Source organism: Ipomoea nil, unplaced genomic scaffold, assembly GCF_001879475.1.
Source record: "Ipomoea nil cultivar Tokyo-kokei standard unplaced genomic scaffold, Asagao_1.1 scaffold1043, whole genome shotgun sequence".
Classification (NCBI taxonomy): domain Eukaryota; kingdom Viridiplantae; phylum Streptophyta; class Magnoliopsida; order Solanales; family Convolvulaceae; genus Ipomoea; species Ipomoea nil.
The window spans coordinates 3,501,652-3,573,740 of NW_017617471.1; the positions used below are offsets into that span (position 1 = coordinate 3,501,652).

Genomic DNA, 72,089 nt, shown 5'->3' on the forward strand with positions numbered 1-72,089 from the left:
GTTAGCTATTTTTAAAAATATAAATATCGGGCATATGTTTTTGCGCATCGCGCATAGAAAAGACTAGTGGATAGTAATACAATTCTCACCTGATTCCTCTCATATAATACCCTTACCCCGTTATAACTTCCGTTATCTTTTCCATTACTTTTACCATGCACATGCATCTACCATATCTTTTCTTATATTCTTTAATTATAACAATATTTGTAAAACATTATATATTCATTATATATTAGATTAATATAATAAATAAATTTTATTTCACTTAGATTATAATTAGTAAAAATTTATTAGCTATTTTTAAAAATATAAATATTGGACATATGTTTTTGCGCATCGCGCATAGAAAAGACTAGTACTTTGATAAATTCGAAAAATATGATTTATCGAAAAAATATTTTTTTTTGGAAAAGATAAAAAAAATTAAATTCCATTTTCAAAGTTACATGCACCTAACATTCTTCTAACTTTTTGTCCACCTAGGCACCTAATGATTCTCCTACCATTTGCACACACCCCAAGTGTTGTTCACAATCACGTGGAGACTTCCCATTTACCTTAATTTAGAATGGTAAAAACATACGAGTATAAGGTAAGATATATAAAAAAAAGGGGAAAATAGCAATTTTTCCCCCTGAGTTATGTACTTATAGCACTTTTTTCTCCTGAATTGTTCAAGTGGCTGTTTTTTCTCATGAAATGTTAAATGGACATATTTACCTTTAAAATAAATATTTTATTTATTTTTCTTCTCCAACAAATTATGATCATAATTTCGTTCAAACCAAACAGACATTATAGCAACTAAACCGAAATATTTCAATTACAATTTAGAATCGAAATTCGATATTTAGATTTTATTAAAATCGTGAACCGGAACGGCTGGTTCATGTTCCAAACTGAAAAAATAAAATACATTTATTGTTGAATTCAGACTATTTTAAAATAAAAATAAAATTTTAAAATAAAAACGGTTCAAAATCGCGAACCGGACCCGGAACCGCCCGTTCACGGTTCAGGATCTAATTTTTTTAATTCATAATTTTAATAAATTGAAATCCAAATATTGGGTTCTAGATCTGAATCATAACCGAAAACTTTTAATTCGATTGCTATAGTGTCAGGTTCAGTTCGAACCGAACCGTGGTCATCCGTACGTATACGCAATAATTTGATGGAGAAGTAAAATAAATAAAATGTTTACTTTAAGGGTAGAAATGTCAATTTAATATATCAGGGGGAAAAACTACCACTTTTAAAATAATTGAGGGGGCTAATGTGCTTACCTAAGTAATTCAGGGGGAAAAAGTGCTATAAGTATACAACTCAGAGAAAAAAGTGCCATTTTCCCTAAAAAAAAATAATAAAAAAATTCTACAATACTTGAAAATGGTTAGGGATGGCAACGGGACGGGGCGGGGGCGGGGAGTATACTCCCCGTCCCCGTCCCCGCCACCCCAACCCCGTCCCCGTCCCCGTCCCCATCCCTGGCGGGGATTTGAAAAAATTCCCCGTCCCCGTCCCCACGGGAAATTTGGCGGGGACGGGGAATCCCCATCCCCGATCAACCCATAGTACAATTTAAAAAAAAAATTGAAATCTATAAAAGAAAAATTCAATATTCAATAATATATAATATATTTGAATATATACACAGTATTAGTATAGCAATGCTTTTGTAATTATGTTCAGAATTTAAATACATATATTCTATACACAGTACACAATGCTTTATACAATTATGTTTAATTACATACATTATATTCTATGTAATATTCAATATACACAGTATACAACATTGTTTTATGTAATTAACTAATTATGTTTAAATCAAAGTACACTATATTAGCCACAGACAAAAAGAAATTCTAATAATCTATATCTAATTTCTAATTCCTAAAACTATATATATATATATATATATATTATTCGGGGACGGGGCGGGGCGGGGAGGGGTATCTCCGTCCCCGTCCCCGATCCCCAAATTTTTTCCCCGTCCCCGTCCCCGTCCTCAACGGGGGCGGGGTTCCCCAACGGGGACGGGGCACATTGCCATCCCTAAAAATGGTGTATTTATTATTATAAATTAAAAACGCTGTAACATACACAAATATACCTATTACTTTATGAATAAAGCTATTTTTCGTAATATAATTTTTTCTCATTATGTAGTAACTTCACATATGCTTTTAATAAAATACTAAAGAATCTAGTTAGATAGTGTCATATCAAGAAGAAAAATTAGGAGTCGGTGTGTAGCATTGCTTTTACTTTATTTATAAAAATGCTATAACATTTATTTATTTAATTTACAGTAGCAATCAAGTGTATTTTTGATGTTGCAAAATTTTATCAACAAACAATATGCAATATTTTAAATAATTGATTAATGATAATTGAGCTAAATTTTATATAACAAATTAGATTACAATTTTTTTTGATAATGTATTGTTGGATATCTATATTTTTTTATCACTCACCTAATAATATATGTTCACTTTTGATGATTAATTGCATGATTTTAGCTTGATCATAATTTATGTAACATTTTTTTAATTTGTTTTTTATTTTTTTATATATTAAAAAAAATTGTTACCCGACTTAAATGGACTATTTGTATAAAAATAATCATTTCAGCATAATTAAAAGTAGTAGTGTGGTGGCTCAAAATATAAGTTCTGATATTCATTGCATTTGAGTATTTGACTCTATGCTTTATTGGATATATACAATTTCCACTAAAGAATAAATATTCAAAAAAAAAAAAAAAATTACTTAGGCCATGACATAAATAGTAATGACGTCATTGATGGGATATGCACTCCAAAGATCGAAGGGGTAAAAATATCAGGCAAGACCCCTAAGGATAGCGAGGTAATGAGTTATAATTAGTTTAGTCAGTGCATTAATTATTGGTAGAGTATAGCACGGTAACTCGAATCTGTATTAAAGGCCTTCAACGGGCATGGTAAACGAGGAGGACATCCATAATATACATGAGAAATTTGTGAGTACACTTTGAGAGCACACTACCTTTATTCCGGCGAACTATTGCCATTTTTCGATTGTGTTGGACCACCGGAAGACTGCCTTAAAATCCATAAACCAACAATCATAATTAAGAGTGTTCAAATTGGATTTTGTCCACTCATTTTGGAGTGTTTTGGTAAATAATTGTTAGTTGATCGGGTTAATGTGTTTGACTAGTTGATAACATTAGTTGATTGTAGAAAGATATTTAGTAAATTAACTGTTAACTAATAACTGATTACATGCAACATGACTTTCTCAAAAAGCTGCTTTGCATCTTAACATTTGGAACAATAAGTTGTTATAAAAAACTAATTAATCAAACATTTGTATTGAATATTTAACTAAGTTAAAAAAATTAAAATTGACTCATAAGCAAAAAGGCTTTGTCACCAATTTCACGTTACTTTTTGCAATGACAATATTGTCCTCCATAGTTAATCCCACCAAGTCAGTTTATGTTGAGGTGTTGGGTGATTATTGTAATTTTGAAGTATTTAAATTTGCAGCATCTTCCTCGCCTCCACTCTCCCGTGCCCTATAAATGCCTCTGCGTCTCCCTCTCACCGGAATGCAAAATGGAGAGCCGTGTGAAAGTGGCGCGCCACCTGGAGCCGTGGCGTGACCTTACCGGAAAGGTGGCGATGGTGACCGGAGCGTCGTCGGGAATCGGCCGAGAGATCAGCCTCGACTTGGCCAAGGCCGGCTGCAGAGTCATCGCCGCCGCGCGCCGTGTCGACCGGCTCAAGTTGCTCTGCGACGAGATCAATGGAGTCGGTTCCGGCGAGTCGAGCTCCGGTACGCCGCTCCGAGCGGTGGCCATTGAGCTCGACGTTAGCGCGGATGGTCCGGCCATTGAGGCGGCCGTTCAGAGGGCTTGGGACGCGTTTGGGCGGATCGACGCACTGATTAACAATGCCGGCGTTAGAGGTAATTCCACGATCCGATTCAACTCTCGTTTCAATGAAATTTAATTAATTAAATAATTAATTATTACCTCCATAACTCCATTAATGGAATTACAGTTCGATTTGTTTCCCACCGCCATGATAAGGGACCGATAAAGGCTTGCATTTAATTTTATTTGAAAAAAAAAAAAACTCTGTATATAAATACCAAAGCGGTGTAATAAAAACGGAATGGCAAACAATAATGTGGTTTACCCACACATATTTAAACTTTCATGAAATCTTACTTTATTTCTACAAAAGTCGAAATTTGTACTACACCATAATTCAAAAATATTATAGAGTAAATTACAATGACTCAATCGTATCAGGCAGGAGGACCATGTGCCTATTATCACATTAGTATAACTTTCACACTAGACTGTTAGTTCAATGTTGTGTAATTGTCCACAATCTATCACTCAGAAATTAATTGAACTGTTTGTGCTAATAAAAACTTTATTATATAAAATTATGAAGTGCAAAATATCTGTGAAACCGAACTGTTAGTTTTGACAGGGCAATAGTTTCAGGATAAGGCCTAATAATGTTTTGGTGATGATGAAACACAGGTCGAGTACACACTCCATTGGATCTAACAGAGGAAGAGTGGAATGATCTCACAAAAACAAACCTAACTGGCACATGGTTGGTCTCGAAATATGTTTGCTTGCGCATGTGTAACGCTAAACTCGAAGGATCTATCGTCAACATCTCTTCCATTTCTGGGCTTAACCGTGCGCCGGCTCCAGGAGGCCTTGCCTACGCTACTTCAAAGACTGCTGTTAATGCACTCACAAGGGTATCACTTTTTCTCCTTTTTCTATCCTCCGTTTCCTTCTTCTAAACATGTTGCATGTTGTTTTTTTTGGTCATCTTCAACCTCCACTTGCGAGAAGAGCTACTAGATTGCCTGATAGCTCAACTAGTTAAAGTCCGCACGGGCAATTGAGATGTTAGATTATGAGCAAGATGTAGGATGCTAACTAGACAGCGGTGATTGGATTTATACCAAGTGTAGTGGACTCATTGCTGACACCAGGCACAGATCTTTTCATTTAAGAGGTCAATAATTGTGATTTACTCCTCTATCATCTTTTAATATTCTACAATTGTCAGCGAAACAAAGCTATTAATCTTAATTTACTCATCTATCATCATGTCGGGACGGGGTGTGAGGGTCTTGGATCTAGAGATTTCGCCTTTGGTGGGTAAACTCAACTAGTTAAAAATTTCAAAGTGAGTTAATAGCTTTGTTTCGCTGACAACTGTAGAATATATAATCTTGATTTATCACTCTACCATCATGTCGGGTCAGGGTATAAGTGCCTTGGGTCGAGGGACTTCACCTTTCGTGGGCAATATCAACTAATTAAAAAAATTCAAAGAACATTAATAACCATGTTTTGCCAACAGCGAATCTATGTGCTAGAAACCTATAAGGTCCAATCTTTCTAAGAAAGTGAAAAATGAAAGAGAAAAAGAAAAAGGGAAAAAAGCATCTGACAATTAAAAAGAAAAAAGGAAAGCAACGGTTAAAAGGTCAGTGGCCGCCAGTTGACAGGCGCGTGGGAAACATGCGCCTGCTGGGGCGCTAAGTGCGCTCCAAGCGTGCTTCTGTACTTTCTTATTATTATTTTAATTTTTTCTGCAAAAATCAAGAACTTTACCAGAAAAGTCATGATAATATCTCTCCTCACCCTCTCCCCTCCACCTTAGCCATTGTTCTTCAAAGATTACACCAAAATTCCCCAATGGAATTGCTCTAATATAGCTATAGGATTTGTACGTAGTGACACGATAGTTTAGCTCCTTCACTATGTTAGCATAAAAGATTATACAGGCTTTTGGTTCTGAAATGGTGGCAGGTGATGGCACTTGAATTGGGAGCAAACAAGATAAAAGTGAACTCCATCTCGCCAGGGCTCTTCAAATCTGAGATAACGGAGGGCCTCATGCAGAAAGATTGGCTCAATAAGGTTGCTTTCAGGACTGTACCTTTGAGAACATTTGGCACGTCAAATCCTGCGCTGACGGCACTCGTACGTTACTTAATCCATAACTCCTCCGAATACATTTCTGGAAATATTTACATAGTTGACGCTGGAAATACTCTACCTGGTGTGCCTATCTTCTCCTCTCTTTGAAACAATAGTTGGTTCTTGTGAAGAAGTTTAGATATTACAATCTCTTAAAAGATTGGTAGTGTATGGCTCTATTCAACTGGTTATGTAGATTAGTATGTAATTTTCGATCCTCCCTTGATAATAATATTGTCAATGTCACTAATTAGCAAGTATGGCCATCACATCAAGTCATCAAGGTGATCACAAAGGCAAAAAGCCCGAAGAAGGGCACTTGTATCCCCCTCCATATATGTAAGACGCCTAGAGTTAGTAGAAAAGGGTCACAGCAAGCAGCCCTCAATTTTCAGAAACTTAACTCGAGGTGAATTTAATAAATAAAAAAAAACGTGAAACGAGATGAAAGTATAAGTCCGTGTGGTCCTCCCAAATAGTGAAATGTTGCTTTGCAACTCCTTAAGCCCCTATGATTAGAAAAACGTACTTTGAAAGTGGCAATAACCAATCAATACTTGATGAATAAACTTATCAAAACTCTAAACTTGTTGTTCAACCATTAATTATTGACAAAGGATGGACAAACATGTAAGGGCATCGTTATAGTGAGATTTTTGGGGTGGTTTTTGAGGTGTCATGTATGAGAGAGAGACGAGGGAAAGAGAAGAAGGAAAACAAAAAAACAAAAAAAAAAAAAAAACAAAACAAAAAAACAAAAAGTCTGATGCAATTTTTTTTTAAAATAGAAACTATATTGTCAGATGCGTTAGCCGGCATAAGCTACTTTTTTTATGTGGGTCCCAATACAAATGTCTACATCAAGATTTTGTGTGTGGGAGTAAAAGGTGGTAGTATAAAATGAGAATACATATAGCATTTTCCACCCTTGGGAGTTGAACTTGTAAGTTTATGATTACCAAGTCAATAGTCAAATCAACTCCTCACTTGTTTATTTGGCATAAAAGGTTTATCTTGGTAAGGGCATCCCAGCCAAGTTAGCCAAATTGTTAGCTTAGTAACCACAACAATATAAGTTCGACTCTACCAGGAATCTATTGGTCATATTGGTTTCGGTCGGTCAACTATGGACAATTTAACTTGGTTTACCTTTTTATCGACTAAAGTTGCAAGATGACATTTATCAAATTTACACCCTCGAATAATGATTGCGGGTTTCCCTCGTCATTAAAAAAAAAAAAGTTTATGTTTGTGGTTCTGAAATGGTGGCATGCATGCAGGTGATGGCGCTTGAATTGGGAGCTTATGGGATAAGAGTGAACTCCATTTCACCTGGGATTTTTAAGTCCGAGATTACCATGAATCTGTTGCAGAAACATTGGGTCAAAAAGGTTGCTCATAAGATTCTGCCTTTAAGAACACTTGGCTCAACGGATCCCGCACTCACATATACGTTATTTAATCCACGACTTCTCAGAATATGTGTCCGAAAATATTTATGTTGTTGATGCTGGAACTACTTTGCCTGGTGTTCCCATTTTCTCTTCTCTCTAAAACAAATCCACCAACCCATATGTTACCAACATAACACTCTTGATAGAACTCTACATGAATGAGCTGAGAGGGATCCTATTTATACTTGGCTGAATTAGTATAATCTTGTTGAGCATATTAGTGTTTGTTGAGCATATTAGTATAATCTTGTTGATTTTATATCATGAATTTAATATGATACTCCGTTTGTAATTATACAAAGTATATTAGACAAGTGTGCCTATAGTTTTGAGTATAGAAGGTTGGGTAAAGAATATCATATCTCGCAAGGACTACGAGTACTAGTACTAATTACTCCCTCCGTCTCATTTTATGTGTTAGTTCGGTTAACGATGCTTAATTAAAGTTATTTTTAATTCACTTTTGTATAATATTAAGTTTAGTTTCAGTATACAAAATTTATATATTTAGAAACTACAATAAAAGTAATATTAAACACACAAAAAAAAAATCAAATTAAATTTAAAATTAAGTAAAAATAATAATAAATAAAAGAGTTTAATAGTACTTTTATTGTGTTAGTGAAGTTGTGAAACTCTTCCATGATTTCATGTTTCGGGGTTGGTTCCATAGCTAGAGTGTTGAAATTGGAAGCCCTATGTTTGCGCCATAGGTTAAACAAATTGGGGATTTCTCCCCTTATCTGTAAACATAGTGTGTGGGCAGTCTGGGTTGCCCGTTCATCAAGTGATCGAAATTTCATCAATGTCCTCCACTTAAACAGACTTTTAACGTCTAAACGAACGGAGAACCAAAAAAGTTAACATTTTCAAAGTCGATGACTTAATTGGGCAAGAAAAATTATCGACGACTAAATTGGTAATTTGCTATAGTCGAGGGACCATTTCAGTAATAAACTCTAAATAAAATAAACAAAGGAGAAATAATTCGTTTGATTAATGAATAGTAAGTCGAAAAAGCCACAAAAAAAAGTTAAAACGTGGTTTAAATAGAGTTCACGACCATCTGAGTTCCATTGACACGATTGTATCGACGAGTGTGTCAAAATTTTCCTTGCCACCCCATGCAACACAACCTTGACATAGTCGGGTCCTTGGGCGTTTAGATTTCTGACCAAATTTTTATTGATGTTTTAGGCCGAATCTCCGAATACTTTGAACATAACAGTTTTGAGAATATCATTTTAGCTTTTCATGGACACTTGAATCACCTCAATCGAACTTCGTATAAAATAGATATGACCAAAATACTATGAGTATGTAAAAAGATAATGGCCCTGTTTGGTAAATAACAGTTAGCTTAAGAAACAACTATTAATAATGGTTCATATTATTTTGAACTTAGTATTTTTTTTAAAATTGTTTCTTAAACCATATAATTGTTTATTTAGGGGAAGAAAATAATATAATTATTTCTTAAACCATTATTCCTTAAACATTTTTCTTAATCCCAATTAAGGGTCTAACATTATTGACTCTTATTAAATTTGTAGAGTAGATAAGACGGGATTTATATGTATATATGTAATGTATGTAATTGATACATTATACAAAATTTTTGACTATTTTTAATCAAATATAGAATTGGACTCAATTACCTAAATAAATTATAGAAATAAAATTGGACTCAGTTACCTAATTAAATTATAGAAATAGAATTGGACTTAGTTACCTAATCTATCTATATATATATATATATATATATATATATATATATATATATAACTAAAATCCTCCTTCCCAAATCCCCCCCTCCCCCCGCCCCCCCAACAAAAAAAAAAAAAAAAAAAACTTAGGGGCATTTATTTAATATTTAAATTTAATTAATTATAGAAATTAGGGAAAATGACACTTTTTCCCCTTGTGTTATATGTTTATAGTACTTTTTCCCCCTGAGTTATTCATGCATTCACATTTGTCCCCTCAATTATTATAGAAGTGGCGGTTTTTTCCCCTGATAATATTAAATGGACATTTCTACCCTTAAAACAAATATTTTATTTATTTCTCTTCTTCACCAAATTATTGCTTATAAGTAGGGATGACCACAGTTCGGTTCGAACTGAACCAAAAACTATAGCAATCAAATTAAAAAATTTCGGTTATGATTCATAACATAACCCAATATTTGGGTTTCCGTTCATTGAAATCGTGAACTTGAAAAAATGGATCCTGAACCGTGAACCGGAGGTTCAAATCGGAACAACTACTAGCTAGCAATAGCTTAAATTAGAATTATAATATTTGCAAATAGTGTATGTTTTTTTCCGCATTTATATTGACTCTCACATATAAGTATATATAATCGCGATTTGAGTTTTATTTTGAACCATCGGTTCACGATTTTGGATCCAATTTGAACGGTTGGTTCAAACTTTCTTTTAAAATTTTATTTTTTTATTTTTAAAATATTCTAAATTTAACACTTAATGTATTTTATTTTTTCAAATCGTGGTTATAATTTGTTGGAGAAGAAAAATAAATGAAATATTTATTTTAAGGGTAAATATGTCCATTTAATATATCAGGGGGAAAAACTGCCACTTAAATAATTTAGGGGGAAAATGTACTATAAGTATATAACAAAGGAGGAAAAAGTGCCATTTTCCCTAGAAATTATATCTTATTCATATTATTTAATAACTCAATAATACCTATATATTTTATATACACGGTAATACCTATATATATGCTAACTACCTATTATTGGAGTAATTGCAATTAATATATCTAATCTAAAAATATAATAAGTGTCAATACAAGTTATGTCCTTGATTTTTTTCCCATTTTTATATGCTAATAAACATATACATTTTGTTTTAATTGTTGTACATTCATTTGCATTTGACAAAATCACCCTTACACCATTATAACACCGTTAGTTTTTAATATATCTACCAATCTTACCATACACCTACATCTATCATATCTTTTCCTATTGTTAATTATCATTTTATTAAAATTATCATATAACAATTAATTTAATTATAAATTATATTTTAATTAAATATTTATATGAATGTTAAATTACTTTTTATATATATATATATATATATATATATATATATATATATATATATATATATATATATATTATTTGTGTATACATATCAATATATCATATATGTGGGTGTTAGCTTAGTATTATTTGTAAATCATTATTATATAAAATTTTTTTTTTTTTGTTTTGATCACTATATTATTCAAATATATGATAATTCAAAAGTATCATCACTTTAAAAAATTGCAAAACAGAATTTTAATTAATTTTTTAAATTTTGTTACTTACAAATATTTTAATATTGGGCATAAGTTTTCGCGCATCGCGCGTACAAAATGCTAGTAATGATATACACGGTAATACCTATATATATGCTAACTACCTATTATTGGAGTAATTGCAGTTAATATATAATGACCATATATATATATATATATATATATATATATATATATATATATAAACATAATTATTTATGAGTTCAACGAATATTATTTATTAATTAACTAAAAATTATAAACATCTCTAATTGACTTAAAATATAAAAAGAGATTATCGGATATTAAGAATGTAAATTGGAAAAGAAAACTGGTGTTTAAATTTAAATAATTATATATCAATCCAATATTCTTAATATATTATAAGAAATCTATTCCGTGCATCGCACGACGCAAATACTAGTAATTACAACATAACGCATCTGCTCTTTCTTCTCGGTCACAGCTTCAATTCGACATCTTCTCGCTCTCCTCTGTGGTACTTTCTCTATATTTTACATATATTATTGCTTCTCACTGTTACTCTTTATTTCATCAACTACATGTCAATTGCTATTACATGGTGATTCACTGGTTGTGTTGTATGTCACTTTTCGTTATGCGATTTTAATCCAAGGCGATTTATATTCGCTTATTACTTACGGATTAATCACTCAGTGAACTAAAATATTTTGTTGTAATCCTTCTTAGATTAATTTACTCAGTTATTAATACTTATCTTTTAGATTTTTATTGTTATTTTTGATATTTTTGAAAGGAAGCCAGTGAGTAGAAAAATATTGAGAGGCATGGCAGATTTTAAACGATACCTTAATGTGAGAATACCCGATGGCGGTGGTGTTCCTCTTCCTCCATATTCTCCATGGTATGTCCATTTTTCGTTTCGTCCTTCCAATTCGTACAACTATTCGTACAAGCCTTTTTCATACGCATATCCGTACGGCCCTTCTTCATCTCCTCCTCCACCCGGCGGCGATTACCGAGTCCCACGAGAGCATAGCGAAGAAGAAGAAAAAGTAAAATTAGAGGTGGAAATAAAAAAGTACCTAGAGGATTTTGTGCATGTGAATGTATCCCGGATTGTTGAAATATATTCTAGCGAAAAAGAAGAAAAAGTAAAATTAGATGTGGAAAAGGAAAAGGCCCTGCAGGATTGTGTCTATGTGTTTATGTTAAGGATGGCTGAATATTGTCCGGCAAAGAAGAAATATTGTCCGGCAAAGAAGAAGAAGTAACATTAGAGGCGGGCCTGATAAAGGCCCTACTGGATTGTCATGTTTTTGTCCAGAATTTTTGAAATATTGTATGACTCAAATTTCAAACTAGAGGAAAATGGAATCTCACATGACACTATTAAGAAGAAGATTGTTGAAATAGTGTTTGACCCAATTTTCGAACTAGACAAGGACACTAAAAATGGAAGAACCCCACACGACACTCTTAAGAAGAAGAAGAAGAAGAAGAAGGAGGATTAATCCAAGAATTGAAGGCCCCGTCATGACATTTAAGAATGATGAATAAATCTGTTTTCAATTTTGGGTGTGTTGTTCAAATTTCAAGACAATAATTAGTTGCTTAATTCAAATGCATAATGAGCTCTGATCTATTATATAATTATATTAGTTTAATTTTTATTGTTAATTTTATGTTTTTTTTAGTTTGTTTTATTTTATATTTCATGTTTAATTTGATATATGTTTTTTTAAATTCATTATATTTTATTAGGTTTTTAGAAAGTTTCTATAGTCGATTATTTATTTTTATGAGTTAATCCCTCAATTAGTCCTACGAGTATTATTATTCCAAATTATATTATATTATTGATTATTGTAGTTTGACTTGTTAAATTATAGAAATAGAATTGGACTCAACTACCTAATTAAGGGCCTAACAATATTGGCTCTTATTAGATTTGTGGAGTAGATAGGACGGAATTTATATGTATATATGTATATGTAATGTAATTGATACGAAATATAAACATTATACAAAATTTTTGACTATTTTTAATCAAATATAGAATTAGACTCAATTACCTAATTAAATTATAAAAATAGAATTGGACTCAATAACCTAATTAAATTATAGAAATAGAATCCTAATTTGGTTGTGCGACGAATATATAATTATATAAGCCAACATAACGCATCTGCTCTTTCTTCTCGGTCACAGCTTCGACATCTTCTCACTCTCCTCTGTGGTACTTTCTCTATATTTTGCATATATTATTGCTTCTCATTGTTACTCTTTATTTCATCGCACTCAATTGCTATTACATGGTGATTCACTGCTCACTTTTCATTATGCGATTTTGATCCAAGGCATAACAATTCGATTTATATTTATTTTTTATTTTTTAAATTCATTCTGAAGCTCGACAGACGTGCGTTTCTTCTCTGCCCTTGTTTGTTTAATTTGCTGGCTTGCTGGTTTAATTTATGTTCAAATGCTTAATTCTTGCCCTAAATCCTAATTTGATTTATGTTTGCCCAATCGTTATATATTTATGCATGGAAGCCATTGAGTAGAAGATCAGAATATTGAAAGCGAGCCATGGCAGATAGATATTTATGGAAGCCATTATTGAGTAGAAGAATATTGAGAGGCATGGCAGATTTTGCACCATACCTCAATGGTAGATTTTGCACCATACTCGATGGCGCCGGCGCTCCTCCCCCTCCTCCATATTCTCCTCCTTGGTACGCCCCTTTTTCGTATTGTCCTCGTCCTTCCAATTCGTACCAGCAATTTTCATATTCTCATTTGTACAAGCCTTTTTCATACCCATATCCGTACGGCCCTTCTTCATCTCCTCCTCCACCCGGCTGTGATTTCCGAGTTCCACAGGAGCATAGCAAAGAAGAAGAAAAAGTAAAATTAGAGGTGAAAATAAAAAAGGCCATGGAAGAAGAAAAAGTAAAATTAGAGGTGGAAATCAAAAAGGCGCCGGAGAATTATGTGCATGCGACTGAATCCATGATTGTTGAAAAAAAATTTAGCCAAGAAGAAGAAAAAGTAAAATTAGAGGTGGAATTCAAAAAGGTCCTAGAGGATTTTGTGCATGTGAATGTATCCAGGATTGTTGAAATATATTATAGCGAAGAAGAAGAAGTAAAATTAGATGTAGAAAAGGAAAATGCCCTGCAGGATTGTGTGTATGTGTTTATCTTAAGGATTGCTGAAATAAGGTCTGACAAAGAAGAAGAGGCGGGCCTGGTAAAGGCCCTGCTGCGTTGCGGGCATGTGTTTCGCCTGGTAAAGGCCGGGCATGTGTTTTTTTCCAAGATTTTTGAAATATTGTATGACCCAAATTTCAAACTAGACGAAAATGGAAGAATCTCACACGACACTATTAAGAAGAAGATCGTCAAAATATTGAGCGGGCCAAATTTCAAACTAGACGAGGACACTGAAAATAGAAGAATCCCACAAGACACTCTTAGAAGTTGAAGGAGGATTCATCCAAGAATTGAAGGCCCTGTCATGACATTTAAGAATGATGAATAAATCTATTTTCAATTTTGCGTGTGTTGTTCACATTTTGAGACATTAATTAGTTGCTTAATTCAAATGCATAACGAGTTCTGATATATTATATTGGTTTTTATGGTTAATTTTTATGTGTTTTTTTGAGTTCGTTTTATTTTATATTTCATGTTTAATTTGATATATGTTTTTTAAATTCATTATATTTTATTAGGTTATTAGAAAGTTTCCATAGTCGATTAATTATTATTTTTATGAGTTAATACCTCAATTGGTCCCTCCTAGTATTATTCTTCCAAATTATATTATATTATTGATTATTGAGGTGGCTTAGTTTTCCTAATGGTATTGTAAGTCCAACCGACACCAATATGCAGCAAATGTGAAAATTCCTCAAACATCAATGTAGTAGCGTTATAGACTTTTTTTTTATACAAAAATTTGAGCTAATTAACTATGAATATTTTTTTTTTGTCGATTCTAAATTGCTATCCTCAAATAGTTCAATAGAATATTTATATATTTTTTCAATAATATATGTTTAAATGATGTCTGATATTCTCTTAAGTTCATGTGTAATAATTAGTAGAATTTACGAGTTTAATTATGTGCTATGTAAATGTATAAGTAATTGCAAAAGAGAGGGTTCATGATAATTTGCCAGGGCACTTGTATCGACAAATTATGTCGTAGAACCGTATCCACCTTGCAAGGTGGATGTAGTTTCAAAACTGTTATAATTGTGAATATAGAGTTTAAAAATTATGAACATAAAGTTCTATAATTATGCCAATAATTATGAATATTGTGTTATGTAATTATAAATATAAAGTTCAATAATTGTGAATATGAAATTAAAAAATTATGAACATAAAATTTTATAATTATAAACATGGAGTTCAGTAATTATTAACATCAATCCTAACTTAACTCTCTGTCTCTCTCCCAAAGGAGGCAATCCTAACTTGACTTTCTCCCAATGGACGAATACCACACATCATCTTCCTTGTCCATCAAAGTCATCATAGCTATTGATTTGTTTTAATAAAATAATAAATTTTTTGATAAAAATATCACAACTTTGTTGCCTTGTTGGACTATAATCTAAAATCTAAATCCCATAAACATGCTTACATGCCAATGAAAAATCAAATCAAGTCCACGTTAAACTATACTTTTTTTGCGTATTATAAGGAGCCCAACGTTAATCCTGTTGCTAAAAAAGAATTTCAAATGCAACTGTTCATCCATTAAACCACTGTCTTAGAACGCACAATGAATATACATGACTTGGTGTGAGTATGGGACAAGTGCCTTATGTGACCATACATACAATAAATATAAATAGGTGTAATAATGTCCTATCCGATAATATACGACAAGTTATTGTGTGGATCTGGTTCACACAGTGTTGTGTGGATCATAACAAAAAATACATTTTTAATATTATAAATATACATTATTTGTGTATTGAATGTACACATTTAATGAATACATTTAATGTACACTCAGTACACAAATAATGTATATTCCCTGAATACAATGTATATTTTTAATATACTAAAAATACATTATTTTTGTATTAAATGTACATTATTTTACAATATATAAAATATAGTCCACACAATTTGTGTGGACAATAATGATTGATAATATACATGATGGGTATAAGAACTCTTGTGGTGGGTATTACATGCCAATGGAGTGATGGACTTTAAGTTTTATGGGTAAAAACGCGTTTTATGAGTAAAAGTGCATTCACGTAAACAATAACATAATAAAGTCCACAATATAGGGTGGGATTCTCCGCGATCACCTGGGCAACTGGATTAGGGGCTTTTCCTCCAAGATAGGAGTGACGAGCAGCTTCATAGCAGAACTCTGGGGTCTCCGGGAGGGTCTTATCATGGCCAAAGACTTCGGTACTACCAGTCTCATTGCGGAATCTGACTCAGAAGCCTTGGTTCGTGCCTTACACAATGCTTCGGACCTCACTCCGGAAGCGAGCACCTTGATCCTCGACTGCAAGTCATTGATGGAAGAATTCCAAGAATGTGATCTCCGCCATGTCCTTCGGGAGGGTAATCAATGTGCGGATTTTTTGGCCAACTTGGGACACAGCTTTCCTTGGGGGACTTCTTTGCTTGATCTCCCACCTACTGATATGAGCACGCTTCTTGCTCGGGATGCCAACAGTGTGGCATCGCAAAGACTCTCTTAATTCTCTGGGGCTCCTTAGCTCCTCTTTACTCACCAAAAAAAAAAAATATAGGGTGATAAAATTGAAAAGAGTTAATTTTATTTTTGGTCATAAATTTATAGGTGACAATTTATTTTTAATCTTTTTTTTTGTTCAAAACATTCATTTTTTATCTTAGTATTATTGTGACATGACTATTTTTGATCTTCCGTCAACAAAGTCGTTGAAACATCGTTAAATACAAGCCATTTCGATCATTTTTATACAAAGTTGATTAACTCTTTTTTTTAAAAAAAAATTTTTTGAAAATAAAATCATAATTGAAGATCTAAATGTCATTGTATTTTACAAAATTTAAACGATTTTAATAGAGGATAAAAAATGATCATGCCACAATAATACTAAGACCAAATAAAGATACTTTAAAACAAAGATTAAAAGTGAAATATCAACTATAAATCTAGGACCAAAAATGGAATTTAGCTCAATCAAAAAATATGAATAATAATTTAAAAAAAAATTCCATTTTCAAAGTTACACCTACCTTTCTTCTAACTTTTTGTCCACCTAGGCACCTAATGATTCTCCTACCATTCGCACACACCCTAATTTTTTGTCCACAATCACGTGGTTGTGCCAAAGATTTCTCATTTACCTTAATTTAGAAGGGTAAAAACATAAGGTAACATATATCTAAAAAATCCTATAATACTTAAAAAATGATGTATTTGTAATTATAAATTAAAAGGACTGTAACATACACATATGTACCTATTATTTTATGAAAAAAAAGTTATTTTTCGTAATAATTTTTCTATGATGTAGTAACTTCATATGCTTTTAAATAAATACTAAATTAAAGAGTTCAATTAGATAGTGTCATATCATGAAGAAAAATTAAGAGGGGTCGGTGTGTAACATTGTTCTTACTTGATTTATAAAAATGCTATAACATCTGTTTATTTATTTTTGGAATAAGGTTCAAATTGGTCACTGAATGTAACCTGAAAATGCAATTAGGCCACTGAACGAAAAAAAAAAGGTGCAATTAGACAACTGAACACTCTAAAAACGTGCAATTAGGCCAATGAATACTTTAAATGTATGTAATTTTACCGGATAGCAGGTTACCATCAATTTTAGCAGATTACATGCTTATGTGGCAGCTGAGTTGGCATTTTTAATAATTTTTAATAATAAATTTAAAAAATTGAAAAAAAAATAAATAAATAAAAAATAAAATAAAACGACGAGGGTGGCTGGCGTTTTTATTTAATTTAATTTTTTTTAAAAAAAATATTATTAAATTTATTAAAAATTATTAAAAATGCCAACTCAGATGCCACGTAAGCAAGTAACCTGCTAAAATTGACGGTAACTTGCTATCAAGTGAAATTGCATACATTTGGAGTGTTCAGTGGTCTAATTGCACTTTTTTTTTTCGTTCAGTGGCCTAATTGCATTTTCAGGTTACGTTCAGTGGCCAATTTGAACCTTATTCCTTAATTTATAGTGGCAATCAAGTGTATTCTCGTTGTTGCAAAATTTTATCAACAAATAATATGAAATATTTTAAATAATTAATTAATGATAATTGAGCTAAATTTTATATAACAAATTAGATTACAACAATTTTTGATAATCTATAGTTGGATCTCTATATTTTTTATCACTCACATAATGGTATCCGTTCACTTTTAACAATTAATTAATTGCATAAGTTTAGCTTGACCATAATTTATGTAACATTTTTTATTTTAATTTTTTTATATATTAAAAAATTGTTACCTGACTTAAATTGACTATTTGTATAAAACTAATCATATTAACATAACTAAAAGTAGTAGTGTGGTGGCTCAAAATATAAGTTCTGATGTATTCATTGCAATTGAGTATTTGACTCTATGCTTTATTGGATATATATACAATTTCCACTAAAGAATAAATATTTAAAAAAAAAAAAAAAAACTTAAGCAATGACATAAATAGTAATGGCGTCATAATTAAGAGTGTTCAAATTGGATTGCCCCTTCATTTTGTCACCAATTTCAAGTTACTTTTTGCAATGACAATATTGTCCTCCATAGTTAATCCCACCCAGTCAGTTTATGTTGAGGTGTTGGGTGATTATAGTAATTTGCAAGTATTTAAATTTGCAGCACGCCTCTGCGTCTCCCTCTCACCGCAAAGCGAAATGGAGGGCCGTGTGAAAGTGGCGCGCCACCTGGAGCCATGGCGGGAACTTACAGGCAAGGTGGCGATGGTGACCGGAGCGTCGTCGGGATAGGCCGAGAGATCAGCCTCGACTTGGCCAAGGCCGGCTGCAGAGTCATCGCCGCCGCGCGCCGTGTCGACCGGCGATCAATGGAGTCGGTTCCGGCGAGTCGAGCTCCGGTACGCCGCTCCGAGCAGTGGCCATTGAGCTCGACGTTAGCGCGGATGGTCCAGCCATTGAGGCGGCCGTTCAGAGGGCTTGGGACGGGCGTATCGACGCACTGATTAACAATGCCGGCGTTAGTGGAATTCACGATCCGATTCAACTCTCGTTTCATGAAATTTTATTAATTAAATAATTAATTATTATCTCCATAACTACATTAATGGAATTACAGTTCGATTTGTTTCCCACCGCCATGATAAGGGACAGGGACAGATAATGGCTTGCATTTAATTTTATTTGAAAAAGGAAAACTCTATATATAAATTCCAAAGCGGTGTAATAAATAACGGAATTGTCGTGAAGTTAATGGCAAACAATAACGTGGTTTACCCACACATATTTAAACTTTCATAAAATTTTACTTTATTCTTATAAGGGAAAATGACACTTCTTCCCCCTAAGTTATATACTTATAGCACTTTCTCCCCCTGAATTATTCAAGTGACTGTTTTTCTCCCTGAAATGTTAAATGGACATATTTACCCTTAAAATAAATATTTAAAATAAATATTTCATTTATTTCTCTTCTCCAACAAATTATGACAATAATTTGGTTCAAACCAAACAAACACTATAGCAACCAAACCGAAATATTCCAATTACAATTTAGAATCGAAACTCGATATTTAGAGTTTATTAAAATCACGAATCGAAATGGACGATTCATGTACTGAACTGAAAAAATAAAATACATTTATTGTTAAATTTATACTATTTAAAATAAAAAATAAAATTTTAAAATAAAGACGGTTCAAAATCGCGAACCGGATCCAGAACCGCTGATTCACGGTTCAAGATCCAATTTTTTTTATTCATAATTTTAATAAATTGAAATCCAAATATTAGGTTCTAGATCTGAATCATAACCGGAAACTTTTAATTCAATTGCTATAGTGTCCGATTCAGTTTGATCTGAACCGTGGTCATCCCTACGTATACGCGATAATTTGTTGGAGAAGTAAAATAAATAAAATGTTTACTTTAAGGGTAGAAATGTCAATTTAATATATCAGGGGGAAAAACCACCACTTTTAGAATAATTGAGGGGACTAATGTGCTTACCTAAATAATTGAGGGGGGAAAATGACTATAAGTATATAACTCAGGGGGAAAAAGTGCCATTTTCCCTTCTTATAATAAGTAGAAATTCTATAGACTGTCAATTCAATCTGTCCACAATCTATCATTCAAGAACTTACTGAACTGTTTGTGAGGATAAAATTTATTATATAAAATTATAAATTGCAATTAAGTGCAAAATATAAAAGCCTTTGGTCGAAGGGTTTTACCTTTTGTGGACAACATCAACTAGTTAAAACAATTCAAAAAGCATTAATAACTATGTTTTGCTAACAACAAATCTATGTGCTAGGAACCAATAAGGTCCAATTTTTTTTTTTCAATATAGCTATAGGATTTGTACGTGGTGACAGGACAATTTAGCTCCTTCACTATGTTAGAATAAAAGATTATACATGTTTTTGGTTCTGAAATGGTGCAGGTAATGGCACTTGAACTGAGTGCAAACAAGATAAGAGTGAACCCCATCTCGCCAGGGCTCTTCAAATTCGAGATAATGCATGGCCTCATGCAGAAAGATTAATAGTTCCTTGTAACGATCCCGGACCTTTCATAAATAGGTCCTTGTAACGATCTACCAGCCATACAGCATCAATTAATAGGTTGAATCCTAACCGGCTCCACCGACGCCTTTTGATTAGCCCCTGCCGGACCTTCTTCAGATCAATGTCCAGGCCGCCCCGCCGCCCGAGTACGCGCCGAAATTCATAATGCCACTCCACATTTGCGAATTTCAAGAGTGAAAGAGAGTTCTGTTTCAAATTTCAAGAGAGGAAAGGTTTCACCGTACACCGTTGATGAGTAAATGAATTTATATAGTGCTCTTGATGCAATTAGTAAGGTAGTTAGAAGTATATATAACTATTATTAATATATATTTAGTTAAAAAAATATATTAAAGGTAAATTGAAAAAAAAATAAAGGCTTTCAAAATAAAGAAAAAAAAAATCAAGGTTCAAAAGATTTATTTTAGAAATACTTTTATACTTGAGAAGATTCCTCATAATTTATGTTACCATTAAAAATAACTATAAAATTAATGTTAGAGTACGTAGTAGATTGAAACAAATTAATATTTAGAGTACACGTAATAAATTAATATTTAAATGATAATGATGATGTTAAATGCAATAACTGTCAAATTAATAAATTGATACTATAGTAGATTGAAACAAATAATATGGGTAGTGATGATCGTTGGTTACGCCTTGAGAAGCTAAAAACTTCTCCAAGTGAAAAACATTTTTATGGTAGGTTTTGAGTGATATCCTCCCTACTACAACAAATTTGATTATAAATAGAGTGGAAATACAACCAACATGTGCTATGTGTGGGGTGATGGATGAAGACACAATGCATGCCTTAGTAACATGTGGTTATGCAAATTCCATTTGGGATCAATCTCACCTTCCAATCCCCATGATAACAACAAATGTTTTTCATACTTGGTTTAGTGATTTATTGAATATTTTAGACACTAATCAAATTATTCACGCAGCTGCAATATTATACTATATTTGGAGGGCCAGAAACTGAGCGGTATGGGATGCATGCTTACCGCGCCCACGGAAGGTGCTAGTCTTGGCCCTATATTCAAGTTCATGTAAAAAAAGACTTATGTCACAAACTAATTAAAATTCATTACAAAATGAACTATTATTTATATTCTACCTTGCTATACAATTTATATTGATTGATAAGAGAATATATATATAAAAAAAAAAAAGTGTAAAAACAACTAACAAAAAAACTACATGGAGCGAATTAGTAAGGTAGTTTAGAACCTTATAAACACCCATAAATTAAAGAAATGTAAAAACACCTAACACATTTTTTAATTTGTGTTAGTGTAAATGTGAATGATAGATATAGCCCTAACATGTAATCATAGCCTGGGTTCATGTTTGTATGGTAATAAAAAATAATTATGAAGTAGAATGAGGTTTTAAGTTGGTCGAAGCTCTCAAAGCTAATAGTGGAATTTATGTTGTCACCATGATTCATTTTGATACATATCAACGCACAATTCGTTGGGCCTACGTAACAAACTCTAATGTCATCTTAGCCATTGGAAATTCTTAGAAGTATATGATCGAGCTATTAATTAGCTCGACGGCCTAGCTATCTCATTATGCCTGAGATAATATTGCCTTATCAATAACTTTGTTGAGTTTCTGGATTAGCTTACCGAGCTTAATATGGGACCCACTAGTAATTTTCCTAACAACAGTTAGTATTCATAATATTGATATTACTACATTTCCATTTTTCATTTGCTTACCAAATAAGCTTTATTAAGTATTTGACCAATAAAATATAAAATATGTAATTAATTTGACTACAAAAGTTTGGGCGAGAAAATGAAATAGGAGGATTTTACTTATATATATATATATATATATATATATATATATATATATATAAGAGTAAAATAGAGTACTAGTTATGTCAATTTTGATTGGGATGTCGTTCAAACCTAAGATCTTTTTATTGAAATCAATGAGTAAGTTAACAGGTAAACTAACACAAATTAACGGAAAAGATAATATTTAACGGAAAAGTTAATGGATAAATTTGGAAATCTTAAGAGAAATAAAATCTGATCAATCTGAACCATTCATTTGATTAAAAAATTTTACCGTCATTTTTTCTACCTATTATACGCCTAACTCTCTTGGACTTTATTAGTATATCTATAACTCTCTTGGGCTCTTATTAGTATATATAGTAGATATGGTGATATTTTTCGTAATTATCATCAATTTCACTAAATATGCAAACATGATAAGTTTTATAAAATCAACAGAAAAAACTAAAATTTAAATTTAAATCGTAAATGTTAAAATATAAGCTGTAAAAAGTGAACCACTAAAATAAAAATAAATAAAAAAAAAGGGTTTTGGGAATAATAATATTGTCAATGTCACTAATTAGCAAGTGTGGTCATCACATCAAGGCATCAAGGTGATCACAAAGGCAAAAGGCCCGAAGAAGGGCGCTTGTATCCCCCTCCATATAGGTAAGACGCCTAGAGCTAGTGAAAAAGGGTTACCGAAAGCAGCCCTCAATTTTCAGAAGCTTAACTTATAGATGAAGCTGAAGTCTATGTGGTCCCCATCCGTACTTCTTCGGCCCCCTCAACCGAATTTCTGACTCTGTTCATGCTCCTTCCAAATAGTGAAATGTTGCTTTGCAACTTCCTAAGCCCCTATGACTAGAAAAACGCAATTTGAAAGAGGCAATAACCAATTATTCAATTAATATTTGATGAACAAACCTATCAAAACTCTAAACTTCTTGTTGAACCATGAATTATTGACAAAGGACGGACAAACATGTAAGGACATCCTTATAGTGGGCTTTTGGGGATGGTTTTTGAGGAGAGAGAGAGGAGGGAAAGATAAGAAGGAAAAAAGAAAAAAAAAAATTCTTATATAATTTTAGAATCTTGTCTACATCAATCCTAACTTAACTCTCTGTCTCTTCCCAAAGGAGGCAATCCTAACTTGACTTTCTCCCAATGGACGAATACCACACATCATCTTCCTTGTCCATCAAAATCATCATAGCCATTAATTTGTTTTAATAAAATAATAAATTTTTTGACAAAAATGATCACAACTTTGCTACCTTATCAGAGTATATTTTGGATCCCATAAACATGCTTACAAGTCAATGAAAAATTAAATTGAGTCCGCACCAAATTATATTTTTTTTGCATATTATAAAGAACTCAACATTAATCTTATTATTAAAAAAGAATTTTAAGTGCAACTGCTCATCTACTAGACCATTGTCTTAGGACGCACAATGAATATACATGAGTGATGAGTACTGGTGTGTGTATAGAACAAGTGTCTAATGTGACCATACATACAATAAATATAAATAGTTGTAATAATGTGTGTCTGACCTATCCGATAATATACATGATGGATTCCAAAAAAAAAAAAACTCATACTATCTCATCAATATTACCATTTACCAATTGGTCTAGTATGCGTTTTATTTATCCTTTTTTTAAAGTCCTAAAAAGGAAAAAGTAAGCATGCACTTAAAGTGTTCATGTAAACAATAACATAATAAAGTCTATAATATAGTGTGATAAAAAAAATATATGAATTACCAAAAAAACATTTAAATTCCATTTTCAAAGTTACACCTAACATTCTTCTGATGACTTTTTTGTCCACCTAGGCACCTAATGATGAATAGTTATGCTGTGCATCTGTATGCACCATGCATGGTGCATACAGATGCAAAAACGACGTCGTTTTATTAAAAACGCGCGTCTCCCCTTTAAAAAAAAAAATCAGGTTCGATTCCTAGTAACAACATTATTTTGTTCATTCATTATGGAATTTTAGTTCATGGATTATGGAATTATAGTTCATCGATTATGGAACTATAGTTCATCGATTCTGGAATTATAGTTCATCGATTTTGAAATTTTAGTTCATAGATTCTGGAATTTTAGTTCATTCATTCTGAAAATTTTAGTTCATAGATTAGATTATGGAATTATAGTTCATCAATTACGGAATTATATATAGTTCATCGATTATGGAATTATAGTTCATCGATTACGGAATTATAGTTTCGAACCTAATTTTTTTTTTTTAAAGGGGAGACGCGCGTTTTATAAAAACGACGTCATTTTTGCATCGGTATGCACCATGCTTGGTGCATACAGATGCACAACATAATTTGCCCCTAATGATTCTCCTACCATCCACACACACCCTAATTTTTGTCCACAATCACGTGGTTTGTGCCAAAGATTTCCCATTTACTTTAATTTAGAAGGGTAAAAACATAAGGTAACATATATATACAAAAATTCTATAATACTTTTAAAAAAATAATGTATTTATTATTATAAATTAAAAAAGGCTGTAACATACACATATATAACTATTACTTTATGAAAAAAAGCTATTTTCTATTATAAATTGTTCTCATGATGTAGTAACTTCATATGCTTTTAAACAAATATTAAAGAATCTAATTATATAGTATCATATTAGGAAGATAAATTACGAGGGGTCGGTGTGTAGTTGTTTATTTAATTTATAGTAGCAATCGAATGTATTGTCGATGTTGCAAAATTTTATCAATAGATAATATGTAATATTTTAAATAATTGATTAATGGTAATTAAGTTAAATTTTATATAACATTAAATTATATTACAATTTTTTTTTAATAATGAGTTAATTCCATTTTTTCATTCAAAAAAGAGTTAATTTCATTTTTTCTCCTAATAGGTGGCAGCCCACCTTAAGTCCATTTTTATTAGAACATTCACTTTTGGTCCTAGTATTATTGTGACATGACTATTTTTTGTCCTTTATCAACAAAACAGTTTAAATATCATTAAATATATGAGTATTTTAATATTTAATTATGAATATTTTCAAAAAAAATAAATTAAATATAAAAAATATTGCTGTTAAACCTATTTTTTTTATAAAAAATAAATAAAATGCATTTGTATTTAATGATATTTCAACGATTTTTTTGATAGATGACTAAAAATGGTCCTGCAACAATAATACTAGGACCAAATGTGAATGTTCTAATTAAAAGGACTAAAAGTGGATTGTCACCTATAAATTTAGGATCAAAAATAGAATTAACTCTTTTAATAATCTATAATTGTTGGATCTCTATATTTTTTTTTTATCACTCACCTAATGATATGCGTTCACTTTTGACGATTATATTACGATTATATTAATCGCATGAGTTTAGCTTGATCATAATTTATGTAACATTTATTATTTGATTGTTCTTTCTTTATATATTAAAACATTGTTAGCCAACTTAAATTGACTATTTGTATTTTTTTTATCACTCACCTAATGATATGTATTTTTTTTAGGAAACCAATGTGGTTGCATTTATAGATAACTTGAAACTGAGTCTGTGGGATGGTATCACAGTACATAGGTGAATCGTAATTAAAAGCATCTGAAGCTAATGTATGCGCTAAGTAATTCTGCGATCTAGGGATAAAATTAACTGAACAATAATTAAGCATCGTCATATATGCTCTGCAAGCATTAAGAGCATAGCCAAGATAAGATCGAGACCGAGTCTCAGTAGAGGACAGATGTGCCTGGAGTGTGTGACAGTCCGTGAATATTTCAATCGAAGTTTCCCCACTTGCTCGGAGCCATGACAACACCTCTTTGCATGCCATAGCTTCGGCCATAAGTGGCGAGAAGCAGTTGTGCAAGGGCGCACTGTAAGCCGCTATATATCCTCCGTGATCGTCGAACAAGATTGCACCTAATGTGGCTGAACCTGACTGCTGCCTGTAACCAACATCGACAAAGCAGTGCTTGGGCCGCGTGGTTACTGTTCCGGCAGTATGGGCGGGTAGTGTTTGCACAGGAAGCGACTGCTGTGGATCGCCGACATGTGAAAAAGCCAGAGCTGGCGTGGTGGAGTGATGCACTTGCTGCCACGCTTGCATTATTGTTATAGCCATCGCGAGGACCTTCTTCGGCATGGGTAAACATGAATTCCAGACTGCTTCGTTCCGAGCTCTCCAAATATTGTATAAAATTGCAGCTGCAAACAATATCTCATTAGTGTCTAGAACATTTAAGATCGTTCTAAACCATTCTTGAAAAATATTCGTCACAAAATGGGAAAGTGGAAGGTTGGATTGATCCATATGGTTCTTGCATAATCACACAAAACCAATGAGTGCATAGCATTTTCATCCATAAGTCCACACATAGCACATATCGGGCTAACATCTACCCTCTTTATAATTAAATTGGTGGTGGTGGGGAGAATATCACTTATTGTTCTCCATAACTATGGAGGACAATATTGTCATTGCAAATGATATGTGTTCACTTTTAACGATTATAATATGATTATATTAATTGCATGAGTTTATCTTGATCATAATTTATGTAACATTTATTATTTGATATTTCTTTCTTTATATATTAAAAAATTGTTACCCAACTTAAATTGACTATTTGTATAAATATAATCATTTTAACATAATTCAAAGTAGTAGTGTGGTGGCTCAAAATATAAGTTCTGATGTATTCATTGCATTTGAGTATTTGACTCTATGCTTTATTGGATCCACTAAAGAAAAAATATTCAAAAAAATACTTAAGCGATGACATAAATAGTAATTACGTCATAATTAAGAGTGTTCAAATTGGATTTTGCCCATTCACTTTATCATCAATTTCGCGTTAGTTTTTGCAATGACAATATTGTCCTCCATAGTTAATCCCACCCGGTCAGAGTTTATGGTGAGGTGTTGGGTGATTATTGTAATTTTGAAGTATTTAAATTTGCAGCATCTTCTTCACCTCCATTCTCCCGTGACCTATAAATGCCTCTGCTTCTCCCTCTTACCGCAAAGCGAAATGGAGAGCCGTGTGAAAGTGGCGCGCCACCTGGAGCCATGGCGGGAACTTACCGGCAAGGTGGCGATGGTGACCGGAGCGTCGTCGGGGATCGGCCGAGAGATCAGCCTCGACTTGGCCAAGGCCGGCTGCAGAGTCATCGCCGCCGCGCGCCGTGTCGACCGGCTCAAGTCGCTCTGCGACGAGATCAATGGAGTCGGTTCCGGCACGCCGCTCCGAGCAGTGGCCATTGAGCTCGACGTTAGTGCTGATGGTCCGGCCATTGAGGCGGCCGTTCAGAGGGCTTGGGATGCATTTGGGCGGATCGACGCACTGATTAACAATGCCGGCGTTAGAGGTAATTCCACGATCCGATTCAACTCTCGTTTCATGAAATTTAATTAATTATTATCTCCATAACTGCATTAATGGAGTTACAGTTCGATTTGTTTCCCACCGCCATGATAAGGGACAGGGACAGATAATGGCTTGCATTTAATTTTATTTGAAAAAGAAAACTCTGTATATAAATTCCAAAGCGGTGTAATAAATAACGGAATTCTCGTGAAGTTAATAGCAAACAATTGGCAAACAATAAGTAGAAATTTGATAGACCATGTCAATTTAATCCTGTGTCATTGTCTACAATCTATCACTCAAGAACTCACTGAACTGCTTGTGCGGATAAAAACTTTATTATATAAAATTATGAAGTGCAAAATATATGTGAAATCGAACTGTTAGTTTTGATAGGGCAATAGTTTCAGGATAAGGCCTAATAATGTTTGATGATGAAACACAGGTCGAGTACACACTCCATTGGATCTAACAGAGGAAGAGTGGAATGATCTCACAAAAACAAACCTAACTGGCACATGGTTGGTCTCGAAATATGTTTGCTTGCGCATGTGTAACGCTAAGTTTGGAGGATCTATCGTCAACATCTCTTCCATTTCTGGACTTAACCGTGGGCAGTTGCCAGGAGGCCTTGCCTATACTACTTCAAAGACTGCTGTTAACGCACTCACAAGGGTACCACTTTTTCTTTCTCCGAATTTCCTTTTTCTAAACATGTTGCGTGCTGTTTTTTGTTTTTTTTGTTTTTTTGGTCATCTTCAACCTCCACTTGCTAGTAAAGCTACTTAGATTGCCTTATAGCTCAACTAGTTAAAGTCCGCACGGGCAATTAAGATGGTAGATTGTGGGCAAGTTGTAGGATTGTAATTAGACAACGGTGAGTGGATTTATAGTTTTATACTCAGTATAGTGAATTCATTGTGGACATCAGGCATGGATCCTCCCATTTAAGAGGCCGTTGAATTAATTGTGATTTATCCTTCTACCATCTTTTAGGGTCTTTCATCATCCTATCGGGCCATAGTGAGAGGCCCTTAAGACGAGGGATTTCACCTTTTGTGGGCAAGCTCAACTAGTTGAAAAATTCAAAGAGAGTTAATAGCTTAGCTATGTTTCATTGACAGTTGCTGAGTATAGAATCTCAATTTACTCATCTACCATCTTGTCGGGACGGGGTGTGAGGGCCTTGAATTCAGAGATTTCGCCTTCGGTGGGTAAACTCAACTAGTTAAAAAATTCAAAAAAGAGTTAATAACTTTGTTTCGCTGACAACATATATAATCTCGATGTATCCGTCCATTATCTTGTCGGGTCAGGATATAAAGACCTTGGGTCGAACGAAATTTTACCTTTTGTAGACAACATCAACTAATTAAAAAAATTCAAAGAGCATTAGTAACTATGTTTTGCTAACAGCGAATCTATGTGCTAGGCACCTATAAGGTCCACTCTTTTTAATATAGCTATAGGATTTGTAGGTAGTGACACCACAGTTTAACTCCTTCACTATGTTAGCATAAAAGATTATACATGTTTTTGGTTCTGAAATGGTTGGCAGGTGATGGCACTTGAATTAGGAACAAACAAGATAAGAGTGAACTCCATATCGCCAGGGCTCTTCAAATCCGAGATAACGGATGGCCTCATGCAGAAAGATTGGCTCAATAAGGTTGCTCTCAGGACTGTACCTTTGAGAACATTTGGCACGTCAAATCCTGCACTGACGTCACTTGTACGTTACTTAATCCACGACTCCTCTGAATATATTTCTGGAAATACTTACATAGTTGACGCTGGAAATACACTGCCTGGTGTGCCTATCTTCTCCTCTCTTTGAAACAATAGTTGGTTCTTTTTCTCTCAAAAGGTTAATTTCCAATCCCAAGTACCTCCCACACCCGGGCTCAACATAGCATTTGAGAGGACAATAGTTGATTCTTGTGAAGAGGTTTAGATGTTACAATCTCTTAAAGCTTGGTAGTTTATGGCTTTATTCATCTGGCCGGTTATGCAGATTAATATGTAATCTTCGATCCTCCTTTTATACTAGGGATAACCTGAATTTGATTTGGATCGAATTATGTAATGTAAAATTGGAATTTATATGGCACTTGTTAGTTTTATGACTGAGATAGCCGGTCGGCAAGCAACACTATAGTAAACAATGCTAAAGTAATTTTTATTGTCATAAAGTAGTATTCGAACCCTTTACAATCTATCCGGCCTCGAAGGGTATTTATCAGTGTTGCAAAAATTACGCATAGGCGCAAGGCGGTTGGCCACCTAAGCGCCCTAGGCGGTCCCCAAGCGCCTAGCAATTTTTACAACCTTGGTATTTATACATAGATGTCTAGCTCTAAGAAGGAAAGGAAATGAATTACAAATTTTGACTAGGAAACTTTCTCCAAATCAAGTTTGAATTTTCTTCCTAACATATGAGATCTCCTTTTTAAAATGGAAGAGGGAAAACAGAGAGAATTTAACAACAGGTTTTCTCAATATTCTCCGAATGCTCCTCTCAGATATCTTCCCATGCTAGCTTGGCAGTCCCCTGACTTGCTTAGAACTGACTAGTTGACCGACTACATCTTCCAACTACTTGCCCGGGCACACCAATTGAGTACTCCTATCGGGTATTTATCATTCCCTATCAATACTAATTCTAGTTATAAAAATTATAAAATTGGAATAATGTGATTCTAGTTTTAAATGGTTAATTCTTGAATTTTTTTAAACAACTTTAAATGTACATATATAAACTTGTAAAAGAAACAAGACAATTAGATTCATTTCACCAACGTAACTATTGTATGTAACCATTAATTAGGTCATATGTCACCTCATACTTTTCTTTTAAAATTGATGTTCCCTTAAATAAGCTAGGTATCCTTAACTAACATAATACTGCAATTAGGTGCTAATGTTGCATATTTAGTATGCAGTAGCTAGATTAACACGCAACTTTTTGATTTTTTAGTGAATCTCAAACTAAACATAATAGTGCAATTAGATTTTAATATTAAACAATATTTAAAGCGCTGACTTGATTAATATGTGGTATTCATGTTTATGTGTGTACAATTTTTTAAAAAACAATTGTAGGCCTATGGTTTCACATCACAAAATAGTCATTGCATAAATAATAAAATTTGAAAAATTAATCTAATAGTATGATTTATGTATTCTAAAAAATAATAACATATATACACACACATAATTTGGTTAACCCACACTTCTGAACCTAATTAACTTTGTTAACCAAAATTGTTTAAAAAAATCCTTAATCCCAAACTGAAATATGCCCATTAAGAAACATATAATCAAAATTATTGATTTGATTTACTAATTTTTCACCGAATTATAAACACCCCTACTACCATGACAGCTATAACTACAAACGAAGAGAGTATCGTCGTTGAGAGATCAACGGTGAAGACCCATCATCAAATAATCACAAGTCTTTGTTCAAATTAGTAGATGAAGAACCATGGATTCCATCTTACTGGACAAATAACAATGGTCTTCATCTAGGGAATAGGAAGAAGATTATTATTGGTCTTTTTCCAGGCGAAGCATTTGTTGGTGATCAACCACTTATTTCGCAGCCGTTAGTGTTTTTGGTTGTTGAAGGGAGGTGTTTGCATTGAATTATAGTTATATAGGCATGCACATCCAGATAATCACATGGACCGTATTGTTGGATGTCACATCATACCTATAATACATTGTTGTTGTTGACACTAACTTATATATCTATCTATTCTTATTCCAAATCTTTTTTTTGTATTTTTTATTTTTTTTAGGGCCCCCACACCCCGACCCGACAGAGTGGTGGGAGGTGGGAGGTTGTAAATCATGGTGACTCAACTGAACATCAATCACAGGGGCTAGATCGGTGCGCACTGCGCACAAGGAGACCCCCTCACTGCCGCTGGTGAGACTCGATCCCTGGTCATTATTCTAAAATTTCACCTCTATGACCAGTTGAGCTACCCATGCGGGTTATATCTATCTATTCTTGATTTGACATCAAATTAATATAATAATATTATAATTATTACTACTATATTTTAAGACAGTTTGACGGTTCAATAACTCGAATAATAAGCATGGAAACTACACGGGTAATCGGGTAGTGCTTCCCGATTGACCAGGAAGATCGAGAGATGTAACCTACGGAATATGGACACTTAGACAGATATATAACGCTTAGGCTAACTAAATCAGTGATTTTTTGCAAGAAAAAAGTTTAAAGATGTTTTTTTTTTTTTTTTTTTTTTTTTTGGTTATGCGGGATGATTTTTATCTCCTTCTAGTTCAAGTTCTTTATGGGATCGATGCTGACAAAAATAAAGAAAAGCTACCGCCTAGGCGCGTGTTTGGCACACATCCGCGCCCGACTAGTTGTGCGCGTTAATGTTAATTATTTTTTTATTTCCTAGTGTCACCGTAAAAATCCAACAAAATCCTTAATAGATGAAGTTGCCTTAGGTGATTAACATGATACCAAATTTCCTTAACCACGATGACTTTTTTTTGTTAATCAAAATGTACCACATTAAACTCACTTGCTACGAGTCGTCCTCGTAATTATTATTGTTGTTATTATTATTACTAGTATTTGTCCCGTGCGATGCACGAAAAATATGTTATAAAAATATACCATGTATGAGGTTTATTCATATATAAAATTTTTGTTATTTAATAATTATTATGTGTGAATTCCTATGATAAAATTATGAACATAAATATATTTATAATTAAAATAATATTTAAGGTGGGTGATTACTACAAATCTTAAACTATATTAAAAATTTAGTACATAGTATTTAATATTACAAATTTTTAAGAACTTAGTAAATTACAATAGTAATTGAATTACAATTTTAGAGTCACCACGGATCAAAAATTTTAGACCTTTGAGATTTCTAACTCTAGATGTGACAACGTACAATTGACCTTTAAAGACCAAAATCACAATCTTAGTTCGAACATTGATTTTTTCTTCCAAATACTATCGAATTAAGTGTGTAATCAATAAACGATGAGAACTAATAATTCGAGAATATAATCTTAATGTTATTAAGCCTACTTCATGTCAATTAAGTTGGAGAGTGTTGTTGGATAGTATCCGATGAATCCACGAATAACGCATCTTTGTCTCCGTAGTCCTCAATATGCACATCAACAATTTTAAATATTAGGCCGCCTAGCTATGCCATATATTAATTTCAAACTTATGAACTTTGGGGTTGCATGAAATAAAAAGTATATTTTAAATTACTAAGGGTACATTATATATGTATGTAAGGTACTTTCAATATAAAAATAATGTATTTTTAATATATTAAAAATGTATTTGATATTCATGATCCCTACAATTATGTGAACCATCGTTCACACAATAATTTGCCAGTAGAAATTGAAATATAAATAAATATAATAAATAAATATATAAATATATAAATATATAAATATATAAATAAATATATATATATATATATATATATATATATATATATATTAGAAACTGTCAGTGAAAATTATTATCATTATTATTATTGTAATTATTATTATTATTATTATTATTGTTATTATAATTAACAATATTATTATGGTCTTGTGAAAATTAAATGTTGATGATCACCATTTAATTTTCACAAGACCATATGGCTTTATTATATATAGGATTATTATACCATTGGTTCAAGGAAGATTTTAATGTTTATATTTAAGTTCTATTTTTAAAAATAAAAATGAAGAAGTTTATAGGTCATAGGTTATTTTCTTGGAATGTTACATAAAAATAAAATTATTTAAAAGAAAACAAGAGAAGTAGAAAGGCCACATATGCGGCCCAGGTGGTGGTTTAGTGTATTGGGCCGGTATGCGTTGTTCTTGGGCTAACGTTCAACATCTTACATCTCCCACATCGGCTACAAGACTTTCGCTTGCACGCTATATATACTGAAGACTCAGAGCGATGATCGTCTCTTCGGAGACATCCGATAAAATTGGAACGATACAGAGAAGATTAGCATGGCCCCTGCGCAAGGATGACACGCACAAATCGAGAAATGGTCCAAATTTTTTTGAACCCGAAAACTGAAACACGCTTATGAATTTGTTCGCAAATTTCTCCATAAAATTGCAATATTTTCAGCTGGTTGTGCTAAACTTTGAGTTTTTTCTGCTCCGTAGCTCTACTGAATCTCAGAACAGATAAGCTTTGAAGGTTCGAGATCGATTACACTTCCCGAGTATTTGATTTGTTTTTTTTTTTATTATTTTTATTTTTGTATAATTAATTGAGTATGAAGTCACGCTCTTAATGCTTCGGATTGAAAATTGATCGATGATTAAAAAAATAAAATCAAATAAAGAAGATTTAGGAGCTGCTATTTTCCTGGTTATTTGCTTATTTTTACATAACTGAATTCAGGTTATGCTCGAATGATTGTTAATTCTAGTTAATGGCAGTGTGTAGAGAAGTATATTGTGCTATAAAACTGAAATTTTGCTACTTTGTGGTAGGTAAACATCTGGAATAAGCTGTTGTTTGTTTCAACACATTAAGTTGTGATCCAATGTTATCACATAAGGCTGTCAGGAAATTTTCGAGGTTGAGATTTGGTGCTTGCAGTGTATTTGGTAATGATATTCTAGGCAGTGTTCCTGAAATGGAACTCCAAAATTTCAAGGGTGAACAAGGGAAGCGGTTCTCTTCGAGTAAAATGGAGTAAGCACACACATATTTATTCGAACTTCATTTAGTTTTTCGGTGGAAGTCAGTATAAGCTTGTTTATTGCATAATTAAGTGTGTCTGTGAATTTATTGTGTCCTTTGTTACTTTATAGGATGGAAATACTTAAATATGTTACATGAAGTCAGATTATATATATTTTATAATAATAATGATCTAGAAGCAATATTGATGTATGTTTCTCCAGAAAGCATTCATTTAGCAGTCTGGATGCTTTCTTTCATGATTTCACAGCTCAATTGTAGTAGGTAATGATGTTATATTTAGGTATTTAGGCACCTGTTGTCTCGAAATTGGACAAGGGGGCAACTTCTCAGTAAAATTAATAAATTCTTAGCCTTTAATTGGTTGGAGCAGATAGTTTGATGTTTAAGACTTAAGAGAACAGATTTATGAATTTCTTATGCAGAGTTCTATATTCTCTATCAAACTAGCATTGTGGTCCTATGACGTATGTATCTCGTTGCTTCTATATTAACTTTTTCCATTTGTTAGTTAAATGCATTTCTGAATATATGTTGAAATGGTAGCTTGTTGGTATGTTTCTTCCTGCCAGAGAATACAATCAAAATATCTGAAGCTAATTTGACTATATTTTCAAGTCTTGGAATGAGAATTAAAATTGATATTAAGGAGTTAGCTGCTTGTGTTGATAGATCTTATTAGTCTTAGTGGGTCTCTTAGTTTTGTAATTACTTAATGATATTTTGAAGCAGTTGGTCCCACCACCCCCCACCCCCCCCCTCCCTCCCCCCCTCCTCCTCCCCACTTCTATGTGATAGCAAAACAAAGTATTCTTTAGCAGGGAGGAAGACAATGGAAGAGTATATCTATGGCAAAGGCAAACGAATAGAGTTTCACATAATCCTGCCTTTACCCGAGAAACTAGTGTTACTGGAACCACACATAATGCTTTCCATATGTTGCATCATTGTTATAGCACACAACTGAATCCACGACATGGTGTAGGCTTAAATAAGGTACCTTCTAATTTTCTAAAGTATGTTAATATGTACATTGCCAGCTAGTCATATGTTTTTTGAACCTTTTATATTACTACCCAAGTTCTACATGAGGTGTGGTATGCTTTCTAGTTTGTTCTTTTTTCCGTCTAATTAGTTTTGAATTAATTAGGTATTGGGATCTTTGCCTGAATTTGTGAGGATAGTAGAAGTAGGTCCAAGAGATGGGTTGCAAAATGAAAAGGAGATCATATCTACAAGTGTGAAAGTTGAACTAATACAAATGCTTGTTTCTGCGGGGCTGGAAGTCGTCGAAGCTACTAGTTTTGTGTCACCGAAGTGGGTACCACAGGTATTCAGTCTTGCTTGTAGTCAGTGCATGATCAATGGTTTATTGTACTGTAAGCGATGTCATATATGTAATATGTTCTTCCTCCAAAGGTGATTGGTCTTCCTTAGCTCAAGGTTTGTGTACTTTGTTTCAGATTTTCTGAGGAATAGAATTGTCCTTGCACTAGTAAGTCCTGTGTTTTTTATTTTATGGGATTAGAAGCAAACATACAGGTGTGCCTCTGAGTGAGATTATACATTAGCATTTTATTTCTTTCTCATTATAGGTATAGTTAGCTATTCTAGTTTACTATTATTGTCATCAAGGTTTAAGATTCCTAACTGGCATGGTTGTTTGTGAAGAGAATGATGGAGTTCTCTCCCTTTAATATAAACATGCTTTCGTAATGTACAGCTTGCTGATGCAAAGGATGTAATTCAAGCAATTCAAAACATTGCAGGCGTGCGATTTCCAGTTTTGACACCAAATCTGAAAGTGAGTTTCTTGTATAGATGGACTTTCTTAAAAATATGGTTGTTATTATTATTTAAAATTGGATGTTTTAGCAATTCCTATGCCACATGTCAAATCATGAATGTGGTGTTGGAGTCATTTCTATATGTCTTTTTTTCAGGGTCTTGAGGCTGCTGTGTCGAGTGGGGCCAAGGAAGTTGCAGTATTTGCTGCAGCTTCTGAGTCCTTTTCTCGGTCAAACATAAATTGTAGCATTGAAGAGAGTCTCGCTCGTTATCGTGATGTTGCTCTTGCTGCTAAAAATCATTCCATTCCTGTTCGTGGGTATGCCTTCTAATATTTTTACATACTCTTAATTAAATTGGTACCCAGAATGTTGTAGGTTGATTCTTTTGACTTCGTTTTTTAAAAGTACTTTTCTTTTTCATATATTTATATACATACCCTACAAGATTCTTTTGTTTGTCTTGGTCATTTTGTTTATTTTGCCTTCTTGTAAATGAGTTGCCTTTGTATAACATGCTTAATCAGTCATCAGATCTCATTCGTTATGTATAACATGCTTCAGTTGGGTTCATCTCGGTTTATATATCAATGTATATTTATATAACTATATATATGTATATACACAGACAATCCGTTTTTTATGCTGAAGTTCTCTTTTGCAGTTTTGCCAGTGACTGAAGTCTTTTATGTGGTTTAGTTTTAGTTTTCTGGGATCTATACGGGTTGAATTTTTTATTACTCTAGATGCCCGCTTTGTTTTCTCCGCTTTTAGATGAAACATAATATTATTTTTCTCCAGATATATATCGTGTGTTGTAGGATGTCCAGTGGAAGGAGCAGTACCTCCTTCAAAAGTGGCATATGTTGCTAAGGAACTTCTAAATATGGGCTGCTTTGAAATTTCTCTCGGTGATACAATTGGGGTTGGTACTCCAGGTAATGATCAACTGTTTTTCCTCCATTAATATCCCGATTAAAGCTCGTTGTGCTAGTTAAAGTTTTGAACTTGCTTAGGTAGTTAATCCGTCTTCTTTAATTTCTTCCCTGACTTGCAGCTTCTTTATGCAGGTACAGTCATTCCCATGCTTGAAGCCGTGAGCGAAGTTGTTCCCGTGGAGAAGCTTGCTGTCCATTTTCACGACACTTATGGCCAAGCTCTGTCTAACATTCTCGTGTCATTACAGGTAAGCGATCAATCCCCGCTGATGGCTGTCATGTATTATGTTATGAACACGTAGCCCTGTTTGGTACAATGGCTGTTAGCTGTTAACTGATTATGTTAATTAGATGGTATAAATAGTTGATAACATTAGCTGATTGTAGAAAAGTGTTTGATAAATTAGCTGTTAGTTGATAGCTGTTTGGTATAATTTCTTTTCTCAAAAAGCTAATTGAAAAAGTTGCTTGGAGTAGCTTTTTGAATTTTAGCCTTTTGGAGTTGCAAAAAGCTAATTAACCAAACATTTATATTGATATTTTAACTAATCAAACAATTAATAGTGGTCAAATAAGTCAAAATTGGCCTATAGGCCAATTTTTTACCAAACAGGGCCAAATTGATCTGAAATCACGGTTTTTAAAGCTTCAAATGGTTCCATATGTGCACATTTACTGTATCTACACCCAAGTTACTGACACAATTTCTCTTAATTTTATCTTGCGAGAGCGAATGTTTTGATTATTGAAACAAAATTTCGCTTTAAAACCTTGTTAACATGATCCTTTTAGTTTACCCCACATAAGACATTGGTCTGCATGCCAGCCAAAACTGCCATAAAACAAAACTGTTATATCTCATTCTCTTGATTCCCACTGCACGAATATGCTTGTAAGGACAGCAAGTTCAGTTGGATATGGTGGCTTCAGTCAGCTAGTTGTATTATTACAAAGAAATATACAATTGTAACTTATTTTAACTGTCATAGATGTCCAGTTCTCACATTTCATCATAATAGCAAATACCCTGTCATGCACTTTCCATCAATGCCCCATTCCTTCAGAGACTGTGGAGTTATGTGGAATGATGCTTTTGTTGTCAGATGGGAATCGGCACAGTGGATTCCTCTGTATCCGGGCTTGGAGGTTGTCCATATGCGAAAGGTGCATCAGGGAACGTTGCGACTGAAGATGTTGTATATATGCTGAATGGACTCGGAGTGAGGACAAACGTTGATCTCCAAAAGCTCATGCTGGCAGGGGACTTCATCTGCAAGCATTTGGGCCGGCCTTTGGGTTCCAAGACCGCAATCGCCCTCACCAGACGCACACCACCTCATACTTCCAAACTTTAAAAGGTACTCTTCTGATTCCTTGTGCACAAGTTGCCATCTTCTCCATGTCCCAGCATGTCGAATCACTGCTTAAAATCGCTGTTCACATTCAATTATTGTTGTTGACCAGTTTTAGTTCTGCCTGCTGTTTGCTTTGGGATCACTTGTTGAAATGCCCATGTACCGCAAATATCCCAACTGCAGGAAATAAAGACAAAAATATACCACGCCCTATGAATTCGCTTTGGCCATGTGTCATATATGGCCATACTCTCTCCACAGAGATTGAAGATACCAAATTTTCTTGGGCCATTGTGCAAAACTCATCAACACCACCCATCATTTTCTTTTCTGAACCATCCCCGGCATGCATTAGCCATTTTCTTACACCAATCACATTTGGGGTGACGAGGGAAAAACCTGCATCCACTACCCGAGAGTACACTGGGACACTGGGTAAACTAGCCTAGGTTGCTCATAGCTGACTGGCTCAAACCAAGAAGGTTGGGATTCAAACTTGTGACCTTATGGTTACAAGTTTGGGGTGACGAGGGAAAAACCTGCAGCCACTACCCGAGAGTGCACTGGGACACTGGGTAAACTAGTCTAGGTTACTCATAGCTGACTGGCTCAAACCAAGAAGGCTGGGATTCGAATTTGTGACCTTATGGTTACAAGTTTGTATCCTTAGCCATCTTGGCTGAGGTTGCCCCCACCAATCACATTTCCTTTTATAAAACTCTGCTGCATACAATTACATAGTGATGTACATTATCATTGCCTCTAAAACAGTGACAGAAAAGATGGAACAAAATACAAACCCAATGGAAGATTGAGTTACCATGAAGTGCTAAGCAGAAGGTAATTTTGTGCTTTTATGGTCATTGTATTTTGTGGGCGGATTCATGCTAACAGACAGGTCACATGGACTGGGAGTTTTCTTGAGATAGAATTTGTGTGTCAGCTCTCCTTCAAGACTCTGTGCAACACAATAAATTGATGAAATAATATATTCAACTTGGTCTGTTCAAGACCAAACAACAGTTCCATTGAGCATATAATATATAAAAATATTAAGGTGCAATTTAATCTATTCTCGAGGAACTTTCCTTTCACCCTCAAGACATCTTGGTTCAAACATTAGCTAACAGCCATTTTACCAAACAGGGCCAAAGTTTTTATTCCTAATTTCAAAATTGAGTGTGGGGAACTTTCCTTTCCATTAGCAATGGCTAATCACAACACTTCCATTGTCATGATTCATGAAAACCCAAAACATATACATGTTGCTTGCTTGTACTCATGATTCTACATGTTGCATATAGATCCTTGTGGGGGTGGGTCCCAGATGGGAATAGGAAATTATGCATTCGTGCATTGGCTATAAAGTCTTTGTACTTTATATATATATATATATATATATATATATATATATATATATATATATATATATATATATATATGTGTGTGTGTGTGTGTGTGTGTGTGTGTGTGTGTGTGTATGCAATGCACCAGCAGTGACCAGTGAGTATTGATGCAGACCAGCCAGACCTATGGCAAGCATGTGAAATAGGACAGTTGCAATTATACAGTGGGTCTTCTTGTCCCTCCGAGTACCCAACCAAAGATTATTCAAATTAATATTCCATGAACCAGTGTTTTCCTAGTATGATTTATTTTATCTTATATGATTGGTTTGTGACCTATTATATATCAACGAGATTTACCCTATATATACCATCGAGTTGTGGCTATAAGATTTCCTTGTCAGTTGTCACCGACCAAAAATAATACCATGTAGCGTAGTGTTGCTTCTCCAAGCATTTTTGCTACAGTTAAGGCTTGCTCAAGACATCTCATGGTCTGATCAAAAGGTACACAGTTACTACATGCAAGTATAATATCAAGTGTTTGCATAGAAAATTTTATTTGTAATTGAAATAATTCTTCAATGCTCGTTGCGCAGCACATTATACTATGGAATGCTAATTAATGTTTATTTTAGTATATTGAAGATTTTTTTTTTTTTTTTTTGCGCACTATAAATCTATTTTTAGGTATTATATTAAAAATGAACCTATAAATAAAGAGTATATATAATATACTGTAACATTTAGAGAGATTCAAACCTATGACTAAAGAGTTATGATATCTCTCGCCAACATGCCCTCGGTTGAGCTTATCACATAAGGTCTTTCTAGTGCAATTTATCTTTCTTATATGGTTTGTTGGCTAGGTTTATCCAATACACACCTTCGAATAATGGTTACAGATTTCTCTCTTCATCTAAAAAAAAAATATTAAAAAAAAATGACATCGATGATTGAAGTAATGAATAATAGTTAATTAATGAGTTAATATCTAAAATGGTCCCCTGACTATGCCATAATTACCAATTTGGTCCTCAACTATCATTCTTATCCAATTAAGTCCTCAACTATGTAACTTTTACTCAATTAAGTCCTCAACTATACAATTCTTACCCAATTTAGTCCTCAACTATACAATTCTTACCCAATTTAGTCCTCTGTATTAATTTGACTGTTTGTTGACTGTCAAAAGTCGGGATAAAATTATAATTTTACAAGATTTCTCCTTCCTCTCCATTTAGCAGCGCCAAACCATGCAGCAATACACTCCGATCAGATTTCGATCGTCAAAAAATCGTTGAAAATCAAATTCATGGGCTATCCGATGTACAACCACTACTTTGATACTGACAGGTTTAGAACCCAACCGGAGCTTATTGCTACATGGTTTAGCGCTGCTAAATGCGGAGGAAGGAGAAAACTTGTAAAATTACAACTTTATTTCCACATTTGACAGTCAACAAACAGTCAAATTGACAAAGGACTAAATTGGGTAAAAATTGTATAGTTGAGGACTTAATTGGGTAAGAATGATAGTCGAGGACCAAATTGGTAATTACGACATAGTCGAGGGACTATTTTGGGTATTAACTCGTTAATTAATTAATTGAAACATGTTTCACAATCTACAAATTGAAATTAAAATCCCAAGGGTTACTAAAACATAATTCTCGTATTAGAAGTTATAAGTTCAATTCTTTCCAACATTATCTTGTCCGAGTTCATCACACAAGGTCTTCAAATTATGGTTTACCTCTCTAATTATATGGTTTGTGGAGTTTTGCATACTATTATATAAGAGCGAAATTTACCTTATACATACTTTCAGATAGTAACTATAAATATTATGTCATCCAAAAAAATGATTTTTTTTTTTTTTTTTTGAAAACCAAAAGCAAAACTGAAATTAGAAGACAATAATTACAAATTAAACTATGAATAAAAAAAAAGTTATTCCGTAATTCTTTTTACCTGATTTTACATGCATGTATCCCGTGAATGTACGTACTTTAATTTGTGTCATTATATCTTGTGAGATGATATCAGAGATGCTTAAGAAGCTGAAAACTTAATAATTAAATTGGAACATAATGGGGTTAATTATCAGTGGTTGATGATGCCATGATGGTAAAAGCTCAACATATTATTTACCTTTTCACCTGCAAGAAAGATATATGTAGGGAGGGGATTAATTATCACATTCATAATAATTATTATTCCATTAAACAATGATTTGATATTAGGTTAGGACAACTAAGCTTGAATTAAGTAAGATTAACTTACAAGCATGGGACATAATAATCTTCATGATTAAGGTCTAATCAAAACACTAATTTTTCTTCCTAATTATTAAAATCAATTAACAAATGAATACACAACAATTAATAGTCACCATAATATGAATAATTAATACTAATTTGTTGTAACATTCCATCTTAAATATACAATAACTAGCACTGTTGATGTCCATGTGGCAAACAAGATTACCGAGATTGCCCTGCAATTAAAAAAAAAAAAAAAAAAAAAAAAAAAAAAAAAAAAAAAAACTCCGTAATATTTTTGTAAATAATTCAAATTTTGGTGTAAAACTGTAAATAACATGCATGTGTTAAAAGTGCAAGTAACTGATGCAATTGTACAAGTAAAATCACTTAAAAGTGCAACCATTTTCACTTAACAATGCAAGTAATTTACCTTTTTTTCACATTAGTGCACCTAATAATGTCTTTCACATTAATGCACTTAATGATAACGTTTAGTGCAACTAATGATAACGTTAGATGCACTTTATATTGATGCTCAGTGCACATTACTTGTTGCAGTTTTAATACATTTTACTTGCACTTAGGTGCACTCTATGAAACTGTTATTTGCACTTTTAGCACAATTTACTTACACTTCAAAGTTTCATTATTTATGAAAATGTCACCGCATTTTTTAAAAAAAATAGTATTTCTGATCTGTTAGATCTAAGACAAATAGACGGTTGCGATTGATTCTCATTCTTTTTCTAGACATGTGATTCTCACATAATTCTTCTCCTATATATAGAGGATAAACTCAATTTTATTATAAATTGAAATCATCTCAACCTCATTTAAGAGAGATCATAATTTTTACTAACGATAAATTTTTTATTGTCTTACTTTAAATCATTTTTTAGAAAAGTTCACTCTTTTGAGATCCTTTTTGAGAAAAGGTTAATACTTAATAGAATGATGATGTAGGAGATTAATTTACTAAATTATCCTCCACAATTATGACAGTATGCTGATATCAGCATGATCATTTATGTTAATTAAAAATTATGATGAGTTAACTCTTAGGGGTAAAACTTTAATAAAACTATTTGTATGAACCAAATTTACTGTCTCAAATTTTCATTAAAATGAAATTGTGATGTGGAAATTTGTACCCACTAGGCCAGTAGGCCACTACTTGTGTGAGTTAGTGTGAATTCTTCTGTGAAGAGTGGATGAGATAAATTAATAGAGGAGTGTATACCATAGAAGTTAAAGTAATGAAATCATAATTGTTTGACTTAATGTTATTATTATTATTATTATTATTATTATTATTATTATTATTATTATTATTATTATTATTATTAAGAAAATGTCAATATGAATGCATGTCATTTAAAGTTTTTTAATGATATATTGTTAATTTTTTTTGTACACAAAGAAAATTATAAAAATGAATTTAAGTTGAAAACGAATTTAGGTAGAAAAATATTAATTTATTAAAACTAAAAATAAATTTCAAAATCTTTGAACCAATCAAGACTCATTGTTAAAATCAACTATAGTGCGTTTTTTTTTTTTTTTTTTTGGTAGGAAAATGCTATTTTCTCCTCCTATTTTTCCCTCCAACTTTCCTCTCCTATGGCATTCATTCATTGGAGGTCAATAAATTGGTTATCCCACTACTAATTAAAAACTAAATTTAACTACATACCAATAAAAACTAAATTTAACTACATACCAATAAGGTGATGCCACCTTAGGTAGAAATTTTTTTAGTAATAACTAATTAAATACTCCTAGTTAACTAGAGTAACATTTGAAGTAGACACCACAACTCATTAAATAACTACCATACTATTTTTGATATCCCGTACCGTGTGTGTTCGGCACATGAAAGCTCTCTTTCTCTCTCTCACACATATATATTGGTTCAAATGCGGATGGTACTTTCCGTATGTATTTGAAAATGCATCACAATGAGATGTATTAGTGCGCCAGAAAATGCACCACACATCAAAAAGAAATGCACCACACCTAATAGTGCATTTTCGAACACTATGTGGTGCATTTATAGGTACCTAATGGTGAGACAGACAGCACGGGAAACACTGTCTGTACGAGAACATGACGCTATATATATATATATAGTCCGTATTATTTATTAGAGTTGAGAAATAGTGACTACACTGAAATCCAAAGAAGAGGGCAAGGTTTGTTGGCATTACATTGAAAGGGCAGGCAATAAATGATACATCTCTCTCTTTTCCTATGCAGCAATGACACATTCAGATTTCTGTGCAGAGACAGAAAACCCTGTGGAACAACCCCATTTCCATGGCCGAAATTTAAATACCCAGCCCTGCCCCTTCAACTTTTTTTTTTTTTTTTTTTTTGAATTGCACTTTTTTTTGAGTGACAAGAGAAATCTACGGTCACTATCTGATGGTATACATTTTTGATGTCCAGTAATAACATATTTAATCTTCATTTAGTGTGTTATAGGTGTCACTAGATTTAGTCTATGGGTTACGTTACCGTTGAATTCATGAGTATGCCCTAACTATATAGAAGGTCCATACGAGAAGAAGTTTTGAACTTTCGATATCTTTTAAGGAATGAAAGTTATTTTAGAGGTGGAGCTTGACTTGAGGACAAAAAGATAAGTAGAAGATAAAATTTCACTAGTAGCATTCTTCTCCCAAACGGTTGAATCCCCAACTCCAAGGGTCCCACACCCCGACTCGACAAAGTATTTGGGAGGATGGACTCAATGGCTCAACAGACATGGCCAAATGTTGGTACGCATAAGAGATCTGCCTACTTTGAACATAATGCCCACACTACCGCCGTCGTGATTCGAACTTTGATCTCTTCTCCCAAATACTACCTATTGAACCATTGAGTTAAACTAGTGTCGGACAAATTTCATTATTAGTCTTAATTCAACTAATTAGGGTTTCTAAAAAGTAACAATAAATTCTGAAAATGTGTTAATGAAGGGACCAAAATTACTAATGTTATTAATAATTCAGACTAAAAGCGGTGACATATACGTACAATTACTATTATCGTATAATTCACTAGCTAACATGTGATTTTTCTTTTATTTTTTTTAACCAAACAACAAACAATTATGTGACACGTCTCCATCATTTATCATTTATTATTATTGACGGTGTATAGTATGGAGCCCTTTATCCAGATCTGATGATTCAAATTTCAACAACAAAAAACAAATAAAATTAAATAAAAAGAAACCTTTTTTTCTTCAAAAAATCAAACAAAAAATAATAATTACGTTTTCTCAGAAAAAAAATTATTACGCCCCTGATTTTTAGCCGAAAGTGAACCCCACCGTATTATAATGCAGTCTTGGGAGTGGACCCTCAGCTCGACTATACAAACGTTGCACCACTGTCCTTTTGTTTATTAAATTTGGAGGCATGCATGCAAATAATCCAATCATCATCATAATATATACACATGCATTCTATTATTCTTCTTCTCTTGAAAGGTCGAATCTCTAGCCCCGAGGGCCCCACATTTCGACCGGACAGAACATTTGAAAGAATATAAATCACGATAACTCAATAGCTCAGTAAACAAAGTTAAATGTTGTGCTGATATGACACATTATGAATAATTATATGTTAAATTATAATATTAATATTTTTACTCTCAAAATACCTACAATATTACTCACTTATAAGTTATAAACATTGTATTGTGGTCCTGCACACACATATATATACATAACCAATCCATATATGTACATTCATGCACACGTACCTGTGTACTTATATTATACATGAATTTTTGAATTTATATAATAATAATAATGATGATTTTCTTTCTTTCTTTCTTTCTTTCTTTCTTTTTTTTTTTTTTTTAAATGGAGGGTGTGAAAAAGGAGATGAATCTTTTATTGGAAGAATGAAATATCCAAAATTTGTTTTCTTCTACTAAATATAGAAAGAAAAAAAAAAGAAAAAAAAAACAACATTATTATAAAGAATTGGAAACTAACATCTAAAGTGTGCAAAAGACATTCCAGGTTCCATGTTTGAGTCATCTGAGCATAGCAAGAACAAGAAAGCAGACAAGAATTTACCATCATCACATACAACTACCCCATCATCATTTGATTCATACAACTATAATATATCATCAAATTAAACAAATATTAATGTAAATCTTAATTAGTGTAATCAAATTAAAGAAATATAATTTGCTGGACTTAACAAAATTCATAGTATTACTAGCAGCTTTCGATCATGTACAGATTCAAGATTTTTGTTGTGGGAGCTGAGCTTGAAATCCAGTGTTTATAGAGGCAGACCAAGCTAAGTATTACAGTAGAGCTAGCTTTCATGTACAAATTGAAGCTAGAAAGTAGGAAGGTTTCTTGAAATGTGAAACAATATTCACTACAGCCCAGCCAGCAGCCATGGCTGCTCTGGACCAACAAATTATACTCAACAAAGAAAGCCAAGATGAAAAGAAAGAAAGAAAATTTCAGAAAAAAAAAATTGTGGGATTTGTTGATTGATTCATGATGATGAAATCCCAAGAGGAATCTTGGGTTTTTTTTTTTTTTTTTTTTTTTTTTTTTCTTTTTTGTGTGTGCTACTAGCTAGCTAGCAGGAGGATACTTATCTGTTGTGTAGAGGGTTGGGGCCTGTACGGACTTTCCTCTTATCCCCACCAAAAATGTCATTATCCCCCCCAAGCTCCAAACTGGGAATATTTCTCTTCTTCATCTTCATCTTCATCATGTTCTTTCCATGGTGGGATTTCATCACTGCAGAAGCAGAAGCAGAAGAAGAAGAAGAAGGTGCAGAGTTTATGGGTTTGAATCTGTAGAATTTGACAGTGCCATTATCTGCATAGCATGGGGCTTTAAACTGCAGAAGCATGAGAAGAAGAAAAAGGCACACACAAACCAAACTCATCTGATGTTTCTTGCTAAGACAGTACCAAGTAGTCATGGCTCCTCAGCTCATGGATGGGCTTTAATTTCTTTCTTTTTCTATCTGTCCACCCTTCCTAGCTGATGAGATGAGATAGATGTTCTTGAAATTGGGTTCAGAGACAAGAAGAGCAAAAAGATTGGTGTTTTGAGAGAAAGGTAGGAAGGGAATTGGTAAATGGGAAAAACTTTTGGGGATGCCTTGGAGTTTGAAGGTGATGAGGTGGTGCAAAGTCAATTTTGGGGACACATACATACAGTCAATGTATGTGCATAGGTTTTGGTGCTCCCTAATTTTTTTGTTGTGTGAAATTGGGTTATTGTGAGTTGTGTTTTCTTGGGAAACTTTTCTTTCTGATTTCAGAGCCAAAGCTCCCCAAACATGATGAAGAGAAATACAGAGACAACCTTTGCACCTAGGATGTTAGATGTATACTCCTCAGATTGAAAAAATTGCTAAGCGCTCTTCAGACATTTAGCGCTTAGACGGCGATTAATCAGGCGCCTAGGTGCCAATGTATTATTTTTGTGAGTGGGGGTATTTGGAGAAGTGGAAAACAAATTAATTGGGTGGCTTATTATAAAGGTAATAGACCAAATCAACCATCTACATAAATCTTGAGTCATGTGAGATCAATCATTTTATTGGATTTTTTTTTTTTTTTAATATTGTCTTTTGTAAGTTTGGTGGTGAGTGGCTCACTACCTAGGTTTACAATGGAAGGTTGTTGCCTACAAGCAAGTAGAATGTCTTTCATGCTTCAAAAGTCATATTTTTTCTTTTTTCTTTTTAATTATAAATATCAATTATTAATACTTAACAATTCTTCAGTGGGAGCGTTGTTAACTCTGTGTGTTTTATTAGGTTGAAAAAGTATGTTTAAATAGATACTACAATGTAATAGAGTTAGTAACATTAAAAAAAAAAAAAATACTTAACAATTACCCCGCCCCCAACACACCTATATTTATTTCAATTACCCAATATTTGATTTCAATTTTGATTCCGATAATTGTACCCAACATTCCAAAATTCAGCCTTCATTGGTATTCGCAATGGGAATTAAACCCATTGCCAAACTCCCTCTTTGGTGTCTCAAAAGTCTATACATCCCATTATATATTTCAGGAAAAGTAGCATAAAAAAGCTTGACCTTTTTGCCAAAGAAGTTTGCATATACAAAAGCTAAGGGCATATTTTTTTACTACTAAGGTGTTGTTTGGATCTTCACAAAAACATCACATAATATTCTCTTTTGCTGCTGCTTCTTCTTCTTTTGGTAAAAACATCAACATTTACATGCAAGTTGCATAGATAAATATGTACATAGAATTGCACCTTCTCAACTTGTAGTTTAGTTTACATGTTACAATATTCTTATCAATCATTAAAAAAAAAAAAAAAAAAAAAAAAACACTTGGACAAAACATCATTTAAAGGCTGAAATGACTACATATTACTTGGCACGTTGCCTGGTTAGTTTTCATTTGATTAATAAGTAGAAGTTTTACAATACTGATCGTAAAAATACCGTTTATTATTCATTATTAAAAATAAAAAAGTGATACATGTATGTTACGATTAAGCATTTATCACTACGTCAAAAGTTATAACTAGTAATGAAGATGCAACTTTATTTTCTTATACTTACATAGTAGCCAACTTCAAATATCAATTGTTAATTAAGAGCAAACGCACTTACCACTAAGTCAAAAGTTATAATTAGTAGCGAATATACAACTTCATTTTCTTATACTTGCGTAGCTGCCAGTGTCAAGTTTCGATGGTAAGATTCTGGACCTAACCCTCCAAGTCTCCACCCAACAATGTCTAACCAATTACGACACAACTTTTAACAAATCAAAAATATATCCAATCACTTTCTATTTTTAACAATATAATTGAGATTTTGTTGATTAGTATGGTAGAATTAGCTAACCTAGCTTATAAAATTTCTTGCAAAGTTTGGTTAGTCATCAAATTAATTTTGACTTTTTAGTCCAAGAAATATTAAAGAAATTGGCAGTAAAATTAAAGTAGAAGTAGAACATAGTTAGTATGTGTTTATTGACTTTAATTAGCATTCATCTCCACCTATGGACCTGCAATCAATTGGTCAAAAAGGAGCCAAAACATTAGTCATAGCAATAATTTCATTTAGTATAATTGCCCAAATTTCTAATCAATCTAACAAGTCTTGTAGCTCCCTGCTATTCTTCTCATTCATTTTGGTGCACTGTAGCACTGTCTGAAATGTGATATTTCCACTTAATCATACTTCTCCAGCTAAGGCCACTTCAAAATTTTGAAATTCATAGCTCTAAAACTCTTTTAAAAAAAAAAAAAAAAAAAAGTACTTCAGACAGCATGCGAGATAATATAATGTTGTACGTGAAACATCACAAAAGTTTCTGTTATATTGTTTATTTCTCGGGTGGTGTTACATACTCATCATGTGTTTTTTTGTTACTTATTGTGACTCCTACTCGTATAGACGACCAGTCATTAATGATCGAATCTTGATTCACGTGTTGACTATTGCGGGGCACGATTTTTGCCAATATTATGTCGTCCCGAACACAATATCATGCTTGTTTGTCCTTGTGTATATAATATATATGAATAGATTTTCCCAACCAAGAAATCAAAGATTGGAATGGAATATATGTGTATGTAAAGTGAAGAATTTGGTGGAGATTGTAAATAAAAACATCATTTGCAGGGCGACTAAGGCAATTAGGTTACTTTGTGTGGGGCACTGAGATAAGATGTTTGAGAGGGGTATGCCACAGTTTTCACTTTCTCATTAGGAATGATGTTGTCCCTCATTTCCTTTCTTATGCTAAGAAGAAAATTAATTATAGAGCATTGAATATATATATATATATATATATATATATATATATATATATATATATATATATATGATCATATGAAAATCATGCGTTACATGAGAATCTACGAACCAACATAAATATACACAAGCGTTTACATAAATGCACACAAATCATTCCAAGAATAGATTATATTGTGTGCATTGTGCGCTGAAATATAAGTTTTTGTGCATTTATGTCGATGCTTTTGTGCATTTCGTAAGTTCTCACTTGAACATATATATATATATATATATATATATATATATATATATATATATATATATATATATATATATATATATATAGGGTTGAGTTCACATGAGGATAGTGATATATAGAGGACTATATAGAGAAAAATCAGGCACATACACGATAAATTAGTATCATGCACACAACTTAATACACAATGACACACTAGCATGCATGTAAACATCAGGTTTCGAACTCAGCCTCTATTAATTAATAAAGCTATGCACACAACATACAAAGGCACATGACTACATTAGGTCATGCACATGACATACAGACTAATGGCACGCGACTACACCTGTCAACCCTATTCACACGACATACGAACTATGGTACACGACTACATTAGACTATGCACACGACATACAAAGTAATGACACACAACTACACCTATCCACACAATCCTCTATAATATACTTGTCCTCATTTGAATACATCTATATATATATATATATATATATATATATATATATATATATATATATATATATGGAAGGGTTCAGGTGCGGGTATAGCTTCACGTGCGGTTGTGCGGTTAAATCTGAGCAGTTGATCAAATTTAGATCAACGGCTCAAATCAATGAAAATTAAAAAAAAAAAAAAAACGCGTGCCTGGAACAAAGAAGTATAAGCTAAGGTGCACCTTAAGTGTTAGATCTGAATCACAAACTCACGCACTTTAAGTACAAAACTCACACACATTAAGCACAACCTCACGCACATTAAGCACAAAACCCACGCACTTTAAATATTAACTCACAGACTTTAAGTTTCAACAACTACTGACATTAAGTACAAAACTCACGCACATTAAGTACAAAATCCACGCACATTAAGCACAAACATCACGCACATTAAGCACAAAATTCACGCACTTTAAGTATTCACTCACAGACTTTAAGTTTTAACAACTATTCACGTTAAGCACATCCCCACGCACATTAAGCACAAACCTCACGCACATTAAGCACAAAACACACGCACATTAAGCACAAAACTCACGCACATTAATCACAGATCCGCTCACCTTAATTTTGACCTAGATGCAAAAATTACAAAATTGTCACCGCGTTTTTTTTTAAAAAACTTTGATAATCCTGGACGACGTTGATTAAAGCGAGATGAATGGCTCAAATTAAACCGCACAACCGCACCTGAAGCCCTCACCCGCACGAGAACCTATATATATATATATATATATATATATATATATATATATATATATATATATATAATAGACACACATGAAAGTTATGGATAGATGATGATCATGTTTTGCAATCCATAAAAGTGGGATGGTCCCAAAAACCCATTATAATGCTCTGTAAAAAGATGACCATTTCCTTGTAAAAATCTTCCAGATATCACACTTTGACTATTTTGACAGCTTGTTTTGTTTGATCAACCACCGCCACCTTCATTTTGCAAAATATATATACACAAATTCCTTTCTTATTTTTTTTCCTTTGAAAATCGACTTCGCTATATGATTTTATGAGTGTATATGTTAGATGACTTTCTCAATAGGAAAGTGAAACTTGAATTTGGTCCAAATTTAACTCTTTTTCTAAGATTCATATGGCTTCTTAACATAAAAGTCACAAGTTAAAGCCACTTGACTAGAAAATTTTGAGTAGTTCGGACACACTAATTTAATTTCATTTTTCACACACACTAATTTCATTATAATAATATTAAAATATTATTTTAATTCTATTATAATTGACTTTGCTTTGTTTTTATTTTTAGAATTTCAACCTTTTGTCTTTTTAAAATGTTCACTTTTAATCTTTTTTTGAAACATTCACTTTTAATCTTAAATACATAAATGTCATAACTTTTGAAAATTTCACCCTGCCACATTAGAGGGTGTTGATATACAGTTTATCTAAATTTTGTCTGATTTGACCAATTTTACCATTTGACTTAGTCAAATAATTAAAATATGTATCTCGTAAATAATTTTTAGGGCAACAAAGCATATATATATATATATATATATATATATATATATATATATATATATATATATATATATATATATATATATATATATATATATAATTCAGTTTCTATGCAGTTGGGTATGTCCCATGCGATTGTGCGGTTAAATCTGAGTCATTGATCTTGCCTAAATCAACGTCAAGGATTAACAATGATTAAAAAAATGCAGTGGCAATTTGATCTTTTTGCATCGAGGTCAAATTTAAGGTGCAAGGTTTTCGTTCTTAAAGTGCGTGGTTTTTGTGCTTAAGGTGAGTTAGTTGTTGAAACTTAAATGCGTCGGCTTAAAGCTTTAGCCGCGTGGTTTTCCTTCTTAAGGTGCATGATTTGTATGCTTAAGGTGTGTCAGTTGTTGAAACTTAAGGTGCGTAGTTTGTATTCTTAAGGTGCGTGGTTTATGTACTTAAGGTGCGTCATTTTAAAACTTTAGGTGAAACAAATCAAACTGAGGATTTAGTGAACAATTTAAGCCTCCAACTTGGCCAAACCAAGCCTAAGTAAGAAGGCAAAATTTTGAATCCACATAATTTTTATAGCTAGCATTCAAATGTTAATATAAGGTGATCTTGTGATCTTATATTATTGTGGTTCTCACTAAAGTATGTAGTGCTCATTTTTTGTCCATTTAAAAGCATTATTACATGCAACTAAGCTCTCTTGAATGGATCATCTTAAGCTGTTTACCAACTTCATTTGCAAAGTCAACTCTTTGTTAAATCACATCATCCACCTTAAAGCTGTGGCAAGAAATAATTAACTTGTAAAGAATATGTTATACTTAGATTGCATATTTCCTCATCCTCTTACCTATATCTAGATCAACTAGCTTTAGTAAGGGTAACCTTTTTGGCTTTTATAAGAATCCACACAAATGTCATTGCAATACAAATTATATAATTAGTTTAACATAAAGTGGTAACGTAAATTTTACTAAACTTAAACTCTGCAATATGTTAGAATTGTATTGTAAAAGTAGATTTAATAATACTCATCACAAGTATACAAGTTATACACTAGTAATTTCAAATTTGTTGTTGGTGAGACTCAAACTTCTAAAATCATAAATGTATCTTTTTGACACCTCGGGTTATTCCAGTGGTCACAAAAGCAGTCATAAATTCCACAAAGAGGGAAGAGATCGATGGGAGTTTAATTTGAATCTTGTGAGGCCAAGCTTTCACTCAGTTCCCAACTACTTATGAGTTGGGTACCGAAATTTACCTATCATATAATACTTGTGAATTCAGGTAGCATAGCCCCCATGGAGTTGACAGAATTCAACTTTTTCCATCAAGAAATATATCTTTTTAACTATCTTAAGTAGAGTTCATTATATTAATTAATTAAGTTTTTTATTTATTCATAAACTACCAAGTATTGAATGAGCATTTGGTTCATGCAAAAGAGATAGAATGCAACTCTAGAAACTTCTTGGGGTGCGTTTACTAACGGAAGAAACTCTCCATTTTTTTTAGACAAATAGAAAACAAAATAAAGGAAAACGAAAAATACGTTTACTTTCGTACATTTTTTTAATTTGAAAATGGAAAGTGAAGATCGAACAATTAAATAAAAGAGCGTTGAATAGTTGAAGTAAACAAAGTCAAAATTTATTTAAATTTTTTAAAATAAATAAACAAACCGACATATGGAAGAATGTATTGAAGAGTGCATGGCAGTGGCAACCAGCAAATATGAAATATGAAATGAACAATAATGCAATAGATGATGAAGCGTGTTGTCTTCAGTACAGAATTCATCATTGGAGTAAAGAAAGAAGATTGGTATGAAATATTGGTCGTCAAGCAACTAGCCATCCTTTCTAGGGTTTCCCATCTCTTTTATTTTCTTTTTTTAAAAAAATTATTTTCATAAACCCTTTAAAAAAAAAAAAAAAAAATTCTCCCCATAGCTTTTTATGATTTCTCCTGTTTTATAATCCCTTTTTTTCTCCCATGCATTTGGTCAAACACTCAAATACTTATAGAGCTAACAAGCCTAACATTATTGGAACATCAACTACCACTACACATCATATATATACACTTATCTTACTTATTATATATACATGCAAACTATTTTCAATGCCCCCCACCCCCACCCCCACCCCACCACCTCCTATTAACCTACAATCATTTTAGAGCTTATTTGACTAGTCCACAAAGAAACCTCATAAGTACCAAATGTCCACTTTTCATGCTTGCACATGAGCAACATATTTACAAAATTCAAGTTGTGTTTACTTTAATTCTCTAGTTTTTCATTCTTCATTTTTTAATTTTTTTTCGAATAGAGAAATGTATAAATGAACATATTATCTATTTTCATCAATTTTTCATCGCTTTTGTTAGTAAATGTAGATTAAAAAATGTATAGCCTGCTCCTACTTTTGATGTAGACAGATGTGTTGAGATTCGAAACTAAATTTATTATCAAAAATGATGTAAGTTACCATCGAACTACGCCTAGAAGGCTAGAGTCCCAATTATATAATGATATTTAATTTTAAAGATAATTAGCTTGCCTATCTTATTGTTGAGAGATTACTTGAAATTTTTTTTTTATGCCTTGAAATTTATTATTTGATTTTAGAGGAAATTTATTATTGGGATTATTATTTTTATGGAGAATTTGACCCATTAACGGGCCAGCCTCAGGTTAGCCCATGATTGTTTGGGCCAATCAGTCATAGAATACGGGCTTGGAGTCCAATAGTGTAATCGGCCCAATATTCAAACGAAGTACGTAGTACTCGACGGGTCGACCAGCTCTCATTTTGAACTCACCGGTCGCCGGCGTCCGATTCCGGGAGATCCACCGCAGAGAGAACGAAGAAGAAGAAGCGAAATTGAAGTTATCATTCCCCGATCAGTGAAGAATATGGATCCGGAGGCTGCGCGCACCTCTCGTGACTCCCTGGACTTGGCATTTCACATGTCAAACATCCTCGACACCGGCCTCGATCGCCAAACCCTCTCCATTCTCATTGCGCTCTGCGATATGGGTCTCAACCCCGAGGCGTTGGCCGCCGTCGTTAAGGAGCTCGCCAGAGAATCCTCCTCTTCCTCGCCGCCGCGCGCGGCTACTCGTTCCTGAATTGCACTTTTTAGCCGGGTAAATTTTTTATTTTTGCTGTAATTTTTCCTTTTTTGTTTAGTAATCCGCCGAATTCTTCTGGTTACCTGCTTTAAAATCATGTTTTTGGTTACTCGTGGTTTACTTTCTGCTAGTCTTTAAGCTTCTGATATGCGAATTGAGAATCTGAGATGATATTCATATATGAACTTTGCTTGGCAAGAGTATATGGACTATCATTCAAAGTATGCAGAACTTCAAGTTGTATCATAAGAACAATCTCTTTTCTAGCTTGCTGAAAAATAGCACTGAACCAGGCTACCAGCCATGATAATTAACTCACCAGACCTGAAACATTTGAAAAATTATTAATAATATGGTTTTGTAAAAACTGAAAACAGATATATATATATATATATATATATATATATATATATATATATATATATATATACACACACACACACACAGACATATGAGGTTGTGCACGGGATAAATCCCGCCTTGTTACTCTAGCCGGAGGTTAATAGGCTGCTCCTGTTAGGAGTCAAACTTGTAACATTGTGATTACAATGTCAACGATCTGACTAACTTGGTTGGATTGCCCTAAGATAGAGATATAATTGGCCAATATGTATCCTTTTTATTCAACTTTCTTTGGGCAGAAAATTGCATATATGATCCATGAAACTGTCCTCTATGTACATGTACATTGTGTGAAATTGGCGTTTTCTCTCCATTGTGAGGAAGAAATTACAATTGCTATTATGGCATAGGGATCAAATATATTGATTTCAATATTCCCAGAGGGTAATACTTGGTTAAATGAACGAATATCTGTGTCGACTCTAGTATATCTTTGCTTGAGCATGGAGCTACAGAAGATTAAAAGTGTAGATTCAGTTTCAGAATTCATCTTTGCATGATAGTTTTTCTGTCCTACATGAATCTCACCCTCTTATATGTTTGCTTTGTTTGTTGGTGTTTACAGATGCAGACATAATGATGATGATCTCTTCAAAGGTTGTTTTGTTGATGATGAAATGCAGTGTGTGCACTATCCAGGATTTATCTTTGGCATCTTGCTTTTGAATATTTGTACTATACCCTTTCTGACATAGTTTATATTCATGGTTTACATGGATCTTTTTGCACTATTTGGCATTAAGTTTGAATGCAAGTGGGGTATCAAAATTTCATTGATGACTATTGGATTTGTAAAAATCTTTAGATGGTCTCATCATTTAAAGCTTACCAAACATATACTCGACCCCAAGCAAGTCATGCCACCCTGACTCGCAGGTATTGCATGACAAGTAAATCTTAGTACTTAAATTTTCAAAAGTAGCCGGGAGTGAAAGCTCGCTTCGAGCTCTCGTCCCTTCCCTCTAGGTGGAATTACTGAAAAAAACACACAAAAATACATTCAAAAACACAAATTGTTGTCTATGATAGAACCATCAATTATTTTTTTCTGGGAAGAAATGCCCAGGTGCTAAAACAATAGAGTTGCACCATAAAGATGCACTTATTCTGTACAAAACATCTGTGAGAGATAAAGGCAAATTTAGGCTACCAGGTTCCCCCCTTAGTTTATAGTAAAGAGTCTATACCTATATGGATCTATCTAAGATGATGACAATGTCTGCAAAACATGCCACTCCCAATTTCTAGAGCAGCCTCTAAATATAAGTTCGACGAAATCAACAAGAAAGCATGTTGTCTGTAGTCTCTCTGCTAAGGAGCTATCGTTCTAATTCCACAACATTAAAGTCCCGCACATATAGAACTAACTCAACGGCGTCCATTTGCCCGAAGCTTGTTGTGGTTGCCAGGCTTTGCATGCGCGTTTTTATTACCGAGACCCTGCTTGGGGATATCGTGCAACTCCATAACCTGTATAGTCCGCTGCTTCTTGGCTAGGGAAGAGTTATAATAAGACACAAAAAGATGATAATGAGAAATTCCATGAAGGCAGTTCTTTCAATCGACTGTAGATGATGATTAAAGACAAAATTTTGAACTCGAGACTAACCTTTTTCAAGTTCTTGGTAGCGTTCCTGGAGTCTCCTCTTAGTCGCCTCTAATTTTTTAGCTGAATCTTCATCTGAACACCTCGATTTCTAATCAACAAAATCACAGAAGTTAGATAAACAATCACCTTTGATCATCTATCTAAATATATGCTCACGTTTTGCTGAGAACCAACTGATCTCTTCTGAAGTGTGGTTCCATCTGATCTCTGCTGGGACTTCATTTCATAACTACTGGTCTTGTGATCCAAAGCGGGTTTTGCAGGTATTCTTGGCCCAGAATCACTGGCGGAAGGCTTATTTGGTTTATCAACGGTTGTCTGTTTCTTCATCACAGCTTCATCCTTCTTTGGATTCTGCTTATTCTTTGGGTCCCGGGAAGAAGGATTTGCCCTTTCCGAAACTTGATCCTTCCTGACGGGAATACTTTGGTTCTCCACTGATGGCTTTCTACCATTTTCACGGCTCTTCTTGAATTCCCCACTAGTATGAGGATCTGAAACAAAAAATCCCCAATCAGAACAAAAAAGCACAATCATGTGGAATTCAAAATAGAGAACCGAATAGCAAAAACTCACTTCCATCATCATCCATGCCATCAAAGAACTTCAAAGTTCACATGAAAATAACGGAAACAAACAAAAGAAAGTTAGTGCAGAAGCACGAAAGCATGAACAGATGTTTTGTCAAAACTCAAAAGGTAATCACTAATCAATCATACATGGGATAGCTCCATTCCAGTAGTACCAGCAGTCGTAAAAAAAACTCCCTCGTCCAGAGGGGGAGAAGGAAGTCCTTCCTCTTCCTCCTCCTCTTCAACAACCGATGCTTTTCCAGAATCTGGAGTGCTTTCCGTGCCTAAAAACAGCAAATTAAAATATCACATCCTAGCTACATCTATAACCCAAAAAAAAAAAGGTTGCAAAAAGAGCAAATCTATACTTGAAATAGCATTTGTAGCACTGAACCATTCATTTGCCATGAGCATCCATTCCCTGCAATCCATGAAAGTCGAGGTTTTCAATGAGCAGTAACTAAAAATCTGATAGATATATGATTATTCAACAATTTACATGTTGGATGAAAATGAAAACTTAGGTTATAAATCCATCTTCATCGTTGACATTTTGCAAATACCAATATAAGATTAATACCGAGAAAACTAAAAATGCAGAATGGATAGATCAAGAAAAGTAGGCACGAACCATAAAAAGCCTAGCAAATTGTATTGAAACCATAGCACAAACAAAATTCTTTTGTCTCTACTATGGGATGAGACTAGTTAACATATATCGGAAACAAGACTGTGGGAATGATGTTCAGCAGTTGGCAATCATTTAAAAGGTACTATTATTGCATCCAAGAGTTTAGAGTTTCAAGTTTCATACCCAAGTAATGTCTGGACAAGTGGCCTAATCTGCTTTGATCCATGATTTCTGAGAGGTTTTACTGACTTCCCAATCCCTGTGGCCTGTGACAGAAGTAATTAAATTATGTCCCGCTAATAATAAAGTAAGATAAGCAACAAAATCAAAGCAGAATTGACAGGGAAACAAGTGGTAAATGTAACCGGCAAAAGATCAAACCTGCAGATTCTCCACAGACAAAGACATCAACTGAAGCCTCCTCAGTGAATCAAACAATATGGAATCAGACTGTAAGAAGAAAGCATCACTAATAAAAACCAGATGACATGAAAGAACTGATTATCAACCAAGTAAATAACACAACATTACAAAAATGTGTGCAAGGTAACCAAGAACCACATAAGAAATCCAATTTGGTCAACACAAGGAGATATCTATAGCTCTGATTAGTTTCCACTTGAAAGCAGGAAATTTTTTCTTTCCAACCCTCTGCTATTAGGCAAGCACCAGGAGACTTCAACAACTAATTACTCCATCAAAAGGAATTCCAACAGGATTAAGCAGAAAGATAATGACCCACACAATGTCAAGTCTAACAGATTCAAGAGACAAGTGAATGAACATGAACATAAACATAAACCTCTTCTTCATAGTTATCGATAATCTTCTTGATCCTCAACACCTCCTCAACAGTCTGAGACTCTTCCTCAATCTCATCAGTCAATGCCTCAGCATCTCCATAGCTGCAATTACTGACCTGGTTCAAATTCATCTCCATCTCCATCTCCACATGATCATCTCCGCCACTCTTTGTCTTGCTCTCTTTGCTCCCATCCACCTCCAATTCCCCATTACGCCCCACCCGCTTTCCCTGGGCATTACCACCATCACCAAACGGTAAAACCACTTCATCCTTGTTGCACGCTAAGCACTTGGCCCGTTTACACGTGAACAGCATCTCAGCAATCCCATCTCTCCTCAATTTGAACTCATTGGGAAAATCTGCGACTGCCACTATTATAGCATGCTCAATGATAAAGAATATATCGGAATTCGCACTCCTGAAATAGTCCCTCCATTGATCAAGAGTCTCACAGTCGGCCATGATCGGAGGACAAGCACCTCTCCTCCAAATCCCAAAATAACCAAACCCTACCCAGATAAAAAACAAGAAACAAAAACCGGTCTTGAACAACACCCAGATATCCAAACTATGTCTATTCGATTCTTACGTTTCCGGGGATCGTAAACGACGTTTCCGGCAGTGAAACCTCTGGTTCTGAATTAGGTTTGACCCTGAAACTAAAACCTCAAAATGGTTGGGAGAAAATTATCAGTTACGTATACAGATGATCGGATATAAATCCCTGGGGAGTGAAAAGAGCGTCAGTTCTGAATCTTGGATGAACCCACAACAAATTCAGAGAAAATACCAGTGAATTAAAATACCCAGGGACAAATAATCTATTGATATATCAATGGCATTCCGGGCAAATTTGGATAAAATTTCAGTCAGAAATCAGAATTGGCTTTGGGAAGTGCGGGTGATGATACATATTCCCCCCGAAAATTTCAATGGAATTGGAAAGAATCGAAAGAAATATGCATATGCTTATCTTTCAATTTCTCCTCTTTATTTCTATTTAAAATAATAATAATTAAATAAAGTACGTAATCTGTAATACGAATACGATAATAGCGTCAGAGTCGGAAAGATGCCTTTTTTGAAATTTTTTTTTTCTTTTCATTTTTTTTTCGTTTTCCAGGGATTATATATTCTTATAAAAATAATCAAATAAGCCCCTTAATTTAATAAAGTTGCTTGTTTTCCCCCAAAACAAAAAAAAAAAAAACAAAAAACAAAAAAAAAACCCTTAAATTTTACCTGAAACCTTTTAACATGTTATATTGAGACAATGAAATTCAAAAACTTATATTTTATGAGTTACTAACTTAATATCTTATTGTTTTCAAAAAAGAAAGAAAAAAAACTTAATATCTTATTCGGACTATTAACTATGTACACTTACTTAATTTTATTCTTTGACGTTAAAATTTACTTATTTGATTTTCTAACTATTGATTTTATACCTAATTTAGTCATTCGTTATAAATAATTATTCGTATTAATAATATTCTCATCCTTTATATAATAAAGCTATATGGTTTGGGAAATAATTAATGTTATAATTAATGTCACAACATCTTTTATTATAAATTAAAAAAAAAAACACAACATTTAAAAAATAAAATAGCTATATATTATATAATCATATAAAAAATATACTTTTGAAAAATAAAATAGCTATATATTATATAATCATATAAAAAATGTGTTCAATTAGAGTTTAAATTTACACATACAAAATTTGAAATTTGCTTTCCAAATGTAATTATCTTAGTTATTATTTGTATTGTGAAAATTATAATATAGATGAAATGCAATTAAGAATAAATCAATGTAATTATGTAAATTATCTCTATAAGTTTATTTGAATATGCACATAATTAGAGATTATATTAACCATACAAAATTTTAATTTTAATTTTAATTGTAATTTTGTATTCTATAAAAATAATAAATACTTGACCAATGGAAGCTTAAAAATATTATTATATTAAATAATTTAAAATATTTTAGTTTTTTTATTTTTTATTTATATTTATAATAGCATAATTTTTTTCCGTGCATCGCGCGGGTGAATTACTAGTAAATAAAATAACTTACCAAACAACACAATAGACATATTCTTAGGAATAATATTATCATAAATAAAACAACTTATTCCTAAGAATCAAACAACCAAATAGATATATTACAAAGAATACAATCTTATTCCTGACATATTCTGTGAACAAAATGTATTATTAGTATTTAAAATTACACGTTAACCCAATAACTCAAAACAACCATTACATTCTAATTTGTTTGTGCCAAAGCACCTGAGACATCTAAAAGTAAAAATTCCCACATATTATTCAGAAGTTGTTCCAACACCAAAGTCTACTCACCCCTCCAAAATTTTCCCTTCCAATATTCCCTTCCTTACATGTAATTTTCTAATTGCAATTTCTCATATGTGACCGTTTCACGGGTCTGCATTCGTGAAACGGGTCGGATTTTTCATAAATATTACAATTTTCTTTATAAGTCAAATTTTATAAATAACTCAAACTTTAAGTGCATGTAACGACATCATAAAGCAAACACAGTATAAGTACATCTAACAATAGTATAAAGTGCATCAAAAGATATCATTGCACCAAAAATGAAAGTTCATTCCACTTAAAATAGTATTAATGGTTTAGTTTAAGGGTTCACTTTTTAGTGGTTATAGTAACTTTATCTTTTTAATACTTATTGCATTTATATTCTTTAATCAAACAAACAACTGTATATAATACACTTCATGGCAAATTATATTATGCACCGCGGTGCATAATCGATTATGCACCGCGCGTCTTTTTTTTAAATGAAAATTAACCGTGTTTATTTCCGCCGTTTTGCACTCTTTTACAAAAAGTAACTCTGTTATTCAGTGTCATTTTGTATACACTGCAGTTTCAGTTGAACACAACTACAGTTTCATTTTGATATAACTATAGTTTCATTCGATATTTATAGACTCAAATATGTGAAAATGTTATTTAATTTTATTTTATATACACTATAGTTTTATTAAAACACAACTACATGATCATTTTGATATAATTACAGCTTCATTGTACAATATACACTCAAATATGTGAAATGTTATTCAGTTTCAGTTTATATACACTGCAGTTTCATTTCACTATAACTACAGTATCATTTTGATATAACTGCAGTGTCGGTTTGGATATACTGTAGTGTCAGTTAGTGTTTAATACACCAAACAAACGGACTCCGTTAACTCTAACGGCGGGCCGTTTCTTTACTTAAAGAAACGGCGCCGTATATGGGCCGCGGTGCATAATCGATTATGCACCGCGGTCTATAATATAACAACTGACACTTCATGATGTTTATTTATTTGATTAACTAAATAATAGAATGAAATTCATATTTTATTCCTTACCTATTTATTCCCTATGAAATATAATTCATATTCATTCAGAATTTATTCCATCAAAATGTATTGTGAAGTTTATAATATTTTGCTAAATGTTATGGCCTAAGTGTAATATTGTGGATTCGTGTGTCATGTATAGTATCTGTTTAACAAATAATATGAATCTCTTATTTATTAGAAATCCACAAATAATAATACTCAAATGCATGTTTTGGATGGAGTTCGTTTTGTGATTCTAGTTAGCAAAAAGTTACAAGAAAATAAATTAATTTATTATGTCTATAATTAACCAACTCAAATTAAATCAAGAAAGTCAATTACAACTCGACAAAAATATTATTACATGAGTACAATTATCATTTTCCATGTTGAAGTTGATTTAGTGCAAGCTTTCTTCCGGGGGCCATAAAGGTGGGTCCATATGATATTTGTTTTAGATTAATATATTATATATATTAGCTTAACATAACCAATAAAAATAATTTAAAAACTCTGAAAATTTAAAATTTCGTTCTCTAACTATTACATGAGAGTGCGTATTGTGTAAAGTTCATATCAATATAATAATATTGCAGATCACATAAATGAGATACATCACACTATGAATACTTTGTATAACGAACTCGACCAAGTGAATATTGACAATAATCAAATAATAAGATAAGGGGGCCCAGTAACACCTAGTACCCACACATATATAGTGTTTGCTTCATCTTAACTATTTATCTCCTCTTAGAATTAGGGGGGTCCAGTAACGCCTATTGTCCACACATATATAGCGTTTGCTTCATCTTAACTATTTATCTCCGATCCTCTTAGAATCACATTGTGATAAGGGAAGAACAACATTGATGGTGATGAAGACTTGTACTCAGAGCAAAGCATTATATTCTTGTCCTTGTTAAATATGGCCATGATTATTGTAACACTCTTACACTGTCAAATACAAATTCCCCATTCTAATCTGCACCTCATCTCTTCAAAACTACTGCCAATATAATATGCCCCTTTTTACTGCTGTTTCTTAGCTTATTTTACATTTCTTCAGTTCACACTTCACAACTGCTCTGATCTGCTGGGTTGGAAGCTAAAAAGGTACCATATTTTTATATATCTCTGTTTGTCTTACTGTGATGTATTTTAATTGCTTGCTATATGCAACCATATAACACAAAAAGAGACAGAATTATGATGCTCGCACGAGCTTAGTTCAATGATTCAGTATGCTGTATTTGAGAGAAGAGATCAAGATTCAAACTTTGGTGGCATATTAAATATGCTCAAAATAGACAGATCCCTTGTGCACACCTGCATTTGACTTTGTTTACTAATACATTGAGTCACCATAATTTACATCATTCCATATAGACAACTTAGACTGATTTACTCTTGTGGTACTTTGCTGCCGATCGACTAAGATGACAAGACATAATTAACCTAATGCTCATCCCAATATATATATATATATATATATATATATATATATATATATATATATATATATATATATATTGCATGGCTTTTATCTAATTTGGTTGAATTGTTTTCATTTGTAGAGATAAGAAGAATTGGGAAGATGGAATTTGTATCTGCCCTACTGAAGCCAGTTCTTGACAGAATAGTAAACCCAGTTTTGGAAGAGATTGGATACGTGTTTGAGTACAGAAGCAACATTGAGAATTTCAGGAAGAAAGTGGAGAAGATAAAGGTTATGAGAGATGAGGTGAAAGAAAGAGTTGAGGAAGAGGAGAGAAAGCTGCAGATTGTTGCACCCAGAGTAAAGGCATGGCTACATGAAACAGACAAAATCACTGCCAAAGAACACACGATTTTGGCCAAGAAATCCGATGTTGAAAAAGGTTGTCTCAAAGGTTTTTGCCCAAATCTTAAGCTGCGTTATTCTTTGAGTAAGAAAGCCAAGAAGGGTTCACAAGATGCTGTTGAACTACTCGGGGAAGGTTACCAATACTCCAATGTTTCCCGTTTAGGTCCTTTCCTGTCCCAACGCTCATTCGGTCTTCCCTAAAGGTTGAATCTTCAATCATAAAAGTTTGGCATTCCGACCCAACGCTCATTCGTGATGTGCTTAAATCAATCAAATTACATACAATTAACAAAAAAATAAAAATGTTTAAGGGTTATAAATTATGTCGGTGTTATGTACTTATGTATTGTAAAGAGTAAATTATCAGTGATTTAATATAACTTCTGGAGATGATCTATTGACTTTATTGGTTTGAGTCGTTCAACTATATACGGACAATTATTATTAAACGATCTTTATGTGGAAACATTTGATTGATTTATTTTATGTTTGATTTAAAAGTAGATATATATCATGTTGAGTGTGGTTAGTCAATTCAACGTAGCAAATAAATAAATAAATAGAAATTATTAATAAGTCTGGAGGTAAAGTCAAGAGGAAAAATAGCATACTAACCAACATATTGTTTTTTTTTAAATTATATTTTTATAAGACTGTACTTATAATCCTCACTTGTCATGAATTATGATGTTGCGGCTTAACTAAGTACCTCGTTGATCAATCAATATTTAATTATGAGAGACATTGATCAATTAGATCTCTTGCACATATAAGTGTACATGTGGCGAAAAACCTGAAATCATTTAAGCAACTCGAGATTTATCTCTTACATGAATTTTATGATAGGTTATTTATGAGTTTAAAATATAGTCCGGTCAGGAATCGAGGACTAGCTAGATGCGAGCTAGGTATGAGTCAGGAATCAAGGTGGAACCAGTGGAGCTAGAAACCAGGGATTAGGTGCGAGCTAGAGTACCATAGTGGAACTAATGGAGCAGGAATCGGGAACTAGGTGCAAGCTACGTATGAGGCAGAAACTAAGGTGGAACTAGTAACATGTCAAAAAAAAAAAAAAAAAAGGAAAAAAATATAGTCTAGCAGAAAAATGGAAAAAAAAAAAAAAAAAGTAAATGAATCATGATGTTTGTAGGAGTAAAATTAAATAAATGTAGCAGAGTATTAATGAAAGGAATAAGGTCCAAATTAGCAACCGAACGTAACCTGAAAATGTAATTAGGCCACAGAACGAAAAAAAGTATAATTAGGCTACTGAACCCTCTATGTATACAATTTCACTTAATAGCAGGTTACCCTCAACTTTAGCAGTTTACTTACTTACGTGGCAGATGAGTTGGCATTTTTAATAACTTTTAAATAATTTTTAATAAATTTTAATAATAAATTTTTCTAAAAAATGTAATTTAAAAAAACAACGGTTTTTTAAATTAATTTTTTTAAATTTATTATTAAAAATTATTTAAAAATTATTAAAAATGTCACTTCAGCTGCCACATAAGCAGGTAATCTGCTAAAATTGATGGTAACCTGCTATCCGGTGAAATTATATACATTTGGAGTGTTCAGTGACCTAATTGTACATTTTTGGAGTATTCAGTGACTTAATTGCACTTTTTTTTTCGTTCAATGACTTAATTGCATTATCAGCGTTGAGTAGCCAATTTGAACCTTATCAAAAAAGATTTTGGTGGAACAGGTCTTCCCCACCTCTCTCTGCATGACTGCATATCTACTTCTTCTTTACCTTTTTTATTTTGCTTGAAACTTCCCTAAAGGGAAAGGGACTATATTCTTGATGTAACAGTAAGGTGAACGTACCCAATAACACCCAGAGCCAAGAGAAATCTTGTGCATTTTGTGAAGTAATTAAAGTGTTTGCTTGATCCTATTTGTCTCCTCTCAGAATCACTTTCTCATAGGGGGAGAACAATGGCGATGGAGTCTTGTACTTTGAGAAAAGCATTATATTCTTCTCCTCTCATATATATACCTAGCCATGATTGTAACACCTATATGCTATCCAACACAAATTTCCCATTCTGCAGCTCATCACTTCAAGCCTACACTGCCACTTCCATAGCTTATTCCAATCTCATCTTTTCTAGTTCTTGTCACATTTCTTCAGTTTACAACTGCTGGGTTGGAAGCTGAAAAGGTACCGCATTTCTATCTTTGCTTTATTTTCATGTATTTAAACTGTTTGATATATTGTGCCACTAGAGCAAAAGAGAATAATTGTGTGTAGTGGAGTAAAAGTTGCTCTTCTAGTTCCAAGGTTAATGCCCCCACTATCCGAGCGTGCTCAAACAGCGCCTTGTGACCCAATGAGATAAATCAGTCTAGGTTGGACATAGTTGAACTGTTCAAACTAAGAAGGCCAATAGGCCGCTCCCACCGGGAGTCAAACTTGGAACCTTGTGGTTACCAAGCAAACAATATGACCAACTTGGCTAGGTTGGCCCCCGATTAATGCCCTCACTTGATTTGATGCTATATTGTTAGCAAGTCTATTGAAAATGTGTTCTTGTTGGTGTTGAATTGAAGAGATTGTGCATTCCGAACTTTAGATTGAAAGTATTAGATGCATTTAGGATGAAGCTTTAAATCTAATTTGGATATATAACATGTTGGTCAAGTAGGTGTAATAGTTTCTTTTTATTTGTTAGGAGAGAAAAGAACTACTTTTGTAGAGACCAAACGGATTTGGGAGGATGGAATTTTTATCTGCCCTAGTGGCACCGATTCTTGAAAGACTTGTAAAACCAGTTTTGGATGAGATTGGATATGTGTTTCAGTACAAAAGCAATATGGAAAGTTTCACAATGAAAGTGGAGCGGGTAAAGGATATGAGAGATGGGGTGAAAGAGAGAATTGAGGTGGAGGAGAGAAACCTGCAGTCTATTGCACCCGATGTTAAGGGATGGCTAGATGAAATAGAGAAAATTACTGCCAAGGAAGAGAGCATTTTGGAAAAGAAAGCTGAGGTTGAAAAAGGCTGTTTTAACGGCTATTGCCCAAATCTTAAGTTGCGTTATACATTGAGTAAGAAAGCCAAGAAAGGGGCGAAGGTTGCGGTTGAACTCATAGTGGAAGGTTCCAAATACTCGAGTTTTTCCGTTCCTGCACCTCCTTTGCAGGTTGAATTTATTGGGCATAGACAATACATAGAGTTTGAATCTAGAAAGTCTAATGAAGAGGAAATAGTTGAAGCACTCATGGATGGTGACATTAACTTGATTGGGATTTGTGGTATGGGGGGAGTAGGAAAGACAATGATGGCCAGAAAGGTAGGAAAAAGAATGACGGAAGAGATGATGTTTGATGAGTTTGTATTGGTAGCTGCTAGTCTAACACCAGACCCCAAAAAAATTCAACAAGAAATTGCAGAAGGATTAGGCCTCCAATTAAAAGAAGAGAACCCAACACTTCGAGCGAATAAGCTTCAGAGGAGACTGGCTTTAAAAAGGACTCTCATAGTTCTAGATGATATTTGGGCAAGACTAGATTTGGAGGAACTAGGCATTGCTTTTGCACTTGCAGAAAAGTGTAAAGTCATACTAACTTCTCGACACCGAGACACATGTGCTCAAATGGACGCTCAGAAGATTGTGGTGATTGAAATTTTACAGCAAGATGAAGGTTGGAGTCTTTTCAAAGAAAGAGCTGGGAGTTGTGTGAGTGATCCCGATTTACATCCTATAGCAAGAGATGTTTCAAGGGAATGCAGTCATCTACCACTTGCGCTCACAACTGTTGGAAGGGCACTGAGAGACAAAAGTCAGCATTCTTGGGAGGATGCCCGTACACAATTGAGAAGAGCTGCGCCAATTAATATTCCAGAAGTGTTGAAGGAAGTGTATCAACCGCTCGAGTTAAGTTACCAACTTTTGGAAAGCAATGAGGCCAAGTCTCTCTTTCTACTTTGTTCTTTATTTCCAGAAGATTATTGTATTCCATTGGAATTCTTGATTTGGTACGGTGTCGGGCTAAGGGTATTTGAAAACATCACAAGTTTGGAAGAAGCGAGAACTAGGGTATATAGATTGGTTGAGATACTTGAGGATCGGTTCTTGTTAGATGATGCAGCTGAAGGCCGGAGAAAGTGTTCACTAGTTCAGTATGATAAATATGTCAAAATGCATCATGTTCTTCGAGATGTAGCTATATATATTGCCAACAAGGAAGACACTGTTCTTATCATGACTAATGATGTTGAGTTGCCCAAAGAAATTTCTTATGAGAATCTCGCTTGCATTTCAATTGTTTCAAATGCATTGACTATGCTTCCGGAAACCTTGATATGTCCCAACCTTGATGTCTTAAGGTTAGAATGCGGCAATGAAAGATTGGAAATACCTAAGAAATTTTTTTATGGGATGCCAGGACTTGTAGTGCTGGATATGCCCGGGAGCTATTTTCATTCATTGCCGCCATCACTTGGGGGTTTGAGAAACCTTCGAGTATTGTATTTGGACAATCATCATGTTGAGGAAATTTCCATCATAGGCAAGCTTGTAAATCTTGAAATACTCATTTGCTTCTGTCGTGCTAGAGTACTGCCTGTTGAAATAGGAAGACTGGTTAATCTGAGGGTCCTAAATTTGGGGGACACTTGCATCCAGATAGTTGCCCCGGGGATAATCGCTAACCTAACCCGTCTGGAAGAAGTGTACATGATAAATAATAATTGCAGATGGGAAGGTGCTGGAGGACGTGAGGGGTCGAATGCAACTCTCCATGAGCTAGGTACCTTACCAAATTTAACAGCTTTGGAGATTCAGATACTTGAACCAAGCCTTCTACACACAAACATATCCTTTCGCTCCTTTCCAAAGAAATACTTTGTGTTTAGCTCTTCATATTACCTACGGGAAGGCCACTTGCAGAAAGCTATGTATCTGTCTCTTCCCCTCTTGGCTCCATTGGGCAATTGGGTTCGTGTCTTGCTAAGAACTGCCCAGGATCTTTACTTAGATGACATTGGATCAAAGATTGCGATAGATGAATTGGTGCCAAAGAACTTTTGTTATGTGAAGAAACTTATACTTCAAAACTGTAGTAAAGTGGAATTCCTGGCGAACACAACTATGGTGCCACTGGAAAGTTCTGTTTTCCCAATCCTAGAGTCTCTCTGTCTCTTGAATCTCATCAACTTCAAGAAGATATGCAATGGTCCATTTCCAGCAGGTTCCATGGAGAGGCTTAGTCACCTCGAAGTCATTGCACTTCCCAAATTGATCACTTTATTGGAGGAACCAACTCAAAGAGTTATGCTTCGAAATCTCCAAGGCATTTTAATAGATGCATGCCCTCAATTACAGAATCTTCTTTCACTCCCAATGACTAGAGGTTTGGTGAAACTGAGAGATCTTGATATATACGATTGTGAATCTATGCAAGAAGTCTTTTCAAATGGAAGAGAAAGTGGGCATGCGGCACAGAAGGTCACGTTCCCCAAACTAAACCATTTGAAACTTCAAAAGTTACCAAACCTTACTAGTTTTTGCCAGGGCGTTGAAGATATTGAGTTCCCGCAATTAAGATACTTGGAGATTACAAACACACCAAAATTTAAGAGTTTCTGCGATTCAGAGAGCTCAGATGATTTGGAAGGCCATTCTCTCTTTAACCAACAGGTATTCAGAAGTACTGTTATTTACTTCATTCTTAATTTCCTTTTTATCTTCGTCTAGCCAATCCCGCGTGTTATTTATTTTTGCAGGTCAAATTTGATTGCCTAAAGAGAATCATACTAAAAGGATTGGATAGAGTGACAGATATAGGAGGCTGCTCTTTTATTGAACTTGAAAGTTTGAGGATAGAGTCGTGCAACAATCTGACGAGGCTATTTTCTCCCTCAGTTGCTAAGGCCTTCGCCAATCTCAAGGAAATGGAAATCGGTGACTGCCTGCAAATGGAAGAAGTAATTTCAAATGAGAGACGACAACAGAAACGAGACAGCACAACACTGCTTCCCAAGTTGGAGAAGCTGAAAATAGCACACCTACCTGAGCTCCGGGTCTTTTGGCAAGTGGAGCGTGATTTAGAGTTGCCATTGTTAAAGGATTTGGAGATTGACGATTGTCCTAAAATGAAAGCCTTCACTCATGGGTCACTCTACACTCCGAGCCTTAATCAGCTCATGATAAATCGGAAAATCATCAATAATCTGGACATTAATGTTGCCCTGCAACAATATGCACCATGAAAGCCAAGGTATCTAGCTTCTCCAATAACAAACATGATATCGATTCTTTTACTTCATTGTTTCTCTTTTTCCTCCCTTCCCTTCCCTGAACTTCTTAACACTTCTCCATTCTTTTCATTCTAGTACGAATTCCAGATACGAGCATCGTGTTAGATAAAAGGAGGATGGAGCTAAACAGTTGTGGTACGTTTTGATCATCTCCTGTACTCTCCTGGTTATGTTTGTAGTATGCCATATGCTCTCTCTCTCTCTCTCTCATTAATGATTTCTTTATTCATAGATGGCAAGAAGTATGTGCTCTACAATGAGAATAATGGTTGATCTTATACTGGGGCAATGTTGGTTTTGGAATTGGTACAGAGAAGTATAAATTCTACTATGCGGACTCTCAAATTCTACTTTCTGATGCGGCCAGCATGGATAAGGTATCTTCATTCTGTGGGTCCCATGAAAATGTGTCTACATCAAAGATTTGAAAATAGGGAGCAGAAGTTGAGATCGGAATACATGTAGTATTTTCCGGAAAGTATTAAATGTTGGTGTGATTTTCTCCTTTCCCCTTCATCCTTTTTTGTTCATTATGGTCCCTTTGTGTTCTTTTTCCCACTTTATGGTGATGAACAAGCTCGAGACATATTTAAAACAATATAAAATGGTTGTTCACTGACTGTTACATATATGCCTAAATGGTTAGCAATGAGTATCAATGCATTAAGAGAGACAAATACTAATTCGACGAAAAGAGAATTAAGAAGGCAATGACAATATAATGCTACTCAAAAAGAGAACTAAAAAATCTTAGAGAAATTTAAACTAAAAGTAATATTTATTTAGATTATCATTTTTAGATTAAGTATTTAGACTATCAGTTTTATAAAGTTTTAAATATTTATTTTAGTGACATTTATAATGAATCTCCTATATTATTTTGTATTAATATACTTTGAATTACCCTTTTAAATAAACGAATTTGACATTCAATTACGCATGTATGAACTTGCCAATTATATCATTGCTACTTTGTTACCTTCTTTTCCCAAAAGGTTGAATACTCTATCCCAAGAGCCTTCACACTCCAGTCTGACAGAGTATTTAGGATGATGTAAATTACGGTGATTCAATAGCGCTCAAGGCCAAATGTCTCCACACTGTCGTTGCCGAGATTCGAACCTTGATCTCTTCTCCCAAATACTACCTACCGAAGCAGTGAGCTTAGCTCGCGTGGACCC

General features: G+C 33.5%; 5 protein-coding genes and 1 pseudogene across 11 annotated transcripts; 5 read left to right on the forward strand and 1 right to left on the reverse strand.

Annotated features, from left to right (window-relative positions):
* The first annotated feature begins 3,596 nt into the window (after positions 1 to 3,596).
* On the forward strand, positions 3,597 to 29,883 carry LOC109181923 (3-oxoacyl-[acyl-carrier-protein] reductase FabG-like). Its single transcript, XM_019331897.1, has 4 exons — positions 3,597 to 3,963; positions 4,553 to 4,782; positions 5,849 to 6,138; positions 29,609 to 29,883. The coding sequence occupies exons 1-3, from the start codon at positions 3,612 to 3,614 to the stop codon at positions 6,125 to 6,127; spliced, it is 861 nt and encodes a 286-aa protein (XP_019187442.1). The 5' UTR covers positions 3,597 to 3,611; the 3' UTR covers positions 6,128 to 6,138; positions 29,609 to 29,883.
* On the forward strand, positions 18,669 to 20,443 carry LOC109181147 (annotated as a pseudogene).
* On the forward strand, positions 27,383 to 29,883 carry LOC109181924 (3-oxoacyl-[acyl-carrier-protein] reductase FabG-like). Of its 2 annotated transcripts, XM_019331899.1 has the most exons (4): positions 27,383 to 27,761; positions 28,206 to 28,435; positions 29,319 to 29,609; positions 29,707 to 29,883. In XM_019331899.1, the coding sequence occupies exons 1-3, from the start codon at positions 27,425 to 27,427 to the stop codon at positions 29,595 to 29,597; spliced, it is 846 nt and encodes a 281-aa protein (XP_019187444.1). In that variant the 5' UTR covers positions 27,383 to 27,424; the 3' UTR covers positions 29,598 to 29,609; positions 29,707 to 29,883. The 2 variants fall into 2 exon arrangements, with proteins under 2 accessions (XP_019187444.1, XP_019187443.1); XM_019331898.1 differs by having other exon boundaries at positions 29,319 to 29,883.
* A 3,878-nt stretch (positions 29,884 to 33,761) lies between these two features.
* LOC109181921 (hydroxymethylglutaryl-CoA lyase, mitochondrial-like) lies at positions 33,762 to 39,605 on the forward strand. 5 transcript variants are annotated; one of them, XM_019331891.1, is made up of 11 exons: positions 33,762 to 33,995; positions 34,295 to 34,499; positions 35,327 to 35,504; positions 35,659 to 35,887; positions 35,972 to 36,003; positions 36,232 to 36,312; positions 36,452 to 36,615; positions 37,097 to 37,233; positions 37,366 to 37,481; positions 38,337 to 38,591; positions 39,360 to 39,605. In XM_019331891.1, the coding sequence occupies exons 2-10, from the start codon at positions 34,348 to 34,350 to the stop codon at positions 38,586 to 38,588; spliced, it is 1,341 nt and encodes a 446-aa protein (XP_019187436.1). In that variant the 5' UTR covers positions 33,762 to 33,995; positions 34,295 to 34,347; the 3' UTR covers positions 38,589 to 38,591; positions 39,360 to 39,605. The 5 variants fall into 5 exon arrangements, with proteins under 5 accessions (XP_019187436.1, XP_019187437.1, XP_019187438.1 ...); XM_019331892.1 differs by having other exon boundaries at positions 35,330 to 35,504; XM_019331893.1 differs by lacking the exon at positions 35,972 to 36,003 and having other exon boundaries at positions 35,315 to 35,504; positions 35,659 to 35,838.
* Positions 39,606 to 56,800: 17,195 nt separating this feature from the next.
* LOC109182325 (probable mediator of RNA polymerase II transcription subunit 26b) lies at positions 56,801 to 60,383 on the reverse strand. Its single transcript, XM_019332469.1, has 9 exons — positions 59,398 to 60,383; positions 58,977 to 59,045; positions 58,779 to 58,861; positions 58,333 to 58,385; positions 58,112 to 58,248; positions 57,969 to 57,996; positions 57,549 to 57,886; positions 57,393 to 57,480; positions 56,801 to 57,276 (listed from the first exon to the last, which is right to left on the reverse strand). The coding sequence occupies exons 1-9, from the start codon at positions 59,860 to 59,862 to the stop codon at positions 57,152 to 57,154; spliced, it is 1,386 nt and encodes a 461-aa protein (XP_019188014.1). The 5' UTR covers positions 59,863 to 60,383; the 3' UTR covers positions 56,801 to 57,151.
* Positions 60,384 to 63,884: 3,501 nt separating this feature from the next.
* Positions 63,885 to 71,438, forward strand: LOC109180942 (probable disease resistance protein At4g27220). Of its 2 annotated transcripts, XM_019330664.1 has the most exons (5): positions 63,885 to 63,904; positions 67,319 to 70,288; positions 70,375 to 70,862; positions 71,000 to 71,043; positions 71,141 to 71,438. In XM_019330664.1, the coding sequence occupies exons 2-3, from the start codon at positions 67,364 to 67,366 to the stop codon at positions 70,858 to 70,860; spliced, it is 3,411 nt and encodes a 1,136-aa protein (XP_019186209.1). In that variant the 5' UTR covers positions 63,885 to 63,904; positions 67,319 to 67,363; the 3' UTR covers positions 70,861 to 70,862; positions 71,000 to 71,043; positions 71,141 to 71,438. The 2 variants fall into 2 exon arrangements, with proteins under 2 accessions (XP_019186209.1, XP_019186210.1); XM_019330665.1 differs by having other exon boundaries at positions 70,375 to 70,868; positions 71,024 to 71,438.
* Positions 71,439 to 72,089: the final 651 nt, after the last annotated feature.

Bases quoted from the DNA above. Each gene is read 5' to 3' on its own strand.
- LOC109181923 (XM_019331897.1), top strand. From the start codon at position 3,612: ATGGAGAGCCGTGTGAAAGTGGCGCGCCACCTGGAGCCGTGGCGTGAC. The intron at 3,964-4,552 runs GTAATTCCACGA...GATGAAACACAG, and splicing joins TAACAATGCCGGCGTTAGAG to GTCGAGTACACACTCCATTG. The intron at 4,783-5,848 runs GTATCACTTTTT...AAATGGTGGCAG, and splicing joins CTGTTAATGCACTCACAAGG to GTGATGGCACTTGAATTGGG.
- LOC109180942 (XM_019330665.1), top strand. From the start codon at position 67,364: ATGGAATTTTTATCTGCCCTAGTGGCACCGATTCTTGAAAGACTTGTA. The intron at 70,289-70,374 runs GTATTCAGAAGT...TTATTTTTGCAG, and splicing joins ATTCTCTCTTTAACCAACAG to GTCAAATTTGATTGCCTAAA.
- LOC109181921 (XM_019331891.1), top strand. From the start codon at position 34,348: ATGTTATCACATAAGGCTGTCAGGAAATTTTCGAGGTTGAGATTTGGT. The intron at 35,505-35,658 runs GTACCTTCTAAT...TGAATTAATTAG, and splicing joins ATGGTGTAGGCTTAAATAAG to GTATTGGGATCTTTGCCTGA. The intron at 37,482-38,336 runs GTAAGCGATCAA...TTTTGTTGTCAG, and splicing joins ACATTCTCGTGTCATTACAG to ATGGGAATCGGCACAGTGGA.
- LOC109181924 (XM_019331898.1), top strand. From the start codon at position 27,425: ATGGAGAGCCGTGTGAAAGTGGCGCGCCACCTGGAGCCATGGCGGGAA. The intron at 27,762-28,205 runs GTAATTCCACGA...GATGAAACACAG, and splicing joins TAACAATGCCGGCGTTAGAG to GTCGAGTACACACTCCATTG. The intron at 28,436-29,318 runs GTACCACTTTTT...AATGGTTGGCAG, and splicing joins CTGTTAACGCACTCACAAGG to GTGATGGCACTTGAATTAGG.
- LOC109182325 (XM_019332469.1), bottom strand. From the start codon at position 59,862: ATGGCCGACTGTGAGACTCTTGATCAATGGAGGGACTATTTCAGGAGT. The intron at 58,386-58,778 runs GTATGAAACTTG...CATGGATTGCAG, and splicing joins CTTGTCCAGACATTACTTGG to GGAATGGATGCTCATGGCAA. The intron at 57,997-58,111 runs GTATGATTGATT...TGAACTTTGAAG, and splicing joins CTGGAATGGAGCTATCCCAT to TTCTTTGATGGCATGGATGA.